Source organism: Cryptomeria japonica, chromosome 7 (genome assembly GCF_030272615.1).
Source record: "Cryptomeria japonica chromosome 7, Sugi_1.0, whole genome shotgun sequence".
Lineage (NCBI taxonomy): Eukaryota > Viridiplantae > Streptophyta > Pinopsida > Cupressales > Cupressaceae > Cryptomeria > Cryptomeria japonica.
Window position 1 is genome coordinate 737,504,470 of NC_081411.1, and position 72,089 is coordinate 737,576,558.

At 38.7% G+C, this 72,089-nt stretch overlaps 1 protein-coding gene across 1 annotated transcript; it reads left to right on the plus strand.

Annotated features, from left to right (window-relative positions):
• The first annotated feature begins 20,660 nt into the window (after positions 1-20,660).
• On the plus strand, positions 20,661-21,728 carry LOC131042071 (glutathione S-transferase U20). The gene is made up of 2 exons (XM_057975375.2): positions 20,661-21,150; positions 21,245-21,728. The coding sequence occupies exons 1-2, from the start codon at positions 20,827-20,829 to the stop codon at positions 21,608-21,610; spliced, it is 690 nt and encodes a 229-aa protein (XP_057831358.1). The 5' UTR covers positions 20,661-20,826; the 3' UTR covers positions 21,611-21,728.
• Positions 21,729-72,089: the final 50,361 nt, after the last annotated feature.

A 72,089-nucleotide genomic window follows, 5' to 3' on the forward strand; every position in this document is an offset into this window, starting at 1 on the left:
ATAGCGTCTGTTGTGGCCCCCCTAAAATGTTAATTTTTTTTTGAATTTTTAAAATCGCTTCGGTGAGAAATTAGCTAACACCTTGAAGTTTATGCCAGAATTTTTAGCTAATTTTTTAATGAGTATATGATTTTTTACTAATTTTCAAAGTGGACACATCCTGAAAAATAGAAATTTGAGCGTGCTCCCCCCTAAAATCATTGAAAACAGATAAAAAATCAAAACTTTTTTTTTTAAATTGTGTAGAATGGAGTCTAGTTTCTAAAAATGTAATTTTTTTTCAAAATCTGATGAACGTGTAAAAATCTAGACCCAAAATAGTGCATGTTGGTTTTTGACAAAAAATGGACACACTAACAAAAGAAATTATAGATGAAAGACTTAACGAAATCAAAATTTGAAATAAATTACATTTTTGGATAGCTAAGAGGGAGCTCAAGTTTACCACGGAATTTTTTTTTAACTTCATTGAAACACGTGCAAACCTGACGGAGAGCACAACCAAAAATATGTCAAAATTTTCAATGTTCTAACAAAAACACGTCTCTAGCCTAAAATGGTCGTCCAAACCTTTGGGTTCGATGCCCAAGGCAAATCCAAACCATAGGTTTGGTGTTTCCCAAAGCGGGAAATTTGGCACTCGCCAAATATGGCGAGCGCCCTATTTGGTGTGTGCCAAATGTGATGATTGGATATTCCATTTGGCGTGCGCCAAATGTGGTGCATATTCCACATTTGGCGCGCACCAAATAAGGATGAAGTGGGAGATAGCTCGAGGGATAGCAGAATAAGGGAATTGTGAGAGCTAGAAAGGGGAGGGACAAAGAAGAGTATGTATCTATAAGAATGAAGAGCTTGAGAAGACGTAAGGGGAGAGAGATTCCACATTTGGCGCGCGCCAAATAAGGATGAAGTGGGAGATAGCTCGAGGGATAGCAGAATAAGGGAATTGTGAGAGCTAGAAAGGGGAGGGACAAAGAAGAGTATGTATCTATAAGAATGAAGAGCTTGAGAAGACGTAAGGGGAGAGAGAAAATATGAGATCTAGTTCGTAGAGAGAGATGGAACTACGAGGGAAGGGAGATAAAGAAGGGAGAGGTGAGATGGGGGTTTCTATGTACACATTTGGCACTCTCCCTATTTGGCGCGCACCAAATGTGGAATAGATACAAACTCTTCTTTGTCCCTCCCCTCTCTAGCTCTCACAATTCCCTTATTCTCCTATCCCTCGAGCTATCTCCCTCGTCATCCTTACACCCATCTAATTCCCTCTCACCTCTTTCCCTCAGTTTTTTCCTTACTCCCTCCTCTCTCTCTAGGTTCTAAGGGGTCATAGGACACCATATGACCCCTTAGGACACAAAATGACCCCTAATGACACCTAAGGGGTCATATGGTGTCCTAAGGGGTCATAGGACACCATATGACCTCTTAGGTTACCATAGGACCCATAACGACACCATATTTTGTCCTAAGTGGTCATAGGACACCATATGACCCCTTAGGACACCATAGGACACATAACGACACCATATGGTGTCTTAATGGGTCATAGGACACCATATGACCCCTTAGGACACCATACAACCCATAATGACACCATATTGTGTCCTAAGGGGTCATATGGTGTCCTAAAGGGTCATAGGAAACCATATGACCCCTTACGACACCATACAACCCATAACGACACCCTATTGTGTCCTAAGGGGTCATAGGACACCATATGACCCCTTACGACACCATACGACCCATAACAACACCCTATTGTGTCCTAAGGGGTCATATGGTGTCCTAAGGGGTCATAGGACACCATATGACCCCTTACGACACCATAACGACACCTAAGGGGTCATATAGTGTCCTATGGCCCCATAGGACACCATATGACCCCTTAGGTGTCCATACGACACCATATTGTGTCCTAATGGGTCATATGGTGTCCTAAGAGGTCATAGGACACCATTAGGACACCATACGACCCATAACGACACCGTATTGTGTCGTAAGGGGTCATATAGTGTCCTAAGGGGTCATAAGATACCATATGACCCCTTAGGACACCATACGACTCATAACGACGCCCTATTTGTCCTAGGGGGTCATATGGTGTCCCAAGGGGTCATAGGACACCATATGACCCCTTACGACACCATACGACCCATAACGACACCTAAGGGGTCATATGGTGTCCTATGGCCCCATAGGACACCATCCATAGAACACCATATGACTCCTTAGGTGTCCAGACGACCCATAACGACACCATATTATGTCCTAACGGGTTATATGGTGTCTTAAGGGGTCATAAGACACCATATGACCCCTTAGGACACCATACGACCCATAACGACACCCTATTGTGTCCTAGGGGGTCATATGGTGTCCTAAGGGGTCATAGGACACCATATGACCCCTTACGACACCATACGACCCATAACGACACTTAAGCGGTCATATGGTGTCCTATGGCCCCATAGGACACCATATGACCCCTTAGGTGTCCATACGACCCATAACGACACCATATTGTGTCCTAACGGGTCATATGGTGTCCTAAGGGGTCATAGGACACCATATGACCCCTTAAGAAACCATATGACCCATAATGACACCGTATTGTGTCCTAAGGGGTCATATGGTGTCCTAAGGGGTCATAGGACACCATATGACTCCTTACGACACCATACGACCCATAATGACACCCTATTGTGTCCTAGGTCATATGGTGTCCTAAGGGGTCATAGGACACCATATGACCCCTTATGACACCATACGACCCATAACGACACCCTATTGTGTCCTAAGGGGTCATATGGTGTCCTAAGGGGTCATAGGACACCATATGACCCCTTACGACACCATAACAACCCATAACAACACCTAAGGGGTCATATGGTGTCCTATGGCCCCATAGGACACCATATGACCCCTTAGGTGTCCATCTGACCCATAACGACACCATATTGTGTCCTAACGGGTCATATGGTGTCCTAAGGGGTCATAAGACACCATATGACGCCTTAGGACACCATACGACCCATAACGACACAATATTGTGTCCTAGGGGGTCATATGGTGTCCTAAGGGGTCATAAGACACCATATGACCCCTTAGGACACCATACAACCAATAACGACACCTAAGGGATCATATGGTGTCCTATGGCCCCATAGGACACCATATGACCCCTTAGGTGTCCTTACGACCCATAGCGACACCATATTGTGTCCTAAGGGGTTATAAGACACCATATGAACCCTTAGGACACTATACGACCCATAATGACACCTAAGGGGTCATATGGTGTCCTAAGACACCATATTATGTCCTAAAGAGTCACATGGTTAATTTTTATGGTTGTGGCTATCGAACTATAGGGTATAGAGTAGAAATTTATCAAAGGTTAAAAAATTTCAATGGAAGTCATTTGGCTAGCGCCATATTTGGCGCTAGCCAAATGAGCTGCACAAAAAAAGGTTATAGGGTATAGAGTAGAAATTTATCAAAGGTAAAAAATTTCAATGGAAGTCAATATGGCACTAGCCAAATGAGCTGCACAAAAAAAGGTTATAGGGTATATAGTTAGTGTTTAGTTTAAAGTAAAAAATTTCAATGGAAGTCATTTGGCTAGCACCAAATATGGCGAGCGCCATATTTGGCGCTAGCCAAATGAGCTGCACTAAAAAATGGTTATATGGGACCCTTGACCCGTGATCCAAGCCCACATTCTCTCATTTTGTCTTCTTTCTGCGCATGATCAGACAAAAAAATGCTTTTTGCATGGTGTTGACATTTTATGCAAGGTTATTTTATACATTCCATTAGCTCTCCACCACCTTTTTTTTCATTTGGCAATGTCAAAGAGGAAGAACATAGTTTTTTTATCAAATTTGAATAATTGAGGTAATATTTTCTTGTTTTTAGAATTCAAATACTTATTAAGTGTTATTTTGTTTAAATGTTAGAATAAAAGTGTGAGTCAAAATTGATTATAATCCTATTAGATTTACATTAGATTTAACAATGCATTTGAAGGAAGTTGCATAAGAAAATTATTTGTTTAGTGGTTTAAAACAAAATTTGCAATTTCATACATCCTTTTTAAGATCTTATGAAATAATTTAGAAAAGGAATACATGAAATAATTTCAATTTCATATTTCCATTTTAACATATGCATAATCATCATCATGCCGAGGAAACGACCAAAAAATGTAACACCGAAAGAGTGTGAAGTTAAGAATGCAAAATAAAGAGAAGGAATGAAGCAACTTCATGAGCAAAGGAAATTTGAATACCATAGAAGAAGAGGTGTCAATTGAAGAGGTGCCAATTGAAGAGGAACATGAAATATCCATCCAATCTAAGAGAGACAAAATTGGCCACACAAAGGCAACAGATGCAAAACCTTTGTGCAATGAGACAATTGAATCCCGAGGTTGAGAGCATGTCTACCACAATTCAAGTTGAAGGCACCCCATCTCTTACATCTCAAGTTGAAGGCACACCATCTCTTATTGGCACACCGTTGGTGTCTACAACATCTCATATTGAATGCACTCCCTCTATGACATTTGATGTTGCAAGTACTTCATGACTGACATCAAGTATTGGAGCTACACCATCTTGTACACCTCAATTTCAAGGTATGTCATCATTTTCATCTCTGGTTGAAGGTATGCCACCTATCCCTAATGTTGTTGACATTCCTAATCTTGAGATAACTCAAAGTTTGAGAACACCTCCTAGAGTTTTGCTTAGAAAGCCTAAGTATTTGATTGATATTGATGCTAATGTTTTGAAACCAATGGTTGACAAGTTTCCGAAGCGTACTTGTCAAAGACATGCTAATCCGATATGGAAAATATTTTTTGATCCTTTAAATGAGACAGGAAGTTGTCAACTGTTTGTTGAAATGATGAGAAATCTGAGATTTAGGCCTATAATGAAGATTCTTGGGCTAAGAACATCGATTGAATCAAGCGACAAATCTATTGTGAAGAATCTGATGAATGCATATGATACTGTTGGTTCTAACTTATGCACAAAAGATAGTAATGCCACATGATGTGTCATTACATCAACAATTGTAAGCACTCAAACTAAGAAAGCTTGCCTCCTTAGAAAGACAAGTAAACAATTGAAGATAAGTAGACAAACTCTAATGAGAGCTTTGGGAAGGCGACAAAGAGCGGAGGATCCATATAACAATGAGTTATGTACATTTTCCAGTAGATTACCACGGAAAGATAAAGCAATTGTTGAAGCCTTGAGATCCCTAATTGAAGATTTTTGGAAGAATAACACAAGGGTCTCTCCAAATCAAAGAGATGTTGTAAGAAGGAGGATTGGTAGTAAAATCCATGATCCACATCCGAAACATTTTTTGGATATGACTCAAACACAATTTTTTGCCAAGTTTCATTGTATGTATCCTCAAATAAAAATTAGTCAAAGGTTCTTTGAAATGGTAAAGCCTTTTTATGTCAAAATAAATCACACACGCACAACTTGTTGTTGTAGAGTAAATATTGAATTTTCTAACCATTATGATGTTTATCAACGCATATGTATATATTTGCATGCTAACAATGTTTTGCAGGAATGCAACATAAATGGTCCACCGACGTCTTCAAGGGAATTCATAGCTAGCATCTTATGTGAAAGAGTAGATGGTCAAGTATATTACAATAAGTGTTGCTTGGATGGCGCATGTGTTGATTGTGGTGGATTGTGACATTTACAAATTTGTCAACATATGGATATTGGACAAGAAATTGGTAATGAATTAGTAGAATTTGGAAAATATAAGACAGTGGCCTACATGCTAAAAGATGGAAAAGAAGCAAAAAGTTGGAATTGGTTAGTGAGAAGATTCTAGTGTATCAGTTTATGGGCATCTTTCATGAGAATATAGTGTATGAGTATGAAAGGCATAACCATCGAGCTCGTTGGTTGGACTCACAATTTAAGCTATGCAAGGACACATTTCCACTTCATACAATCATTTCAATTGTTGACTTTGCAGAGAACTACACACTACAACGGCAAAACAAGGTGGAATCACAATATTACAACTCCACACAAGTTGCCATATTTGTGCATATAGCATTCATTCATGCACATGATAGTATGGAAGATGATAGGAAGATATTGAGGGAGTATCATTTTTACATTAGTGATGATCGCCCACACTCTACAGAGTTTGTGCAAGGTTGTTTTCAGATATTCTACGATGATTTGGCTAGCTGAGGCATATCATTCCGTCAACATATCATATGGTCAGATAATTGCGCATCACAATTTAACAACTCTCGGATGTTTTATTGGTTGAGTAGGATGCATAAGTTGACTGCTATTCAACATATGTGGAAATTCTCTGAGGCTGGGCATGGAAAAGGGGAGCATGATGGTGCAGGAGCATGTATTAAAAGAGCTTTAGCACGAGAATAGTTAAAGTACAAAGGGAATGCAAACTTGAAAGATGCAAAATCAATTGTTCAATGGTGTAATGGTACAATTGGTCCAGGTAATCAAGCTAGGTCTTTAGTTCATAGATTTTTTTAGTTGGTAGATGATAGTAACATTGCAAAATTAGAAGATTGTTGTACATTGACAGGATCGAGTGAGCTACACTCTTTCAAAAGCTCTAATGCAGGTTCATGGACTATCCATACGCGGCGTATGGCATGTTATTATTCTTCATGTAGAGATGGTGCCTATAATGATTGTGAGTCAAAGGAGTGGGTGGATGAATGGTGTATGAGACCTCTAATCCCACTTGAGACATACTGACCTCCGAGTGCACTACAACTCACACAGATGGAAGCATCAATTGACTTTGACCATGTGTCAGATTTAGTCCAGCCAGGTAAATTATCCACATGCAATTTTTTGTACTTTAATATTTTACCTTAGTTGTTTGCTAAATTCTTCTCACTTTATCATTGCAGGGCATGTTTATGTAGTAATTGCAACTGAAGACAATGAAGAAGGAACATATTATTACCTGTGTTGTTGTGTGGATGCAAAAAAGAAATTGGATCACCCTGTGGTAGATGGAGAAAATTTTGAGTACCCCACAGGATCAGTAGTTGTTACTGGTACATGGCTTAGAAGGTACCCAATGAAGAAGTCTAACTTGTGGTTGTTCGAGGACTTCGAAACACATAGGAAGATTCTTCATTATTCTAACCTTGTTGTAGCTTCAAATGTTCATTTGATCAGATATGGGGGTAGACCACTAAATAAGAACCTATGGAAGGTTCGTGAGTCTGACCATGAGGCCATACTAGACATGATAAAGAGTGAAGTAGATCCATATGGTTCATTGGATTAAATGTAAATGTAAAAAATTGTAATATCAATCTTATTTGGATATATGTACATGACTTGTATTTTTGACTACTCGAGGCATTGTAATATAAAAAAATATGTTTTTGTCTTGTTTTGTGTGATTTTATGTAAATAATGTCATTTTGGACTATTAGAGATCACATGGGATCATTTCGTGAAGTATACCCTGTTAATATGGTAAAAGATGTAAAAAACGCTCATTTGTTGTCAATCACTCAAAGTGTGAAAAATTGTCAAAATTCGGCATGGTTTTTCTCGATGTTAGTGACATGTAAGAATGATCTGTCTGATCCTGCGAGGTCGTGTTATGGCACTCTAAAAAAGCCTCTCTCAGTTTGGGTAGACTCGGATCCAGTTGCTCGTGGCGACTCTTTCTCAGTTGCGACAAAAAGCGTCAGATGAGTTCAATGAAAAGTTGCACAATGCCCCATCTTTCAATCCGCTCGTCGCGACACTGAACCGTCAGCTCGTACGCATCGGGGTGGCTGGGTTTACGCTAGGAATTCCTTCTTTTTGCTCTCCAACTAGCCCGATCGTTGCGGGCCACACCCTCACAGCCAGATCGCCCAAGTGCTCAAATTGCTCAAAGTTGTCAATATTCGGCATCACGTTTCTCCGTGCCTGTTAATCATAAGAACAATCTGTCTGATCCTACGGGGTTGTGTTATGGCACTCTAAAAAAGCCTCTCTCGGTTTGGGTAGACTCGGATCCAGTTGCTCATGGCGACTCTTTCTCGGTCGCGACAAAAAGCGTCAGATGAGTTCAATGAAAAGTTGCACAATGCCCCATCTTTCAATCCGCTCGTCATGGCAATGAACCGTCAGCTCGTACGCGTTGGGGTGGTCGAGTTTACACTAGGAATTCCTTCTTTTTTCTCTCCAACTCGCTTGATCGTTGCCGGCCACACCCTAGCAGCCAAATCGCCCAAGTGCTCAAATTGCTCAAAGTTGTCAATATTTGGCATCATGTTTCTCCATACCCGTTAATCATAAGAATGATCTGTCTGATCCTACGGGGTCGTGTTATGGCACTCTAAAAAAGCCTCTCTCGATTTGGGTAGACTCAGATCCAGTTGCTCGTGGCGACTCTTTCTTGGTCACGACAAAAGCGTCAGATGAGTTCAATGAAAAGTTGCACAATGCCCCATCTTTCAATCCGCTCATCGTGGCACCGAACCTTCAGCTTGTACACATTGGGGTGGCCGGGTTTATGCTAGGAATGCCTTATTTTTTCTCTCCAACTCGCTCGATCGTTGCGGGCCACACCCTAGCAGCCAAATCACCCAAGTGCTCAAATTGCTCAAAGTTGTCAATATTCGGCATCGCGTTTCTCCGTGCCCGTTAATCATAAGAATGATCCGTCTAATCCCATGGGGTCGTGTTATGGAACTCTAAAAAAGCCTCTCTCGGTTTGGGTAGACTCGGATCCAGTTGCTCGTGGCAACTCTTTCTCGGTCGTGACAAAAAGCGTCAGATGAGTTCAATGAAAAGTTGCACAATGCCCCATCTTTCAATCCGCTCGTCGCGGCACCAAACCATTAGCTCATACGCGTCAGGGTGGTTGGGTTTATGCTAGGAATACCTTCTTTTTTCTCTCCAACTTGCCCGATCGTTGCGGGCCACACCCTAGCAGCCAAATCACCCAAGTGCTCAAATTGCTCAAAGTTATCAATATTCGGCATCACGTTTCTCCATGCTTGTTAATCATAAGAATGATTCGTTTGATCCTGCGGGGTCATGTTATGGCACTCTAAAAAAGCCTCTCTCGATTTGGGTAGACTCAGATCCAGTTGCTTGTGGCGACTCTTTCTCGGTCATGACAAAAAGTGTCAGATGAGTTCAATGAAAAGTTGCACAATGCCCCATCTTTCAATCCGCTCGTTGTGGCACCAAACCATCAGCTCGTACACGTCAGGGTGGCCGATTTTACGCTAGGAATGCCTTCGTTTTGCTCTCTAACTCGCTCGACCATTGCGGGCCACACCCTAGCAACCAAATCGCCCAAGTGCTCAAATTGCTCAAAGTTGTCAATATTCGGCATTGCGTTTGTCCGTGCCCATTAAGCATAAGAACGATTTGTCTGATCTTGCAAGGTCCTATTGCGGCACCGAACCGTCAGCTCGTAAGCATCGGGGTGGCTTGTGTCTTGGATTACAAACACATATTTAGGTTCAAAGCTTAAGTAATAATAAACTTTGTGCAAATATTCATCTAATCATTTGTACTGCAATTATGGATAACCATGATAAATGATTTGCATTAACCAAAAAGCTACAAATCCATGTAACATTGTATACCGTTAAAACTATCAAATATATCCAATACAAACAAATAGGCTTGCCAAAAGCCATATGGACTTAGAATTTCACATATTCATAAAACAAAACATATGTTCAAAATTGCTATAAAGGCATACAACATGATATCCAATAAAGTCAAATAGGGGCTTGCCAAAAGCCATATGGACATAAAATGTCACATATTCGTAATACAAAACATATGTTTGAATTTTCCATATATGCATACAACATGGTATCCAATAAAGTCAAATAAGAGCTTACCAAAAGCCATATGGCGATAGAATGTCACATATTTGTAATACAAAACATATGTTCAAAATTGCCATATAAGCATACAACATAGGACCCTATTCTATTCATTTCCTCTAGGGGAAGGAAACAGATTACGAGATATCTTTGCCTGTCGAGGGGATGGAGATGTATATGATGCAGGTGTCTTTCGAGTACATCCACTCGACCTCCTCTCCAGACTTTTTTGTAACTCCACCTGATACAATGAAAAGAATGATGTTAGCATATACAAAAATTGAATTTTAGAATGACATATAATAGAATAGTCACTTACCGCATACAAATAATCATGATGTTCATCCACAACAGGTGCACGTTCATGATCTGGAGTGACAAGCCCCTCCTGTAAGCATCACAATATAAATTAAACTAAATACAAGTGTCGTTAAAATTTTCAATAACATATTATTAAGATAACAAATGTAATGCTAAATTTACTAAATTTACAAATATGTCTCATACTTATGTTAAAGCAGTTGAACTTGCTACTGCTGCAGCAACATCGCGCTCCATTGACGCGCGGATAGCAGGAGGAGTCTCTGAATTCAACATCTGAAAATTAAACAAAGTATATTGATTAATTGCCAAAACTTCTATATTATTTAATAACAACATTAAAGATAAATTGTTTACCTGGGTGAAAGATTGTCGATAAAATACACTACGAGATGTTGATGTTGAAGCTCTAGCATCAAACTATTTGACATCCAAAATGAGTAATTAGAAAATCATTCACATAAGGTTCAACTATCTACATATAATAATTATATTTTTTCACTCGTTGTATACCTGTGGAGTCGACGAAGTAGTGAAAAAGGGTGTTGCAGGAATGTTGCTAGTATTGTGAACACTTTGACCCTGATTTTTTATCATAATAATTTACTAATTTAGATATATTCTCAAATTTACATATAAGATTTAATAAAAAGAATGAAATGAACTTGTAATGAAATTCACTTGGGTATCAATGCCAAATGTTTCGTTCAGCAAGGATTCTGTCATGACAATGCTCTCTATAGAAAACTCCGCTCGTGCACATGCATTCTCAGAACTATTAGGATCAAAAGTGCAAAGAGAACCACAAGATCGACAAAAATGAGCTGAAACTCGATGCCTAGAAGAATCAACATCATCACTTGCATCACTCTCTACTAGAGGACTAGCATACTGTATAAGGGTCTGAGTGAGTGAGCTAATCGAGTCTAGAGTTTTGACCTCAATACTCTCCTTCACAATGGAAGGAATAATAACATGCTCCACCATAGGTCTAGCCAAGGGTCTTGGTGGAAGATTTGGATCACGCTGTGCACCCTCTCTATCATGCGAGGAACCCCCACCTCTACCTTGGAAATCTAGAAAATCAAAATAGTTTGGGATCTCATTAAGGACAAACTCACAGTACAGTTTTCTCAAAAAGTATTGGGGTACCTCATGATTATTGCATGGGGGTTGATCAAATACCATCCACCACCTATCCCAAAAATTGTTCTTAATCCCTTCATGATGACACCAATAAATAGGGAATCTCCTACATCCAGGGTGTAAAGGTTGATTCGTTCGGGGGTCCGTAAAAAGAGCACACAAGTCAAATTTATTAATTTTCTTTTTCTTCACAGCCGCATATGATAATTTATCAACATAAAATTGCTTTTGTTCTTCCTTCTTATGGGACCAAAAATTTATTTGCCCACTCACAAATTGTATGTGAGATACAATAGATTGCAAAGAACTGGCAAGGTTTGTCCTATGGGAGTTAGTTCCAGTGGGATCTTTTAGCCTTGTGATTAAACCTTCAAGCTTTTTTTGGCTATTTTCTATTTGACCTAATAGGTTTTCTTGTGTACCTATGGGGTGTCTAGGGATTGTAGGAGGTCCTTGATGTGCTTCTTCTTCAATATGGTTTTCATGAGGAGCTGATTGATGTGCTTCTTCTTCAATATGGTCTTCATGAGGAGGTGATTGAGTGTTTTCAACATTTTCTAGTCTAATCTCATTTCCTGATAATGAAAATAAATTTAAATCAATAAACCTAGTTTAATCTTCAAATTAATAAAAAAAATGACAATAAGAAAATAAAAATACATACCTCTTTGAGCTCTTTGATGGCATGGCGGTATTTTGATGAGAGATGGACAACTTCTTAGTGCCCAATTTCAAGCTTTTACAAAGGGCGAGCGCAAGAAAATATCACCCAAAAATGCCAAAACACGGGTTTGGAATGCAGAAATACGGAGCAAGGTTTTTTTGCTATTTACAATACACATACGCCTTATAAGGCGCACACCTTATAAGGCATGCACATGCCCTATAAGGCATGCACATGCCCTATAAGGCATGCGCACGCCCTATTGGCTTGGTGTGCCAAACCTAAGGTCTGGCACACCAAGCCTATAGGGCGTGTGCCCTATAGTGCGTGCACCTAATGCACTTTTTAAATTTTTTTTGAAGTGTGGCACCTTTTTGGTACCACAACTTCATGCATATACCCATGGAAAGGGGTAGAAAAGAGCCTAAAACAAAAAGAACCATCAAGTTTTGAAAGGAACGTTGAAGCCTTTTATGAGTGAAACCACTACAACAACATAAAGGAGCCCAAAAACCTTTAGGGAATATCTCCAACAACCACAACAACAAGGACAACCACAATAGGCCCACTATCAAGATACAGAGACTCGGTGGGTACCACCTCAAGAGGACCCATTGAGGGAAGAGGGGAGAAAGGATCATACACAAAGACCCAAGAAGAAAATAGTGCCACCCTAAAGAAGCTAGAGACCATTGTAGAAGTAGGCACAAAGGAAGCGGAGCCCTCTCTAGTTACACCAACGTAGGGATACCAACCCTAGCACACGACTTTTATGCTAATAAACTATTGTTGGAATAGACCCCACTTCAATAAGGATGCCATCATCCTCAAAATCTTACACAACCACAAAACCCCACAATCTCTAACCCCTGAACCAAAGAAGCATAGAAGAAACAAATATCAGAGTAGGAATGACAAAGGACTCATCATGCATAAAAACCTCTACAAGACCCACCTCCATAGGGTCATGGGAACAAGCAAAATAATCAACACTCCCAAAACCCATACCTATTAGGATATAAGCTTTGAAAATCAATCTCATGGAGAGGGAGACAAGGTAACCAATCTCAAGAGACTGAAGGAAACCAAATAGATCTGCAAAGAAGCCCACCTCTATAGGAGAAAAGATACAAAGTAGGAACCCAATGAATCAACAAAATCTCCACAGAGACTCATCCACAAACAATGCATCACCCACATGAACCCGAGTAGAGTAAAGGATTGAAGCCCCAAGAGAGGCTAAGAAGAGGCACTCATATCGCTAGAACCCCATACATACCATGAAACTTCACAAAGCATGAAACAACTCCCTTCCACATAACCAAAAAAACCACAAAGAAAATAGGAAACTAGAGTCTCCCTTCCACATAACTAGAAAAACCACATAGCAAATTATAGGAAACTAGAGTAGAGGGAAAACCCTTGCAACACACCAAAGTCTTGCATCACTGAAGTGGACCCCAAATTCACCCAATAGTCTCTGCAACCAAAAGGAAGAACCATCCCCTACATCAAAAATAAAGGAGACAAACAATGTCGAGGAAGGAGACGAGAAAACCTCATCTTGATGTCTCTCAAGAGGAGCAACAGAACTAGAAACAATGGTCAAAACATTAATCACAACTCTACTAAGAGCCCCAACCATGCTAAAAAACTTAGAAAGAGGGAAAAAATAGCCCCAAATAGACACACTCCTCAAATAAGTGGCGCCAAAGACCTATCTTTCCGCTAGAATAAGGCAAAAGCCCGATGAGTAGAAACCCACAAACTAGAAGCACCACACTATTAAGAAGAAAGGAAACAAACAAGATAAGAAAAAGGGTGACAAAACCACACCTGTACCATCTCAAAAGGGGGCCAACAAGCCTAAAAATAGAAACCAGAGCCCCACAAAGAAGCTAGGGATGACAAAGGGGTTGAAATGTCACCCAACAAAAGATAGAAAACTCCCTTAGCTTGTTTAAAAGAGAAGAAACCCAACTAGAGATAGAAACTTTGGAAGGCCTCCTTCCTCCGTAAACCCTAGGGGGAACCCCCCCAACCGACCAAACTGCATGCTCAACCCCATCTAGGTCACTCTCACCATCATCCTCTACTTCTTTTGCAACTCCTGAAACCCTACCTCTACATCCACCACTCTCGCTCACCATACTCCTCGTTACCAATTTTTTTTACTTGTTTTATTAATCATGTTTGGTAAAAGATTTTGTTGTTGAAGAGTGTGTTTCAATTGATAAAGATAATGAGGTTTATGTGCCTTGAAACTTACAAATGCCCTAGATAATCATGTGTATGAATCAAAATCAGGTCTTTTGTTCCCTATGCTAGATCAAGTTTGTTATTCTAGATCTAGTTTGTGGTTGCAAAATTGCTTTGTACACACAAACATGGTCTTTGAAAATGTAAACACTTTTCATTATGGATTCTAAAAAACAGACTTCTAGACAATAATAGCCTCTTTTGTACTCTAACAGTGTGAAATTTTGCCAAGATCAAGAGCTCAATGAAAAGTACAAGAGAGACAAAATAGATGATATGAATAAACTGTATTCTATCAAGATGAAAATACTAATCAACTGGATCATCAATTGCTGTTACATACAATGAATATGAGCTTGCTTATATAGGCAAGACTATATGGATATGTGAGCACACAAACATCACATGTGGCTCAATAAGAAACAAGGGTAGGTAGGAAATAGGTGTGGTAGGTAGGAGAAACAATATAATATTCCACATGAGGTGGATCACCCACCAAAGGTGGAATGTAACAACAAGATAAGACCACAAAAGGTGGAAATTCTCTTACACACACTATCCCAATGTGGTATAAACACCCAAGTGTCTCATACCCAAACTACTATGATATGCATGTACCTAAGTAAACTTAAGTAAGGTGTAATAATATCCAAGATGAATAATTATTTACACCAACACCACCCCCCCCCCCCCCTTAAGTGCAACTTAGGGGAATGCGCTTAAGTCTACAATTCAACTAAGAAATGCAAGATGGGTCCTGGCTACAAGGCCATGTTAGGTACCCATGTACAAATGCAAATGAATGCAAACTAATGCAATGATATCTCTCACAAAGTGGGGAAAGAGAGGAAAACCCAATGGGAAAAAATCTTCCCCCAAAAGAGAGATGAAAACTATACAAGAGAACTCTCATAGAAGTATGTGAGGAACAAAACCCCATGTGAGGAAAAAGTCCCCCCATATGAGAGAAGAAAAAGAGAGACTAGGTAGCCCCCCCTCAATGTAGAATCTGCACCAATGATAGAAGCTTGAAGATGAATGAAGAAACTGCTCCACGAATGTCAGACCACGTTCCTCCCCTTAGGAAGAAACAAAACCAAAGGTGTATCCATGAAGTCTCCCCAATCATGAAGGGAAGATGTAGGAAAAATACTCAAGATGAATGGAATCTCTGAAAACTACTCAAGTGTCCCCATGTCGATGCTGAAAGATACCCCCTCCAAAGGTGGTAAACTGCTCCGTTGCTGAAAAAGGCACTCCAAGATCTAGTGGAGAAGAAAGTAGAACAAGTCCCGAAGACTCACATGTCTGCTCTAAACATAAAGAGACCTCCTCAAACTATTGTACAAAAGTATCCACAATAATGTCAACCTCTAAAGAAATAATCATGTAGAGAATGCACAAGAGGGTCAGAGTGATCCCTTGCAACAATCGATGAAGGATCATCTTCATCAAAGAGAAGATGAATGTCATCAATGATGTCTCCCAAATCTGCAATGTAGGACTCCACAAACAAACCTGCAATGTCCGTCAAGGAGGCATCCCATGAAACTAAAGTTGGAAGACATGAAATATCCTGTTGCACTGAATCACAAGAAGGAAAAACTATCACATTAGTTGCATCATCAGGTGCAATAGGTGGTGTGATATCAAGAGGAGGAGATGAAATAGAAGGCTCAAGAACAGGGTCACATGTGAGAATCCCCAAGTTCAAGTGCCCAAATTTCTCCTCAAAATTTGAATCATCAACATAGGAAGAATCAACCTCATCAATAGGACCAAAATATGAAAAAGAGTACAACTGAGATGCATGATCAACCACCCTAGTCGCAATGATAGCTCCACTCTCCAAGTCTCTAATGATAATTGAATCAGGTGTGAACTCCACAGTTTTCCTAGTTGCCCCATGTGTGATTTGATAGATGGAAAGAAGATTGTTTGTCAAATGGGGTACACACAACACATCATTGAAGGAGTTATCCCCAATGGCAATAGATCCTTTCCCAATCACATCCATGTATGTATGATTGCCCATCAAAATCTGTGGCATGGTGCAAGGCTCAAATGAAGAGAACATAGATTTTGAAGATGCCATATGATGAGAAGACCCTGAATCTAGAAGCCATCTCCCTAAATCATGACTTGTAGTAGCACAACGAGCTTGTCCCTTTCCTTTATTTGTCCCAAAAGAGTGATCCTTTCCTTTATCCTTATCCTTGGAAGAAGTTGATTTAGACATTCTAGAAGGTAGGTTGATTTTGTTCTTCTCAAGAAGATTCTTCAACAAGCATCAATATCCTTCTTGTAACAATGATGTTCATCGTGTCCTGACTTCTTGCAATATGCACAAAAAAGATTGTCCTTATATGATTTCCTCTTAGGTGAGAATGGAGAATCACCTTGTTGTGGAGAGGATGATTGTGCTCCATCTTGTTGTGGTTTTCACTTAGGTTGCTTTTGATTCTTGCCTTTTCCTTGACTGCTTTGATTCCCCTTATTAGCCACCAAAGCTTGTGACTTTGAAGATTTGAGAATCCCCATCTTGGTCAACTTAAATTGCTCAAGTATCAACATCTTCGTGAATGAATCAAATGCGAGAGAAGTGTATGAAGAACCTTGATCTAACCTATGGGTGTGAAAGCTAGATACAAAGGCTGCATACTCTGAAGGAAGCTTGTCCAACAAGTTATAAACCAATTGAGCATCCTTTTTGTCAATTCCACAATCCTTTAGCTTTGCTCTTAGCTTAATTGCTTTTGTGACATAATCCTGGATTGTATCAAAATCCTTGGGATCCAAAGTTGTGAGTTCACTATCAGGCTTGTAGCCCTTAATCTCATCAACTTGACCATACAATTTCATATAAATATCCCAAGCCTCTTTAATTGTTGTACATTTCTTAATGTGAAAAATGAGGTCATTTGATACATACTTTCTAATAGTTCCAAGTGCCATAGCATTCTTAGTGATCCATTCAATTTGAGCATTAGGATCAGCCTTAGGATCAGGCGGTGTTGTAATAGTTCCATTTACATAATGAATGAGTCATTTTTCCATTAGTTTACTCCAAGACTTAATCTTCCATGAAGCATAATTATGAGGAGTTAAAAGTGGAAATTTAGGAGAACCCATAGCACCAAAATGAAAAAAAAAAAAAAAGATAGAGAGAGGCACAATCACACAAGACACCCCTCCAAATTACTCAATCAACCCCCCCCCCCAAAAAAAAATAAAATAAAAAAATAAAAAAATGGTGATTTGGCACTTTATACTTAGTGCATATACAATGGACCACTTGCAAAACAAAGCAAGAGGGACTTCTGATTTCAATTTTACAACATCTCAAAATGGAATATGAGAGACTTCAACAAATACTCCTAGTTATCTAAACTGAGATCCAAGTGAAATACAAGTACCAAATAGGCCAAAAATGACCAAATACTAAAAGTAAAATTTATACTCAAAATCACTACAAAAAAATGGTAGATTATGAAATTAGACGAAAAATTATGCACTTTTTTAAAAAATGGCACTTGAAAAGGAGGTCGTGTGACCCCAAACGAAGCCTCTAAAGTTGCAAAATCGGGGATTAGACAGGGACAGTCATGAAGATCTACAAATTCTGAAAAATTTGTCCATCAAAATCAGAAAATTCCTCCACCACTGCAAAGAGCACGAAATTATAGCCCATTTCAAAAAAAAATTGCACCAAAAAAGGAGCCAAAATGAGCAAGTTACGGCCTCCTGAAGTCGGATTGCAAAATCAAAAAACAAAATGAAGAGGGGGTCAAAAATTTTCAAAATACTGCTGACGTGGCGCTGACATCAGAAAATCATGATCTTAAAATTGACGGTCGTTTGAACATCATCAAATTGTCGCTCCCTTCTTGCCAATCGTACAGAGAATGCCACGTGGCACACAGGTGGCACTACTGACTTTGTGTACGAATGTTTGTGTGTCTTGCCAGGTGTTTGTACAGAATGTTGACCATAGGCCAGTGGCGGACGTGGGTCCCGCTCTGTTTAATGCCTACCGGTGGCCAGCAAAACATGTCTGGTGAACGGAAAATAGGTCGCCAGAAGAACAAAAAAATAGGTTGCTGGAGAGCTAGAAGCGACCGGGGACAACCGATGGGGCTGGGCCGCAGCAACGGTGCCGGTGGTAGCTCGGCGGACGGGACAGCCGCCGGGAGCCGAGAGCTACGATCGGCGACGGTCGGAAGGACTGGGTGGTAGTCACGTCGGCGGGGCCTCGGGCCAGCGGGGAGAAGTGTCGGAGGTGGATGATCGGCGGAAGCAGGGCAACCACTAGCACCGGAAGGACACCACAGACGGTGACGCGAAGACCATAGACAGTGGTCGAGATGCGGGCCTTGCAAAATGTCGTAGGCGAAATAGAGTACGGGAGGGGTTTCCAAACCCCCCAAAAAAACTTTTTTGATTTTTCTTTTTTTTTTATAATTTTTTCAAATTTAAAAAAAAATTTACACATGAAAAAAATGTCAAACTTTTTTTAAAAAAAATCAAATTAATTTTTTTATTTATAAAATCCATACAATATACCAAAAATGGCGAAATTTTTTTCCTCACCGAAATAGGTCGACTTTATACTCAAAATTCATGGAAACGACCTCCCAGACTCAATCGCGATGTCCAAATTGTTGTAGGACACCCCCACAAATAGCACCTCTCCTGTCCAAAAATTGAAGCCTCCAAAAATGCCTCTCTAAGACAAATCAAAGAAGCCCTTTAGACTCTGATACCATGTGAGATTTTGCCAAGATCAAGAGCTCAATGAAAAGTACAAGAGAGACAAAATAGATGATAGGAATAAAGTGTATTCTATCAAGATGAAAACACTGATCAACTGGATCATCAATCGTTGTTACATACAATGAATATGAGTTTGCTTATATAGGCAAGGCTATATGGATATGTGAGCAAACAAACATGACATATGGCTCAATAAGAAACAAGGGTAGGTAGGAAATAGGTGTGGTAGGTAGGAGAAATAATATAATATTCCACATGAGGTGGATCACCCGCCGAAGGTGGAATGTAACAACAAGATAAGACCACAAAAGGTGGAAATTCTCCTACACACACTATCCCAAAGTGGCACAAACACCCAAGTGTCTCATACCCAAACTACTATGATATGCATGTACCTAAGTAAACTTAAGTAAGGTGTAATAATATCCAAGATGAATAATTATTTACACCAACAAAGAGTTTTTCTATCTAGTTCTTGGTATTTAAATATGAATGATCTTGTTCTTCAAAGCCCTTATATTGAGAGATGTGTTTGTGTCTTTTTGTTAGCTTGAAGATGTTTGTGTGTTGAAGCAAATACAAACTGACATTCTTTTATAAATGAACATAACACAAAATTACAAAGATTTTGCATGGTCAACTTGGGATCAATTTGTAAAAGGAGACTAGCCAACTAAAATGTTTGAATTTGATTTCAATATTAAGTGAATCAAGATCATGATTATGAGGATGATCTTGTCACGAGAATGACTTGGATCAAATGGTTAGGTTGGATAGTGATTGATAAGATTGGAATATAGATCATAGTTGAATTGAATATTATAATTAGATAGCTAATCTAGTTAAATTAGAATTGCATGTTAATAATTTGTAGGTTAGTGAATATTAGGTTCACTAAAAAATTGTAGGTTAATAGTTAGTAGCTTAAATCATAATAGATTAGATATTTGTAAGATAGTAAATACCATGCTACCTTAGAAATCGTATCTACTAGTTAGCTTTACATGTTAGTAGTTTATAAGTTTGTGTATTGTAGATTAGGTATTGGACCCCTAAATCTAAATGTGTATTCATTATAAATGTGTATTTTTGTAGATTTGGGCTTCTATTTCTAAATGGGCATATATTTTTTTTCAGAATGCATACACATTCTTGATGGCATTTTTTACGATGTTACTTTCATTAAAAATGAACTCAATTCCTTGCACTTACCTTCATTTAAGACTTTTATAGATAATATGGTCTCATTGATATGATAAAATGTATAAACAAATCAAATATAATATAATTAAACATATAAATAAATATATCACAAGTAGTGATTGAATCATTGATATTAGACAATGACAATCCATTATATTGTACAAGGCTCTATCAAAAAGATGTATGGTTCTCTAAAGCTATGCAAATAAGTTTGAAGAACCAAATGTCATTAAAATAGTATAATCTGTCATCATCAAAAGGCCCATATGCTTGAAAAAGTTAGTGACTCACATGCTTGAAGATGACATACAGATTTTATTATGCAGACAAAATTGACCAAGAATACCCTAAACCAAAAGGCTCAGCTCCCCGTGGAATTCCAGCGGGATTACCCTCCACCACTACTACCTGCCGTTTGTTTTATGGCTTCGTGTGAGCTTTAAAACCTCCTTGCCTTGTGATCCTGCCCATCTCTCTATATATACCAATTGAAACAACCATTTTCATTCATTTCACTCGGTACATTTTCCACAGGAGGAGCTAATTAGTGATCAACAGAATGGGCAGCCAAGAGGAGAAAATCAAAGTATTAAAGCTATGGGTGAGTCCCTATGCTAATCGAGTGTTGATAGCATTGGAAGAGTTGGGTGTGGAGTATGATACCCAAGAAGAGGATATGGACAACAAAAGCCCCGATCTTTTAGAAGCCAATCCCATTTACAAGACTGTGCCCACCATTATTCACAAAGGGAAGCCATTGCCGGAGTCTCTGATAATTCTTGAATATATACACGACACCTACTCTTCTTTTTCAACTCTTGTACCCACAGATCCATACGAAAAAGCCATTGCCAGGTTCTGGGCCGATTTCATAGATAACAAGGCAAGAATTTCATAACTATACTAGATCTTCTTAATGTTATTAGCTATTTACAAGGGCTTGTACACTTATGTTATTGGGTTTTGTCTTTTGGCAGTTTTGGATTGCTGAATACAGAATTATAGTGAGACAGGGAGAAGCTCAGGAAATTGCTAAGAAAGAGTTCATTGATTCGCTTTTTTTGCTAGAAGAGGCGATACAGAAAATCTCAGGGGGGAAACCCTACTTTGGTGGAGATAAATTTGGTTATCTTGATATTGTACTTGTTCCGTATGTGTTCCTGTGGCATTCTGCAGAAATTTTTGGGGAATTCAGAATTCCTTTGGAGAGTTGCCCACATTTGAGCGCTTGGATTGAATTAGTTTCTAAAAGAGAGAGTGTTGTAAAAATTCTCCCAAGTGCTGAAGCATCGCATGAATGGTTCACCCGGTCAAGGAAGAAAGCATTGTCTACATCAAATTAATGTTTTACTTAAAACTGGTACTCTGATATTATGAATGAAAATTGAAAAATCCTTAGAATGTAATATGATATCTATGATCTTCAATGTTAAAATCAATAAAAATTATTCTAGAACTTTTCCTGTTGTGTTTGTCTCTGTAAACTAATTTCACTTGAGAAATAGGGGTTAAGAAATGATTTCAGAGGTTGCAGAGAAATAAATTTTAGCGCCCTTCATATATAAATTTTAGTGATAAATTTTAATCTGCAAATTTTACTAGCCTCAATTTCATTTCTGGTGTAGTCGAACAAAAATGTTGATGTCAAAGCCACCTGCTAATCCCTCCATTATTTTGACCACTAATTTGGGCGCATTACCAATAGTCGTTAGTACTCTGTTTTCTTGGCTTTTTAAATTGAAACAGAGCAGAGTACCAAAAATAAAACAGCACACTTGGGCCGCAAAAGAAGTCTTCAGTAGTTTTTCAGGCTTTTAATTTGATTGCAATTGAAGAAGTAAGTGTCTTTATTTTTTTGTTGTAGAAGTTGAATAATAAATATTTTGAAATAAACAATACAGAGATTAAATAACATAGATGTATTTAAGTAGAAAATTATTATAAATGATAGAATTAATTTATTAATAATGTAAAGATATTGGTAATTTTTTTGGAATCAATAATTGATTTGTATATCAAGTTATATATCAATTTATTATAGATCTAATCAAGGTATATAGATCTAAGTTCCACAAACTTTCACATTCTTTTTGAATTTACTTTGATGTCATCAATCTCTCTTCACACAAAATTTGTTACTTGGTGTTTGTTGATCTGTATAGGGAGAGGATAATTACCTCCTTTGTGTCAAATTAAGGATATTGACTTAACAACTCAAAAAATGATTGAAGACAACGCTCCTAAACATAGAAGATATATTCTTGATAATGTGTGCAGTTAGTAAATTATAGTTCTACGATGCAAGATTTAGAGCTAGATGATGCAAGATGATAAGATGCTTAAGAAAAAGCTCAACCATTTAAATCCAACACCAGGGGTCAAACAAAATGCTTTCATACCTTAAGTCAAGACATAATAGTCATAAAGAAAGGTAAAGTTAGTTTCATTTGTGTTTGTTTTGCTGGTTTCTGTGATCCTATTGTGAAATTTATTTTAGAATCAAATGGCCTAGATTTGTGTTCATAATACTAGAAAGTTACAAATCTAGTTTGGCTTATCACTCATATGGAGTTTTGCACATGATCTTTTTCTATATAATTATATATTTTTTATTTTTTAAATATATAATGTCTCTTAATAGATCTTCACAATGGAAACAAAATTTATAGAAGATGCATTTTTCAAATTAAAAGAACAACAATGCTCAAGGTATGCATATATGCTCTATTTTTGTTAAAAAATGTCTTCTCAAACATCTAACAAAACCTTATTCTTTATGAATTCATAAAGAAACACTATTTTTCTATCTTATATTTATGTTATTAAAAAAATAAAATCTTTTTCCTCTAATTAACAAAAGAATAATTGCTATATATAAAAACAAATAAAAAGATAAAAGATGTATTATTTCCTCTTACCATTCTCCGCACTTACACCCCACTCATTTTATATACAATTTATTTTGATGATATTACCATCCGACCCTTCTCCACACTAGCAGGCATGTTCTGTCCCACTCAGATATTTTCAATCTATTTTCGTAAATTTCATTTTATTACCAGCTAAAATATTTTTTACATAAAAGAAATGGGACATCTGGCTTGCTGCTAAGCTTCCTGTGCGCTTCTACTGGGCATTTTTTGTCCCCACATTCAAATATTTTAACCCAATTCTTTTTAAATGGTCAATGATCCCTCGAATTAAAATCTTCGCTGAATTTACCCATTGACATGGAATTTCAGCGAAACCTCGTTGCTGCGTGGTAGTGCCCTTCTTGATTGGATATTTTGTCCTTAAAAAAAAACCACATCTAAGTCAAGCTCGTTGCTGCCTGGTAATGCACCCCCCTTTGCTTCCAGATCTTTCCTTCTCATTAATTTATTTTCCTCTTTTATTTTGATGATCCCTATAAATAAGGAAAAAAATTTGCTTCTCAAGGCAGACCTTAAACTCTTGGTAGCTTTTCTGCTGAAATTCTTGGTAGATTAAACAAGAATGAAGCTGGGAAAATGCTGAGGCAAGCTACTGTCACAGCAGTCCGTGAGGAGCACCTCATAACAAGAAGGCAAAACAGCATTAGATCTCGTTCAACCGATACTCCTGGAATAGGTGAGCTGGAAGGAAATTATAGTCAGTTTCGCAACAAAGTTAAAGATTTCTCTGATCTAGATCACATTTTGTTTTAGCCTGTTCTTATATTTGTAAATCATTTGCATTCAGGTATTTCCTCTGCTCAGACTCCAGAAGCAAATGATCATTACGTCCAATACATACGGGAATTTACCGATTTGGCCTCTGCATTTAACTGGGGTGTCATAGCGCTTACACTTGGAAGCTATGGAAGAGGCTATCATTTTCTACTCCATAGGACCTTACTGGAGCTGGATTGAAAATTCCCCCCGCACAGCGATCAATCACAAGAGAGTAAAAATCTTCATCGACCCTCTGATCATGGTAGAGCAGGAGTCATCTTTCTCAAGGTAGGCATGAGCATTGCCATTGTTACCCTGCTTTTATATAACCAGGACATCACACAAAGGCAAACCAAAATACTTTTGTTTGTTGCGCTCTCCATTACTTTACTCGAAGGATTTACGCCCATTTTAGTAGTAAGAGAGGAATTGAGCACTTTGATGGGGGTCCAATCGGGAAAGGGTACAGATATGACAAGTAATATTAGTGAGGATCATAAGTGGAATGCTTCAAATTTCTTTACTCCGTCTGTTATAAATGCAATGATTTGTGCGACAGGGGCAATTGTCGTGGGAGGAAACTTGGGTAGTCTAATGCCTGAGAAACTGTACTGGATTTTCGCTTCTATATTGTTGTAGATCTCCTGGCAGAGGTCAATCATAGATTTGATTGTGGAAAGCGCTCTCTGTTTGCCATCCCAGAGGACTTGCCAAATATACGCTATGTGGCTATCATATTGCGACTGATTGTTGAAGGGTGTGTGTTACTGGATGACGAAAGAGATCTGGCAAGATTCATATTTTCCTTCAAATGTGGACATTAATGCTTGTGACGGGCGGTGCCAAGAGAGAAGTATGCAACTGCTGATCACAATGGTAGCTCTGGGAGGCCTCCAAGCGGCACGGACTTTCATATGTTCTTTATGTTCTCGTGTTCTTGGTCCTCATTATCTCCCCTCCATTCTTTTCTTGCCATTGTTTTTATTGGTTATCAGCTGCAATTTTTAGCTTATAAATTATTTTGTGGCTTCATATATGTGATTAGGTTCAATTGTACGTAGTAATTAAGTAAGCCGATAGGCTTTTATGGGGGCTTTTGCCCATCGAAGTGTAAGACATTTCGACGTTTTGGGTTCTCGGCGGTCATGACATGTTGGGGGCGGGGCCGGGGGCACCTGGGCAAGTCCATTTTTGTTTAGATTGTGTCGTGTGTATTGCATGAATCCCGAAGATTTAGTGATCACCAAAAGGAAGGGAATAGTAACTGACTAACCCTAATTTGTTATTTCGTTGTGTTTTTTCTGTGAATTGCTTTTTGTCTGCAAGTTATCGGCTCATTAGGGTTTACCGTGATCTATCATTTTCTTGCATTTTCCCGTGGATTCTTGTTGCTCTGCAAGTTATCGGCTCGTTAGGGTTTACTGTGATCTGGCATTTTCTTGCCATGAATTCTTGTTGTTCTGCAAGGTAACCTTCTTTTCGTTTCATTACGAGCTTTCATTTTTCTCCTCTTTTGTTTCGTGGTGCTAATTTTCCTGTTCATTGTCTTTCCTCTGCGGGTTGGGAGTGCTTTTAGCTTTTAGGGTTCCGTGGTAGTTGACATGCAATAGTTTGATAGCCATTAATCTGTAGGGTTGTGGCTGATTAGCGCAAGGGTTTGCCGTGATCTGTCATTTTCTTGCCATGAATTCTTGTTGCTCTGTAGGGTAATCTTTTGTTCTTGTTTTCGTTTCATTACGCTTTTAATTTTCTCCTCTTTTGTTTCGCAGTGCTAATTTTCTCATTCATTCTCTTTCCTCTGCAGGTTGGGAGTGCTTTTAGTTTTTAGGGTTCTGTGGTGGTTGAGATTCAATAGTTTAATAGCCATTAATGTGCAGGTTTGTGGGTGATTAGGGTTTCGTTCTTTGCAAATTTTGTCCTATTTTGTTTCTCGGCCCTAATTTTCGTGTTAATTCTTTTTTGGTCTATGGGTTGGCAGTGATTGAGGTTTCGTCGTGGTTGAGGTGCAATAGTTTAACGCCCGTTAATGTGCAGGCTTTTGGTTGCTTGCAGGTGAAATTTTTTAACTACTTAACCCTAAGTAGGTTTTCCTTTGTAAGTGCTTTTACAATTTCTGTTTTTTTCAACCTAACAGGTCACTTCAGTTTTTTGGAGTTTTCGCTTTGTTTATTAGGGTTTCAGAGTGGTTGACATCCAATATTTTAACATCCATTAATGTGTAGGTTTAGGGTTTCATGGTGGTTGAGTTACAATATTCTAAGCGTCGGTTTGTAAAACTCAGTGCGAGACAAAGTGGAACTGGCAAGAAAAATTCCCAGGTAAGTTTTTAAACCTGTATGTTGTGAAAGTAAACTGTAAGTATATATTTGAAACTTGCCAATAAATAAATATATTAAATATTCATACTACCAATATATGAATTATTGGTGAATAATTTTAATTTTAAATTTTTAGTTAATCCCCTGCTCAATCGCCTTTTGTCCATCAAAATATGTTAGCTGGGCCTGAGTTAATATTTCATTTCACATTTTATTTGTATCAAATGAGAATTGCGTGGTATATTTTTTCTTCTGCAATTTTCTATTTGTTTAGAAGGGTTTAGATCTTAGAATAGAAATTGAATAAGCAACTTAACAATTTAGATCATACATAAATAAGAATCAATGGAACAACAAAGTCTATGTGTCTGTGAATATGAGGTTTTAAAAAATGATTGTATCTATATTCAAATACATGAATGTATACATATATATACAGATACATGTACGCACATGTATCTCTGTCTGTATATGTGTCGATACAAATACACATACAGACACATACATAGATGTCTATATATATAGAAAGTCACCCAACTTTGTAAAAATTAGATACATACATATATATAGACATATATACATGTATATTTATATATGTAATTTATAATGAACACACACACGCGCGCGCACACACACACACATACACACACACATATTTGTTAACTTCTTAGAAATAGGTCATGTGATTGAGAAGGTGGCGTGTGACTTTCATGGTATATACCACCATTTGAGTGGTAGTGTGTTCAATCAAACCTTTGGCCTGCTGATTGACTAATATAAAACAAGGATGATGCACCTGTTTAAAAAATTAGGAAAGACATCTGTTGGGAATTCCATTTCGCGTAATTGATGTCTTAAACCTTTGATTAAGTTGTATACATAATTCAAAATAAGGTATCCCTTATTATTAAAAGGGCAACTTGAAATGGACAACCATTATGAAAAAAATGTTTGACAGCCAAGGCTGACCATCAAATTTAAGCCCATCTACAATATGAAATAGTAGAAGGTGCACAAATTTTGTATCAAAAACATTTTGCAGAACAATGCACGTGTACTTTGAGATCTATGCAATACACTCCAAACTCCTATTGGATTTGTACTTTATTTCAATAGCTGGCAGATTTTGGGGAAGATACTATTATTTTCTTATTTAAACTCTTTACCTAATATTTTACCCTCTTGTAGTACTAAGTTGGATGGTTAATGTAATATTTTAGTTAAATATTCATCTATACATCTACCCCACTGCTAGCTTGGGGATTAATAACTGCCACTTTCTAAATTTTAAAATAAAAAGTTAAACAAGTATTATACTGCATCTAAAGAAAAATAAAATAATGATTATTATTTCAATCTGAATAGAAAAAAAAAAAAACTTAAAAAATATGACTTACTATTATTGCATCATTTTTCTGTCAAATGTAATAACTCTTTGCACTCTCTAGAGGTAAACTCTAGAACAAAAACTCTTAATAGTCAACTGGACATCTATCATATTGATCGTTGTTCATTCTAAAGGTTTATGCTTAGAGCCGAACTTTGTGAAAACATACTAAAACATGTTCGAATTAATCTTTTTAAATTAAGATGATAGGCTTTTAGTAGGACCTTTTGCCTACCAAAGTGTAAGGCATTCTAACAATTATGGCTTCCATCGATCAACAACTTTTTCTCGGTTAAAGTCATGTGCTCAAGGCAACGACATGTGGGCAAGTCCATTTTGGCTTAGATTGTGTCGTGTGTATTGCACGAATCCGAGACATTTATTGATTGGTAAATGAAAGGGAATGCAAACTGCTTAACCCTAATTTGTCATTTCCTTGTGTTTACTTTTCCCATCCTCATTTTTCCGTGAATTGCTTTTGCTCTGCAACGTTTCAATTGTTTGGGGGTTAGCAATTGGTAAGTGATGGGTGATGAAAATTGGTTAATCTTAATTTGCAATATTCTTCTGTTTTGTTTTTGGTTGATTTATTCTACAAGTTTTTTATTGATTGAGGTTTACAAAGAGTAAGTGATTTCTAATGAGAAGTGGTTAACACTAGTCTATCGTTTTCTTTTGTTTTGTTTTTCTCACCTCATTTACCTGTGAATTGTTTTGATTTTCTAAATTTTTAGTTCATTGTGGTTTAAGTGAAAAACCGATTAACCTTAAACTGCTATTTTCTACATTTGGTGAATGCATTACATCTTTTGTAGGTGACTTTTTTTAACTCTTTAATCTTAATTTGCAATTTTCTTCTCTTTTGTTTGCTAGTCCCTTTATGTGTATATTGCTTATGTGTATTCCTTTTAGTATCGGTAAGTCTGTAACATACCATAGTAATTTCCTTATTAACCAAACAGTCTATTCTAGCAAGGGTATGTGCAGGATCATGGTGTACCAAAATAGGTCCTTAAGTGGCAATGAAATTTCAGAAAATCAGAGTTATGCAACTTGACATGAAAATTTGAATAAGTTGTGAGCATTATTTTTAAAATATGTAAGAAGAGAATATATAGAACATTGAATGTAGTTTCTAAGCTACTAGTTGTTTTTTGGAAAAAAAAATCCTATTTGATGAAAATTTCAAATTTCAATGTAGTGGTACTAAAATTTCAAGAAAAAAATAAGAAGTAGACGTATGTCTGACCACCCTAATCACAATCAAATCATAATATTTTTTTATAATATTTATAATATAAGTATTAGACTCATGTCCAGATGTGACACATATTTTTTTTTTTATAAAGTAAATAATTATTTATGAATTTTTTACTACAGCTTTTCAGAAATTCAGAAACTCCTACATCTGACCACCTTAACTTGGTCAAAACCTTATGAAATTTAATTTTTCCCTATAGTAGACAAAGAATAGGATGTGACGCATGTTTCAGATTCAAAAAATGTTATACCGTTTGAAAGTTATGAGTGTTTTTCAATAAGTATATCAATCAGGACTATTGTCAGAATTCAATTAGAAAATAAATAATAATTATTTATTAAAGTAGAAATAAGACAAGCCTTATATTGTTGGAAAGTTGGGAACGTCCTTAAAAAATCCTTTTCGTTTTATCGATTTTGGCTACAAAAAAAGTCGTCAGCCACCAGTGTAAAGTCTAGAAAATCAAGGAATACTGAAAAACACATTTTTTTAGTTGACTTTCCAGGCTTGTCACTTCCAAGACAAATACCAAAGCATTACCAAGCCAAAATTTGAAATTTGAAAATTTGACTACAATAATCGGATATCCGATTTTAATATATAAATTTGTGGTCCCCAAAAATTTTCCTGTTGCCGCCTTTTATTTACTGAACTGCCACATTAATGGCACTGGCAGAAATTTGATATCGGGTTTTATTAGTCATATTTTAGAGAGAGAGAGAGAGAGAGAGAGAGAGAGAGAGAGAGAGAGAGAGAGAGAGAGAGAGAGAGAGAGAGAGAGAGAGAGAGATTAGGGGAGAGACCGAGAGAGACCGAGAGACAAAGAGAGAGAGATGGGGAGGTGGAAGGGAGAGATAGAGAGATAGAGAGAGATTAGGGGAGAGGGATAGAGAGAGATTAGGGGAGAGAGAGAGAGAGAGAGAGAGAGAGAGAGAGGGAGAGGAAGAGAGAGAGAGAGATTAAGACATCATAGGACATCATGAACCCTTATGACATTAAGACATCATGAACCCTTATGAGATTAGGGGAGAGAGAGAGAGAGATCATGAACCCTTATGACCTCTTAGGACACCATATGACCCCTAATGACACCATATTGGGTTGCTTTGGGTCATATTGTGTCCTAAGGGGTCCTATGGTGTCCCAAAACACCATATGACCCCTATGGACACCATATGACCCCTAATGACACCATAGGACCCCTTAAGACACCAAATCATGTCATTAGGGGTCATATTGTGTCTTACGACCCCTTAGGACACAATATGACCCCTAATGACACAATTTGGTGTCTTGAGGGGTCCTATGGTGTCCCAAGACACCATATGACCCCTAACGACACCATAGGACCCCTTAAGACACCAAGTCATGTCGTTAGGGGTCATATAGTGTCCTAAGGGGTCGTAAGACACAATATGACCCCTAACGACATGATTTGGTGTCTTAAGGGGTCCTATGGTGTTGTTAGGGGTCATATGGTGTCTTTGGATACCATAGGACCCCTTAGGACACAATATGACTCCTTAGGACACAATATTACCCAAAGTGACCCAATATGGTGTCATTAGGGGTCATATGGTGTCTTAAGAGGTCATAAGGGTTCATGGGACACCATATGACCCCTTAGGATCATGGGACACCATATGACCCCTAACGACATGATTTGGTGTCTTAAGGGGTCTTATGTTGTCCATAGGGGTCATATGGTGTCTTGGGACACCATACGACCCGTTATGACACTGTTATGGATACCATATGACCCCTAATGACACCATAGGACCCCTTAAGACACCAAATCATGTCGTTAGGGGTCATATGGTGTCCTAAGGGGTCTAGGCCACAATATGACCCAAAGCAACCCAATATGGTGTCATTAGGGGTCATATGGTGTCCTAAGAGGTCATAAGGGTTCATGGGACACCATATGACCCCTTAGGACACCATATGACCCCTAACGACATGATTTGGTGTCTTAAGGGGTCCTATGGTGTCCCAAGACACCATATGACCCCTATGGACACCATATGAACCCTAACAACACCATAGGACCCCTTAAGACACCAAATCATGTCGTTAGGGGTCATATATATATATATATATCTCTCTCTCTCTCCCCTCTCTTTACCTGTCAATAGCTATATTTCAGGACAATATGTACAATGTTACATTCTTACAATAAATTAAACGTATACGTACAAAAAATTATAATTGTTTGTTAATAACCTGTACTACCATGTACGTTTAGTGTTACCATTCCTCTTAGATTTAAAGAACTCAACCCAAAATGTCATCTCTGAATCTGTACAACAATCTACAATGGATACTTTGGTAAGCTAATACATCCTACCTTTTCAAAACCACAACTTTGTTGTCATTACTTTCATAATATGCCTATTTCATAATACATTTATATTGATTCCATCTCTTCCATTTTGACATGCACCCTGTTTTCTAACATACACAAATATAGTTAAGCATTTTGTAATTGATACATTTTTTAATAGTTGCTACATTTAATGGTTTTAAATTATTTAATTGCATACACTCCAAAACACTAAACTATACATGAAAGAATAATCAAATATATGTCTCAGTACCCCTTCACATTAAGTCCTCAATGTTGATATTATCTTTTTGTAGGAACTTGCCCAAGAGTGTGCCCTCACCCCATGTGCAATTCAATCTATCAATGTTGGGGATGAGCTTCCTTCAATATTACTCCAAGTTTTGTCATTCCAGAAAATGTAAGGTACCAAAGATGACACAGACAAATATAAACTAGTGTTGTTTGATGGCACATACATGCAGCTAGCAATTTTGCCTTCTAAGTATGCAGATCTGATAGATTCAGATGCTCTAAAAATAGGCTCGATAGTTCTATTGTCAAGTTAACTTGCAGATATGTATGGGACACAAGGTAGGAAAGATACTATGTTTATTAAATACAATATCCTTCTTTGATATTCAATCGTTTCCAGCTTCAATCCATAGAAACTTAAACAAAACTATTTTCATTTTATAGGACTATTATAATACTTAGTTTACAGATCAAACAAAGCGACTGTCAATTCTTTGGTAAACCTACATACCTGTTTAAAGAACAACAACCAAAAATTATGAGCCAAGAAACACCATCATCCTCTAAACGTCCCCTTCAGTTTGTTGTTGCATTACCATCCCCACAAAGTATGACCTCGGATAATATAAGTCCTATCAAAAGTTTAAATCCCTACAAAAACAAATGGACAATCAAAGGAAAAGTTACTGACAAACGACCAATACGGTCATACAGTACACCTACTAAAAATGGCCATGTCTTTAGCCTTGACATTGTGGACATTGAGGGTTGTGAGGTTACGGTTACATGTTTTGATCAAATAGCTCAACTACATTCTAATCGTGTGGAGGTAGGTGCTCACTTTGTCATTTCTAAAGGGTCCATTAAGGAGGCAAACACAAGATACAATAAATTAAACATCCATTTAGAGATCATCCTATCTGATGCTTCGATATTAAAATGTTGCACCCATGATGATGAACCAGCTCAAACTCACTCCCCTTTCACCCCTATTAACGAAGTGGTTCAGCTAACTAATAATACATTAGTTGACATCATTGGTGTTGTTGTATATGTTAGAGATGTCATTGCAATCCATAGGAAGGATGGTAGTGAAACAAAGAAGTGAGTTACATTAAAATTAATGATCTCTCTAGTTCAACAATTGATGTCAATCTGTGGGGTCCAACATTAGAACAAAGAGGACATGATTTAAAAAATATGTTAACCCCTGATGGTGTTTTTATAGTTGTTGTATGCAATTCTCATGTAGGGTACCTTAATGGGAAGGTTGGCAGTATGACATTTACAACAATATTACATATTAATCCTACTTTCCCAGAGGCAGAATCCCTCATGCTAAGAGGACGTCTTCCATTTCATTCTCAGGGTTTCTTTGGAGGATTTACTCAGATTGATGGAAAATACACTCTAGGATGACTATTTCATCATTCATGAATGTATGAGTGTCAAACTAGAAATAATTCAAACCACTTTACTTCTTGTTCTGAGATTTGTGAATGTAATAGATAAAACTTGCTATTACATAGCTTGTCACCTGAAAGTAAATGGAAAACCTTGTTAAACAAAATGCACTCAGTAGGTTGATGAGTCATGGTTTTGTCCTAGATGTGAAATGAACATGGAAAAATGCAATTACAGTTACCTTTTACCAATGAAACTGCAAGATGCAACAGGAACTGTTTGGGTAATTGCTTTTGATGAGGTGGGAACTGATTTGATAAAGAAAGCTGCAAAAGAACTTTACGCATTGCAAAATGATGCCACGACAGCACAAACACCTTGCTATGTCATTAATACACTTATTTCCACTCATTCACTTTGCTGGTTTCTACTAACATATACAACTCTGAACCTAAGATGAAGGTTACAATCAACAAAATCTTTAGTGTTGATTATAAAACTGAGTGCAATGTTTTACTTGCAAATATTGATCGCCTCTCTGCATAGGCTTAGCCTTATACTAGACCTCCTACCTAATTACAATGATTTCGCTTCATACAACACTTATTACATTTCAAATTTTATATATTTTATATTAGTACAATCCTATAGATAGTTGTACATTTGGATGTTTTAATAACCTTGTCATTTTTCCTTCCAATCTTACGTTATGTACAACTTTCTTTATATGTTGGAATAATTGTATTTACATATATGCACGGTTAATTTCTATGAATGGCCGAGTACCTCTCTCTCTCTCTCTCTCTATATATATATATATATATATATATATATATATATTTCTTACATGTATAACTTCTTGCATTAAATAGTTGACTGTTATTTCTTTGCAATACTTTCCTTCTGTCATAAACTTTCCTTCTGCCTTGCTTATTAGTTTTGCACATCATATTACAATTAAAATTAGTCCATTTATGTATGCATAGATATTATAATAGAAAAATCCTATCTACAATATGCATATATGCTTACATATTTTTAAATGCATACAACCATGTGTATATTCATATCTGCAATCACATAATCAACACTAAGAATGTGCATGTCTGCATATAGATAAAAACATATGTACATGGACTTCTAAATATACAAGGTTTTAAACTCTTCCGGAAGTACTCGTCGATGCATTGCACAATATGTTTGACTGCATACTCATCTATGCTGGTTAGTTGCCTTGCAAAATAAATTTGATTTCCTTGATATTTCTTCCATATATAAGTACTTATTGTTCATTTTTTGGGAACACCAAAAAATATTAGTTAGCTTATGTAGAATTACATATTTACATTTATCTAAAGATTGCAGTTTTTTATACCTTTCATTCATTGCAAATTTTCCTTCAATTACTTTCTTTGTCTATGATGCTTCTACAAAGTCACCGCACTTTTCTATTCCTTTCTTTCCTTGCATTTATAGCTTTAATTGCTCTCTTTCTCTATGATATAAACATAATTATGTATATATTTATATAGAAATTACAATATATATATATATATATATGTGTGTGTGTGTGTGTGTGTATGTATGTATATATGTATGTATGAATATATGTATGTATATATATATATATATATTGATGCCCTCCTAAATGGCACAATGTTAGTTTAAGATCAATCAACACCAAACACACAAAACGTTAGAGTTAATCAATCAAAAACCAAACACATGAAGGCATTCCAAAAGAGACACTAAAAGAAACATGCTAAATATATCTAATAAATAGAACAAATGATCATGAGACATCTCCAACTGCCTCTTAGTATGGCCTTAGCTTCTTCTCCCTTGTTCCTCTCCTCTCCAAGTTCCAAAATAGTGTAGCTCTCAGCAGCTTTTTGCACTATGGATGCTTATGGAGGATTGAGATTTGTATAATAGCTCCAAATATGAAATGAAAAGCTAATAGTAATGCTAAAATGATGTATTTTAACTAAAAAGACAAGATTTAGTTATGCTATGCTAAAATGCTCTCTAAAATGGCTATAGTCTAAATGCTTACAAGTTTTCAGGATCTGGATTATGAAGGAATGGGCTCTATTTATAGGAAAAATGGAGCAATGGATGGCCAGGATTGAAAGGTTTAATCAAGGGTCAAGCTTGAAAGTTGGGGATCCATGTGCACAATTGGCACCAATGAAATGGTGACAAATGTCAACATAGGGTTGGGTTGAAAGAAGAGGTTGGAGGCATTAAAGGCCTGAGAAGACCTCATGGTTATCTAAAGGCTAAGAGTCAAGCCTAAATTAGGATTACCCACTGGATTAGGAGTTAATCCAAGGATAAACCTTTGTGCAAATGATTAAGAGATAATCATGGTCAAAGCATTAAAGGCTTGATGAAACCTTTGTGGTTGGGTAGAGGTTGAGTCAAACAAATGTTTTAACCATGTGGGAGGGTTGAATTAACCATTAATGGTTATTGGAGACTTTGGGGAATTAAGTGGTTGAAGGTTGGAAGCCTTTAATGGTTTTCAAAGACTTTGGGGTTTTTGGTGGTTGAAGGTTGAAAACCTTCAATGGTTATCCAAGACTTTGGGCCATTTGAGAAGTGACTCCATTTTGCTTAGGAATGTGACAATAATTAGGGGATGGATTAGGCTAATTAGGAAGGGGTTAGAGAATCTAGAAGGGGATTAGATTTTGCAAGTGGATTTGGTGGGTGAGGGAAAATAGGATTTTATTAAAATAAAAATTCATTTATTTCAAAATGTGTGCAAGTTGCATTTGTAGGAAAATGCAAGTGGGGTGGGGATAATGATTTAAATAAATGTTTTATTTAATTTATTTAAAAGAGGAATAGGGGGATTTAATTAAATAAATAGATTTTATTTATTTAATTAATGGGAATTTGATTTTAATGAATTAATTAAAATAAATCGAATAATTTATTTAATTAATAGAAGAATGTTTGGGGATGAATTAATTAAATATTAATTTAATTAATTGATGGCTAGTGGATTTTTAATCAAATAAATACGAAATATTCATTTAATTAAAATGGACAGATTTGTGTGACTACATTTGCCCCTCTTTGAGACGGTGCAGTTTATCGCATCGTTTCAAAGAAAGAAAAACTGGTGCGAAGAAATGCCCCATTAAATGTTAATTTAATGGGTGGTATGCCCCCTCGAGAGATGGGCCGAAAAATTGCGAAAAATCGGGCGATCTCTCGAAAAAGAATGAGAAGTGGAGGGGAGGTAGAATAGAAGAAATTAGAACTAATGATGAAAGAATGGGAGAAAATGGAGTGAATATGAAGAAACAACAAGCCAGTGAGTACCCTGAGGTCATGCAAGAGATACATAGTAGATGTAGTGTGGGGTTTGGATTGATGCTATACAATTGATCAAAATTGGTTGGACAATCTGGTGCAATCGGTTTAATTGCCCCGGTCAAGTCAAAGCGTGACAGTTGATGTCAGTTGGTCGCTTGGACAAGATAAAGTCTGAGTAAGTGAATCAAAGTGACCTGATGAGACTTAGGCAATTGATGCAATTGCCCGATGAAGTCAAGGTATATGAAGCAAAATACTCGTTGAGACGTAGACAATTGATGTAATTGTCCGATGTGATTGTGTTTGATTGGTTGATCAATTGATGGTGTGTGCATGTGATGGATGGTTGTGGGGAATCATGGCAACCCCGTTGAGACTAGGTCATTATGATAAATGCCTGATGTAGTCTAGGATTACCATAATCGATTACCTGTTGAGACCCGAAGATACTTGATCAGAGTATCTGTTGATAGTCTAGGTGTGCGTGAGTCGATGCATCTGTGCAGACAGAGTAACTTGCTTGGCTTATTGGATGACTTAGGATAGGAAACACAATCCCTCCTATTTAGAGATGGATGGTGATGAACGTGGCTTGATTGGGTTGATTGAGAAATGATGTAGCGTATGTGATGCTGATTATCGAGATGGGGAGGGTGAGGGGGGGTGGGTTCGATGTTAGATAGAAGAAAGGGAAAACCTATGACTCATTCCTATGGAAGAAGAGGAAAATAGAGTATGCATTATTATGACTATGTATGCATGATATGCAACTATTATGAATGTATTGATGGGTGGAATGCAACGAAATGCAATATATACAGATGAGATGGAATGACGATCCATAGTGCTCTATTTTCATCATTGAGCTTTTAAAATGTTGGAAGAGAATACAAGCATCTTGACATAATGATTCAAGATGACCTGAGTATTCCTTTCATGGATTTTATATAGCAAGTTAATACAAGCAACTTGATATAATGGATCAAGTTGACCTGAGTATTGCTTGCGGAACAGATAAGGATTATCTCCTTTCATGCATGACTTGGAACGTCCTCCTTGATCTTAGGCTGATCATATCCTGAGACAAGTGCATACCGTAATAAGAGATAAAACCTTTATCCAGTTTGGATGAGGTAGGAGGAACCAAAGAAAGAGAATTGTACCTGCAAACAAACAATATATACATAAAGAATAAAGAATATGGATCCTTGGTAATGGTTCATGCTCATATGGTCGAGGTATACGTTGTAGTCAGCAAGCCGTAATGATCTATGACTGCATTTTGCATAAGATCATGTAGCTTGGTGAACTTCCCACGTAGACACCATTAGTACATGCCCCAATACTTCATCGGAAGTAATGCGCAAATGATACAAAACAATGCTGAAAGATCCCGATACAGATAAACAAATGATTGTACTCATAAATCAACCAAGTATTTGATAGCTTAACATAATTTTCTTGTCAAAGAAAATGTCATCTTGTCTTTGTTTTGATAAGGAAGGATGCATCCTTGTTTAAGACAGTTTGGATTGTTGATGTTGATTGTGTTGGTCGTTTGGTAAGTGGTCATTTTGTGAGTATTTTATCACAATGTTTATTTTGGTATCTGCATGGATGGGTATGTACAAGGTGTTGCCATGTTTTTGTGTGATTTTTGATGGGTTTTCTGATGTTTTTTGGATTTTGTGAAACAATTTTGAATGTTTTTGGTATTTTGAGAGTCATTTTTTAATGTTTTTGATATTTTCTCATGATTGCCTGAATGAAGAGCGTAATGATATATAAGACAATTTAGAATCCACTTCCATCATTAGGGTAAGGGTATTGCCCCCAGTTTGTAGACCTGACTATGAAAAGGTGGGATGCTAGACGCATGGAGTACTTTCTTAATTGCAGATCAAATAACAAGCCATGGTTGGGATGGATGGATGTGTGTGTGCATGAATGTAATCGCAACGAGCCTGAAAGATACTGGAGCCATTGCCTTTACGAGTGGCGCCTGTTTGCCAGGTTTTCACCATCGTACTTACCCAAGGTGCCACCGGAGTGGTTGTTCACTGTTTGGATGCATGATTTTTCTTGACTTTTTTGAATGTTTTTGTATTTTCTTCAGGACATTTTCTGAATGTTTTTGGTATTTTTCTGATATGTAGGGGAGCCTGATGCCTTGTAGACCTTAGGTATAAAACCGTTTGAGGTGCATGCTGTTGATTGGATCTGCGAGCGGTTCTCCTTCTGATGTAGCCAACTGATATGCCCCGGACCCGAATACAGCAGTGACAACATATGGGCCCAACCAGTTTGATTCAAACTTGCCTTGATGTTCTCTGTTTGGTTGGTTACGAGGATTTTCTCGAAGAACAAGATCACCTACCTCAAATGTACGAGATCTAACTCGGTGATTGTAGCTTCTACTCATGCGCTGCTGATAGGCTTTGAGGTGATTGTATGTAGCTTGTCGCTTCTCATCTAGTAACTCTAAGTCCTGAAGACGAGATACTCTGTATGCTTCATCATCGATGAGATTGTGCAATGAAACTCGTAAGGATGGTATCTCGACCTCAATAGGTAAGATAGCTTCAGCACCATAGACCAATGAATAAGGAGTTGCACCTGTAGGGGTTCGAATGCTAGTTCGATATGCCCATAGCGCTGGATTCAATTGAACATGCCAATCACGACCGACATCATTGACTGTTTTCTTTAGGATCCTCAATATGTTTTTATTAGATGCTTCGGCCTGACCATTGCCTTGTGGGTAATAGGGAGTGGAAAAGCGGTGTTGGATATGAAATTTCTCACAAAGCTCACGGACATCCTGATTTTTGAAAGGAAGACCATTATCTGTGATGATGGACATGGGCACACCATACCGGCAGATGATGTAATTGAGGATGAATGAGGTGATCTGCTTGCCGGTGACTTGGGTAAGTGGAACAGCTTCGATCCACTTGGTGAAATATTCGGTGGCGGTAATAATGAACTTATGGCCATTGGATGAAGATGGATGGATTTTACCCACAAGATCAAGACCCCATTGACAAAAAGGCCACGGTGTTGTGATTGGTTGCAGTTCCTGTGCTGGTGCATGTATCAGGTCGCCATGAACTTGACATTTCTTGCATTTCCTGACAAAGTAGTAGGAATCCTTTTCCATAGATGGCCAATAGTATCCAGCTCGCATGATCTTCTTGGCTAGTGATGGACCACTTGAGTGAGTCCCGCAAATTCCTTCATGTACCTCTTCCAAAGCCTTTGTTATCTCACCTTGTTCCAGACATCGAAGGAGAGTACCATCAAGACTACGTCGGTATAGGGTTTCGGCAACAATGGTATATCGAGCAGTTTGGCGAATGAAGGTTTTTCGTTGGTTATTCGATTGGTTGGGAGGAAGGGTGTGATCGCGGAGATAGGTGTAGAACTCACCGTACCATGGGGATTCAGAACCGACAAGGCGACATATCATTTCGGATTCGGGGATATCATAAGCGGGAATCCAAAGCTGTTCTACCAAGAACTCGTAGCGTGTTGAATTCTGTGGAAGATCTAGGAGAGATGCGATAGTAGCCATAGCGTCAGCAGCTCGATTCTGATCTCTTGGTATCTGCTCAAAAGTGATAGTAGTAAATGATGTCTTTAGAGTGTCCACCATTTGCTTGTATGGCATGAGTTTATCATCTTTGGTCTAATATTCATCAGTTGCTTGTCGAATGACCAGTTGTGAGTCGCCATATACTTGAAGTTCTTTTAATTTCCATTGTATGGCTAGCCCGAGTCCTGTGATCAAAGCCTCATATTCTGCTATGTTGTTTGTGCATGGAAATGTGAGCCTGTAAGACTTCGGGATGCCATCACCTTGAGGTGTGATAAATAAAATGCCTGCCCCCGAGCCGTGCCTAGTGTATGAACCATCAAAATATAATTTCCATGGTTGTACTTCTGTGATCATGAATATCTCTTCGTCTGGAAAATTGGAAATGAGAGGATGATCACCTATGAGAGGTGCATCGGCCAACTGATCTGCAATGACCTGCCCTTTGATAGCTTTACGGTCCACATACTCGATGTCAAATTCACTTAGAATCATTACCCATTTGGCCAAGCGACCTGTCAATGCTGCTTTGCTGAGTAAATACTTGAGTGGATCAATCTTTGCAATGAGTTGTACCTTGTGTGTTAACAGATAGTGTCGCAATTTAGTGGCTGCCAAGATTACTACTAGGCAAGCTCGCTCAATAGGTGTGTAATTGAGTTCATAGCCCACCAGTGTGCGAGAGATATAGTAAATAGCACACTCTTTTCCTTCTGCATTATGTTGTGCCAGTAGTACACCCAATGCTGTACTTGTTGCTGAAATATAGAGTAACAACGGTCTACTTGGATCTGGTGGCATCAACAATGGTGGATTCATGAGATAGTCTTTAAGTTCCTGAAATGCTTGCTGGCATCTGTCATCCCACTGAAAGCGGATGTTCTTGTGTAGCAGGTGTGTGAATGGGTGACACTTATCGGCCAATTGTGCAATGAATCTTCGGATGGATTGAAGCCGTCCTTGTAGTGTCCTTAGCTGACTAATATTCTTTGGAGGTGGCATGTCCATGATTGCTTTAACCTTTGCTGGATCGACCTCAATGCCTTTGCTTGAGACAATGTATCCTAGAAGTTTCCCGGAGGTCACTCCAAAGACACATTTCTTTGGGTTGAGTCGAACATGATATTGTTCCAGTCTATCAAAGATTTGATCTAAGATATGGAGATGTCCTCCTCTTGTGAGTGATTTTGCTAGTAAATCATCCACATAATCTTCCATCATAGTATGCATCATGTCATGGAAGATGGTGGTCATTGCTCGTTGATAGGTCGCTCCTGCATTCTTTAGACCAAAAGGCATTACATTCCAGCAATATGTGCCCCATGGACATGTGAAGGCTGTCTTATGTTGATCCTCTGGTGCGATCTTTATTTGATTGTATCCTGAAAAGCCATCCATGAGTGAAAGCATGGCATGTCCTGCTGTCAAATCTACTATGATGTCGATATTTGGTAGAGGGAAGTCATCCTTAGGACATGCCTTATTCAGATCTCTGAAGTCTGTACAAATGCGGATGCCCCCTTTTGGTTTGCCAACTGGCACGATGTTGGAGATCCATTCTGCATAATCAATTGGTCTAATGAAACCAACATCCAGGAGTTTCTTGAGTTCTGTTTTGACTAGCACGACAATCTGAGGATGCATCTTACGAAGCTTTTGCTTGACAGGTTTGGCTCCTTTTGCTACTGTGAGATGATGCATGACTAAATCAGGATCAAGCCCAGGCATGTCTGCATATGACCATGCAAAGTTGATCTGACGCTTCTGGAAGAACTCTATAAATTGAGGCTGTTCCTCTGGAGTGAGCAGAGATGCCAGATGTATGATATGAGGGTTTTCAGGAGTCCCCACATTGTATTCTTTAGTCTCCTCAATGAGAATTGTCGATCGTTCTTGTTGTGTACTAGCAGGGAGAATGTCAAACCCTTCATCCTCAGGCGCCTCAGAGAGGTTTTCACCGTTGGATACGCTCTTTCTTTTTACTTTTGTCGGATCAAACAGTGCCACAGTGTGGTTTTCACTGGAAGATCCATGTTTTATTGTTATATTTTTGCAGCTGAAGGGTTTGGCATCCGCTCCGAAGTATGTTGCGCTATTAAGTTGAATAGCGAATCCAGCTTTGTGATCCCCGCTTGGTAGATTATCCCTTAATTCCAAAAAGTCAATGATAGCCTCATCGTTTTGGAAGAGGTCAAGACATGGGGGATTTGGTTGGTTCCATTCGATAAGTTCAGGGTGTATAATAGGCATTACTTCATCGATTAGATTAAGTGCGGGTGATGTATCAGTGAGGGTTAAGACGGTGTGGTGAAGGTCGTTGATGGTACTCTCCCTGTCAGAATCAGGCGTAGGATGAGACGTAGGGTCTGTGGAAGATGTTTCCAGCTCAGGTACCCAAGTGGTCTTTATCTGTGCTTCTCCGTAAACAGGAATGTCTTTGCGTGGCGGAGGTGGTGATGTGTCTTCCTCATCTGAAGTGTTAAGTTGCACTGAATCGAATTCCCACTCATGTGAGTCGGTCTCTGAATCACTCTCCAGCATCCGATTGCTATACCATACTGGGATGTCTTTGGAAGTAAATACGGCAGGCGTGATTGGTTTATGTACTTTTGTGGTGATCGATACTGCAGGGACCGTGATGTGGTTTAATGGATTTGTCATTGGAAGTATTGGTAGTGTTGCCTCAATGGCTTCTGTTGGAACTACTGGTGCCATAGATGCTGCCGCGGAGTCTGATACAGTTGCTGCTGCTATTGGTGTTATTGATGGGATTACTGGTGCGATTGGTGGTATGTTTGGCACTGGTGATGGTTGCGGTGGGTTTGTGAGCCTTGATGGGGCAGTGGGGATAGTGTTTGATGGTGCTTTGAGTATGAAAGGTGTCCTCTTTGCAGTAGGTGGGCAATATGGTTTGCTAGGTTTTCCTTTGAATCTGAGTTTAGGAAGGATCTCTTTTTCAAAACCTAGGCCTGTATTACCTTTGGGCTTGAACTCTGGCAGCAGCGGTTCATGTCGTCCTTGTTTGCAGGATCCCAAAGCACTTTGACCATCATACCCCATTCTTTGCATAATGAGGAGGCCTTTGCCATACTGTTCTGTAGGAAGCGTAACTCGCGGTTTATCAGTGGTAATGGGATCTTTATAGATCCAGTCTGCTAGGTCCTCATCTTGTGTTTCTTCCTCTTGACTCTTTCCAAGAATGAAAGGCGTCAAAGCACATGCGGGCGTGATCAGTGGTTGCTGGAGTAACTGCTGGGGTTTACCATGTGTTCTAGGAGAAATGGGCATTTGTCCCACACAAAAGAGCTGACTCAAGTTGTATTCTCCAGGACCTTCCTCTGCGACTTTCATCTTAAGCTTTTCTTGCTTGGGTATAGGAGTGTTTGAACTGGCAAGAGAGGTGGGATTTACATATGATGTGGAGGAAATGGCTTCCCTATTATTAGGAACAGTAATCTCTGGTTGATGGCTGATATTATGGCAAAATGCAAAGGGATTTGCATCGCCCAGGATTGTGATCTCTGCACCGTTATGTGGGAACTTGATACATTGATGGTAGGTAGATGGAACGGCTTGCATGGCATGTATCCAAGGTCTCCCTAATAATAGATTATATGGCAGAGGAAGGTCCAGAACCTGACAAATTATGTGCTTTACCACGGGGCCCACTCGGATTGGTAGTACCACAGCTCCTTTGGATGAACGCTCTGCATCATCATAGGCTTTGATGGTGATCTTCTTGCGAGGATCCACTGATTCTACTGCATATCCCAATGCTGTGACCAACTGTAGTGTACAAATGTTTAGGCCTGCTCCATTATCGATCAAGACTCGCTTGATCCTGTGTTGGTTGACAAAGCCTTCAATGTGGAGTGAGGCGTTATGAGGTTGCTGGAAGGAAGAGTTATCACTTTCAGAAAAAGTGAGACAGGGTGATGACTTTAGACTTCCAACCATGGCTTGAAATTGGTCCGTGTTCAGGTTTGCAGGGACTGACGCCTCTTGGAGTGCTTGATCCAAGATTGTTTTATGAGAGGGTGACAGACACAAAAGCTCCAAGATGGATATAAGCGCAGGGGTTTTGTCTAATTGTTCCACAAGATTGTACTGCTTTGGGATGGAGGTAGTGCCTTGTGGAGCTGCCTTTATGGTGACCTTGCCACGACGTGTAACAACATTGCAATTTGAGGTGGGATTTTTGAAGGTGATAGTTGCAATTTGTTCACTAGCATCATACAGGTGATTGACAGTGTAGTTATACGCAGCTTGCGTATAATCAGTGGTATCAGGACCTCGTCTGGAAGTGGAAGGACCCCTTTGATCTTGTGATGGAAGTGGATTCTTGAACATCTGGTGATCATTATTGGTTGTTTTTGGGTCATGTCCTTCAATTTCAATTTCTCCTCGGTCAATAAGATCCTGAATGAGATCTTTCAATCGATGACAATTACTTGTCTTATGTCCTCTTCCTTGATGGAACTCACAATGTTCAGTATCTCTCCACCATGCCGGTTTGACTTGAGGCTCATAATTTGATAACTTAGGTAGAGTGATCAAATTCTGAGAAATGAGTTGTCGCATCACTGTTTCAATGGGTTCCCCTAAGGGAGTGTATGTGCGTTTTTGTTTTTGTGGACGAGGTCTTGGTTCATCCTGAGATGTGATGCGACCTTGATTAGGAAGAACATTTGTGTTATTTTGAGGTGGAGGATTTTGTCCTGCAAACCGAACCACAGGTTGTGCATTTTGGACAGTCTGAGCATCCACAACCCCATCATTGACGATATTCTTATTCTTGTTCCAGAAGTTCGGTTTATCGCTATTGAAGCGCGGGCGAGGACCATCTTTGGGTTCATTAAAGATTTTGATGAGTCCTTTTTTGATGAGTGCCCGCTCACATTTTATACCCTTGGTGATCATATCGTTAAAAGAATCGGTGTCTTTGACATCCAGGTGAAATTCCATTTCTTCGTTTAAGTTGGAAATGAAAATTTCCACTAGTTCTCATTCAGGTAACTGAAGAGAACGTCTGCTAGACATTTGGCGCCATCGTTGCAGGAATACTGAGAATAATTCACCTGGTTTTTGTTTGGTGTTGCATAGATCAGCCATGGTGATGTCGCGTTCAATATTATAAGAGTAATGAGATAGGAACTTCTGGATGAGTTCCTCAAATGTTCTTATGCCACCTGGTAGTCGGGAAAACCATGATGTGGTTGTTCCTCCCAAGCTTTGGGGAAAAAGGCGCATTAAGTATGTGTCTTCATATGCGACTTCGAGACAAGCGGAATGAAATTCTCGGACATGATCACGGGGATCCCCCTTTCCTCTATATTTTTCAAATTTTGGTGTTTCAAACCCGCGTGGAAAGGGTGGCATATAAAGATTCCTATCAAACGGATAGGGACAGATGTCGTTGAGTGAGAATTGATTGGTTTTAACACCACTATGAAGTTGCTGGGCGAGATTTTCAACTTGTTGCCGCAACATCTCCATTTCATTTGGAGGAGGAGGTGGTGGGTTACCTCGAGGGATGTTATATCTGATGTGATCTCTACACCTTTCCTCCTCATGGCGACTTTGTCTTTCTGATGCTTGTCTTAATTGGGCGAGATCAAAGTCAGAGGGGAGTTTGGCTCCTTCTTGAGCAAGTCGTAAAAAGTGAGCATCCGCATTGCTCCTTAGTATTTCATCAAATAATCTGTTAAAATGAGGGTTATGCTGAACCCTTTCGATTGTTGAAGGAGTGGGAGTACTTGGGTTTTCATCATTCCCATTTCCTCCAAGTGCTTCTTGAAATTCATTGAGGTTGTCCTCTTCTTCCTCAATTTCCATTTCTCGTTGCCTTGATCGTGATCGGGTTTGAGCCATTTTGTTTATAAGTTTGGTTTTGAAGTTGATTGAAGATGATGATGAGTGGTGATGAAATGCAAGATTGATTGGTTGGTGATTTGTGTTGTACGAGGATCTCTAGCACTTTTAAGGTAGATGTAACCGAAATTCCTTTCTTTGAATTGCTTGTTTGTTTGATAAGTTTGGATGTGATAAGGTGTAGATAAATCTGAGATGTGTTACAGATTTTGACTACCTAGCAATGAGAGGATTCACTCATGAACTAGTTTTAACCTGCGTAGATGTGTCTCTTAGGATGAGCTTATCCTAGATGTAGAAACAATCTAAAAGTGATGTGATGTGTTTGATTTCAAGCAATATCTAAAAAGGGATCTTGGGACAAGAACCTCTGAATGTTTTGAGAGTTTTGGGATGGATTGATGATGAAGTGATGATGTATGAGTGAGATGATGGATGAAAATGTTTTCAACTTCAATAAAAACTCTGTGTCATAAATGGGACAAACTCTGTTTCTTCCCTTTCAGGCGTTGGTGGCACTTCTCGAGCTGTGTTGTAGGTGATACAGATGTTTGGGAAGAAATTGGGATTAATCTTTCCTCCTTGATTCTTGTGATAACTCAGAGCTCTATATTGCATAAAAGCTCTGCGGTTTAATGATTCAGAATCAAATTCGTTTGTTTTACCTTGAAGGTATAGACGCATGCGATGTAGAAAGACTCTATGTGAGACAAAGATTTGTCTATTGAGATAGAAGAATTTCCTCCTTTTGATTAAAGCTTTTGAGCTTAATGGTCTTCTTTTCAAGGTAATATTCTGATGACACTTCTTCTTTCGCAAGATGTGAAGAATGGTCATAAAAGTTGTGACTCTGTGTTGTTTGTACTTTGTTTTTGGTATTTTTGGTTGTGTTGACAGATGTTGGATGAATACTTTGTTTTTGGGATTGATTTTCTGATTTTTCTTTGACAAGAAAACAAAGCAAGCACACAAACACAAAATTGTAGCCTCAAAGGCACAAATGAGTATGGGTCTAGATCAACCCAATTCTTGGACTTGTTTTTGACCCTTCCTTTAGATTTATTTTAAGATGTATTTCCAAAGCCTGAAGTCGGCTCAATTTGCATTAGGTCTGTAAAACGAACACACTTCAAACACTTTTTATCCCTATGGTCAAATGGCCAGTTGTGATAAATTTAGCCCACATCTTGATATTTCTTCGACTTTGGTACTACATACCTTATGAATCCCGCCGTGGCAGGTAAGGATGTGATATACTAAGTCTTGCACGAGCATAACAAATAGATGATCCCTATGATGGGGGAGTCACCACTTTTATCAAGCCACAAGTGACTTTTCAAAAAGCTATGTTTCTACTCAAGGAAATATGTATGGTGAGTATCTTGGGAGCAAAACCTTCTATGCTCTTGCACTAAATTATACCTCAAATATTCTCAATCAATAGAACAGGTGGGCTACTACTTAAAAGTGTTTAGTCATGTTCGATGGCTTTGGACATAAGTTCATTCTGCAGTGACTCACTTAAGAGCCTTGTAACTGGTGGTGGGGCCCATTTGTCCTTTCGGCCAGTTACACTGTAGGAACAGCTATACCCAAGGCTACAGCTTTCGCTCTCACCTGATTTCTATAGCGGCTCGAAGGATTTACCGCTCGAGGTCGTTCCCAAGAGTATCGATCCCTTGGCAGGCCTCTCTTAAAAAAATAAAATTTTGAGTGTTACTAACACTTTTCTCTTGCACCTAGGACCACGAGAGCCAAGGGAGAGGATAGTGTGTGTTAGAAGTAGGTCCACTCGACTGACTTTTGTGCACAAGCGTGCCAAACACGAAATTCACTTGTTCTTTTTAATCCAACATTTGCAAAGATGATCTAACTATTTGGAGATGTTGCTCCAACAGCCATGGTGTTCATTTTTAGCTTCAAAGCAATATGTTTTGTAATCTAGAATTTGAGAAATCCTGGTCAACTTAATGAAAAACACGTTTTGCTTTGAAGGAAAATTTTTGTTTTTGCCAAAAATAAAGACAAGTGGATTGTTCTTTTTACTGCACCAAAAATTGAAGTGTGGATTGTGATTTTTAAGTCCCAATTGATGCAAGAAAGAAAGTTTGTTTTGTTGATTTTAAGCACCAAAACAAAATGTATCCCTAACTAGAAAACAATGAAAAACTGTTTTTTTTTTTTTGTGTTTTTAAGTTCTTTTTAAGCACTAAATGAAATTTTTTTTTGTGATTTTTGTTGTGTTGTTAACCTGCACAAAGAAAAGAAACAAGTTAATAAAATCAATGCTCAAAGGGGGGCTTCCACAAGCCTAATTTTTGATTTTTCGGTTACAAATTTTACAAATCCTGATCCTGAAATGCCCTGAAATTTGACTAAGTCTGAAATTTGGAGGATCTTCCAAAAACTAGATTTTGCATTTCAACTCCTAGAGGTCTGAAACCCCTCTCAAACATCCTGAAAGTATATATGGAATATAACTTAAAGTATAAGAAAGAGAAAAGATAAGAGGAAAGAGAAAAGATAAGAGGAAATGTCACTTAAATGTTATATTCCATATATATTCTACCTCCCACAAGCCTAAAAAAATTTTTTATTGGTTACAAGGCCTTTTTTTTATAACGTTCTGTTGCAATAGCGCTAGTCTGTGTTTTTGCAGAAGCGCTGATTCATGCAACAGCGCTAGTCTGCATGAGCAGAAGCGCTAATTTAAACGGTAGCGCTGAAAGAAGAGAAAAATCCGAGAAGACAAAAGCGCTAGAAGTGTGTCAATAGCGCTGAAACTGTGACAATAGCGCTAGAATGTTTCCAATAGCGCTGAAACATTTTCAATAGCGCTACTTTATGGTCAATAGCGCTAAAAGAAAGTTTTCAATAGCGCTAAAACGAGTTCAATAGCGCCGAAGCGCGACCTGTGTGACAATTTCAACAAGCAAAATGTTAATTTTTCAAAAAAAATGAAATCAGAAGGTTGCGTGTTCGATTCACGTCGGGTTCACCAAATGATGCCCTCCTAAATGGCACAATGTTAGTTTAAGATCAATCAACACCAAACACACAAAACGTTAGAGTTAATCAATCAAAAACCAAACACATGAAGGCATTCCAAAAGAGACACTAAAAGAAACATGCTAAATATATCTAATAAATAGAACAAATGATCATGAGACATCTCCAACTGCCTCTTAGCATGGCCTTAGCTTCTTCTCCCTTGTTCCTCTCCTCTCCAAGTTCCAAAATAGTGTAGCTCTCAGCAGCTTTTTGCACTATGGATGCTTATGGAGGATTGAGATTTGTATAATAGCTCCAAATATGAAATGAAAAGCTAATAGTAATGCTAAAATGATGTATTTTAACTAAAAAGACAAGATTTAGTTATGCTATGCTAAAATGCTCTCTAAAATGGCTATAGTCTAAATGCTTACAAGTTTTCAGGATCTGGATTATGAAGGAATGGGCTCTATTTATAGGAAAAATGGAGCAATGGATGGCCAGGATTGAAAGGTTTAATCAAGGGTCAAGCTTGAAAGTTGGGGATCCATGTGCACAATTGGCACCAATGAAATGGTGACAAATGTCAACATAGGGTTGGGTTGAAAGAAGAGGTTGGAGGCATTAAAGGCCTGAGAAGACCTCATGGTTATCTAAAGGCTAAGAGTCAAGCCTAAATTAGGATTACCCACTGGATTAGGAGTTAATCCAAGGATAAACCTTTGTGCAAATGATTAAGAGATAATCATGGTCAAAGCATTAAAGGCTTGATGAGACCTTTGTGGTTGGGTAGAGGTTGAGTCAAACAAATGTTTTAACCATGTGGGAGGGTTGAATTAACCATTAATGGTTATTGGAGACTTTGGGGAATTAAGTGGTTGAAGGTTGGAAGCCTTTAATGGTTTTCAAAGACTTTGGGGTTTTTGGTGGTTGAAGGTTGAAAACCTTCAATGGTTATCCAAGACTTTGGGCCATTTGAGAAGTGACTCCATTTTGCTTAGGAATGTGACAATAATTAGGGGATGGATTAGGCTAATTAGGAAGGGGTTAGAGAATCTAGAAGGGGATTAGATTTTGCAAGTGGATTTGGTGGGTGAGGGAAAATAGGATTTTATTAAAATAAAAATTCATTTATTTCAAAATGTGTGCAAGTTGCATTTGTAGGAAAATGCAAGTGGGGTGGGGATAATGATTTAAATAAATGTTTTATTTAATTTATTTAAAAGAGGAATAGGGGGATTTAATTAAATAAATAGATTTTATTTATTTAATTAATGGGAATTTGATTTTAATGAATTAATTAAAATAAATCGAATAATTTATTTAATTAATAGAAGAATGTTTGGGGATGAATTAATTAAATATTAATTTAATTAATTGATGGCTAGTGGATTTTTAATCAAATAAATACGAAATATTCATTTAATTAAAATGGACAGATTTGTGTGACTACATATATATATATATATATATATATATATATATATATATATATATATATATATATATATATGTATATGTATGTATGTATGTATGTATGTATGTATGTATGTATGTATGTATGTATGTATACAAAATTATATACTTATATAGACATATATGTGAATTTATATATGTGCATATCTATCTGTACAAATTTACACTTATTATATTCATATGTATTTATACATACATCTATATGTATGTATAAATATATATCTATGCATCAATATATATCCATAATCATCAATATATATCCATAATCATCAATATATATCCATAATCACTTTCTCCAAATGTTGTCATAGCGAAAGTTATAAATTATATATATATATATATATATATATATATATATATATATATATATATATATATACGTGTATTTATATATGTGCATATCTATGTATATAGATATACACATATTTTATTGATATGTATATATACATACATCTGTATGTATATATAATTATATATCTATGTATATATTTATTTCAGTAATGACTTCGGCAAATAATCTCATAGGTAAAGTGTGCACTCACCAAAGTAAACGTTAATCAATTGAAGTCTTGCAAAACAAATACAATTAACAACAAAATGAGGACCAAAAAACTAAAGAGAAGAAGATTACAGATTAAATTAACCAGTTTTCAGTTGCTATAACTTTTTGATTACCACTTAATCAAGATTTAAGAAAATCATACACAACAATCCAAAAGCGTCTGTATGCACCAAAAAATATCCACAAAAAAACATATATTAGTTCTTATATAACTTTATATAGATATAAACGTATTTATATATATGTATATGCATCACTGCAATTATATATGTATTTACATACAAACGTATATCTATGTACAAATGTGTTGGTAAACAGATTTGTTGCTTTAAGAAATTTTCTTGAAAAACTCTGTTTTGCCCTGTAATTAGCAACAAAGCGTTCACAACAGTTGAAGAATCACAAAGAAATGGTAATTCTTCTCTGCGTTTGAGAGGGGCAGCTCCCTCGTATAATGGGGGGTATTTGGATTTTTCAAAAATTTAAAGAACGAACAATAAAGAAAGATTGAACGCCAAATAAGGTATGAATCTAGATTAAAATAAATTCCATATAATCAAGTTTGAGATACCACAACTTGAAATAAACTTCTTCACATTCAATGTTAAAGGGAAAGCATTAGGTAATCATCAATTAAACATAAGAACATTGATAATAACCCATGAGAATAAGTTGAACACACATCCAAATTGATCTCTATTGCTTGATTTCTTGAATAATACTATCCAAGTCTCTCATACAAAGCTTGTGAAAAAGTGGAATCCCCCCACATTGAATAATAATGAGGTATATATAGGTGAAGTGGTAACCACCTGAGGTAACTACCCTAACCACCTTTATAACTACTTTATAACTTCCTCAATTACTTGAAATAACTTCCTCAACTTTGGGAGAAATAACTACTTAGAATAACTACCCAAAATGAGAACTTAGGATTACTACCTCATATGAAAAGAGCCAAGATTATCCTTTATTACAATACAGAAATAGAGATGAGAGAAAAGGAAACTCGATCATGAGAGTTATTTACAAAGAAAGACAAAAACATGATGCGAGTAACACAACAAAAATGAAGACTATACAAAATGCAACTCTGCACTTATTCTAAGCTAACTCCTTGTGCTGTCGATGAGGCTGTCGCTTCTGTAGGCACATTATGTTGTCTAGGTCCTTTGTCTCTGAAGATTCTGAAAAGTCTGATGGCTGAAGTGACAGATTTTCCTTTGGGAATTAGGATGTTGGCTATCCTCATTTTCCATGTCTTCAAGTTTCTATGAATGCCACTTAGTTCTGTCACCATGCTGAGTATTTGAGACATAGAGATTCTCAAGGAAGAGTGAATATCAATCAGTTTTTCCATGGTATTTTCATTGAAGTTTGTCCTATTAAAAAGCTGCTGATCTACCATGTTCTGGAAGCTATTTTGTAACACTTGCAAATCTTCCATCAATGTCACATCTGGGAAAAGAGCAGTGAGTTGTCCTTGGAGTTTGGTACACACTTGATCACATGAAAGCATGACCTTTTCTAACTCTGATGAAACTTGATCTATGATCACTAGTTTCCAGTTAATGCTTTCTATCCATATTTCTAGATAATCTTTTTCACTAGTATTTTTCATCATGGATAGATCTCTGGTTAATGCAGAATACCCTGCTGACAGGGCTACTGGAATTAGGTCTCTGGTTAGGCCTAAAAGTGCAGTTTGTTTGTAAAACACCAAACCGGTAAGTGTAAAAGATATTGAGTAAGGAATAGGGTTGGGAATCCTTCCAAAATCATCCATCCTAATGTGTGTAGTGTGGGGAATGAAGATCCTATGGTAGAGGGGTTGAACTCTTCGGTTGAGTGTGAAAGGGAGTGGGAAAACAATGTCTCCTAACCAAGAAAATGGAACTCACAAAACAACAAGTGCTTATCCTAGCCTAAGCACCTTGGGAAGGTTAGAGAGGGTAACTCTTGCAGAACCTTGGAGGGTGTGAGGTGTAGAATCATTGGATGGTTCTTGTGTAGCTTGGAGGAGATACCTAGACAAGGTAGCACAAACCGGTGAGAGACAACTCACTCTACATCTCTCTCTCTCTCTCTCTCTCTCTCTCTCTCTCTCTCTCTCTCTCAAGTCTCACATCTCTCTTCCTTTGCCTCTAATTCTCTTTCTCTCACAAGTCTCTCTCTCTCAGGTGTCTTTGTCCCATTCTATCCACCTCTCTCTCTATCATAATCTCCCATCCACCTCTCGAGTCTCTCTTTATATCTCCCCCACTCCCTCTATATTTCTCTCCCCCTCACTTAGGTGTCTCTATCCCATTTTTTCCCTCTCTCCCTTCCCATCCCTTTCTCTTTCTCTCTTAGGTCTCTCTCTCTCTTTCCCTTCCCATTTTTCTCTCCCTCTCTTTCCCTCTTTCCCTCTCTCCCTCTCTCCTTTCTCCTGACCCTCCCTTTCTCCCTATCTCAAGTGTCTGTCCAATTCTGTCCATTCTCTCCCTCTCCCTCTATTTCTCTCCATCTCTCAAGTCTCTCTCTCTCTCTCACAATCCTTTCATCCACCTCCCAAGTCTCTCTAGATATCTCCCCCACTCCCCCTCTCTCCCTCCCCATTCCTTTCTCTTTCTCTCTCAAGTCTCTCTCTCTTTCCCTCTAACTCCCATTCCCTCTCTCCCTCCTCTCTCTCTATCTCTCTCTTAAGTGTCTGTCCAATTTTATCCATTCTCTCCCTTCCCCTCCCTTTCTCTTTCTCTCTCAAGTCTATCTCTCAAGTCTCTCTCTATCCTTCTAACTCTTTTTCCCTCTCTCCCTCCCAATCCCCATTTCACTCTTGCCCTCTCTCTCTCCCTCCCCATCCCTTTCTCTTACCCTCTCAAGTCTCTTTCTCTCTAACTCTCTTTCCCTCTCACCCTCTATCTCTATATCTATCTCTCCTCCTCTCTTAGGTGTCACTCTCTCCCCCTCTCTTAGGTGTCACTCTCTCCCATTCTCTCCCCCCTCCCTTTCTATTTTTCTCAAATATCTTTCTCATTTAATTCTCTCTCTCTCTCTCTCTCTCTCTCTCTCTCTCTCTCTCCTATTCTCTCCCTCTTCCCCTCTCTCCTTGCACCATCCTCTTTCTTCCCTCTCCCTCCCATTCTTTCCCTCCCCCTCTCTCTATCTCTCTATCTCTCCTTGTATCAATGTCTCTCTCACATTCTCTCCCTTTCTTCTTCTCTCTCAAGTATCTCTCTCTCTCACCCTCTCTCCTTCCCCCACCCTTTCTCTTCACTCTCCCTCTCTCTCTCCCAAGCTTAACCTATGGAAGCAAGGAGAGGTTGAAGGAGGGAGAGAGATCTCAAGTGAGAGAGAGGGAGGGAGGAAGGCAAGGCTAGCTCTCTCTCAAGTCTCTCCCTTTCTTTTTCTCAACGCCTACCTCCATGTATCTCTCTCTCTCTTCCCCTCTTTCACTTAGGCTCTCTTTGGGCTCTTCCTAGTATATCCCTCTCTTTCCATCAACCCATCCCCTTCTCCCTCTCTTTCCATCTCCCCAATCTCTCCCTTAGCCCGTTCCTCTCTCTCTATCTCCCTCAACCCCTACCTTCCTCCCTCTCTCTCTTACTTGGGCTCTCTCTTTGGTCTCTCCCTCTATTTTCATCAAACCCCCTTCCTTCTCTTTCTCTTTTTCACTCTCTTAGGTCTCTCCCTCACTTTTCATCAAAACCTACCTCCCTCCCTCCATCTCTCTCACTTGGGCTCTCTCTCTCTCTCTCTCTCTCTCTCTCTCTCTCTCTCTCTCTCTCTCTCTCTCTCTCTCTCTCTCTCTCTCTCTCTCTCTCTCTCTCTCCCTCTCTCTCTCCCTTGGATCTCTCCCTCTCTTTCCATCAACCCCTCCCTTCCTCCCTTCATCTCTCCCTCTATGCAGTCCTTCTTCCCTCCCTCTCTCTTTCACTGACTCTCTCTCTCTCTCTCTAGATTTCTCTATCCCTGGTATTTTCCTTTCTTTTCATCAACAACTTTCTCTCTCTCTCTCTCTCTCTCTCTCTCCCATGGTATTTGTCTTTATTTCCATCACAAAGAGGGAGAGAAAACCCAAGTGCAAGAGAGGGAGGAAGGGAAAGAGAGGTAGATACTTGAGAGAGAGAGAGAGGGGGGGGGGGGAATGTAGGGAAAGAGGAGAGACCAGAGAGAGAGAATGTTGATATGAGCATGCTGAACTGAAATTTATGTGAATTCTCTAAAAACTAGAATTTGCATTATAACTCCTAGAGATCTGAAAACACTCTCAAACATCTTGACAATATATACATAAAATATAACTTAAAGTATAAGTCTTTTTCCTTTCTTATACTTAAATTTTATATTTTATGTATATATTCGGAGAGAGAGGAAGTGAAAGAGAATGATAATTTGTAGTTTCAAAATTGAAAATGCACTTGCCAAAATGCAAATGCATTGGTGCACGCCAAATTTGGTGTGTGCCATATTTGGTGCGTGCCAAATACATTAGGCGTGCCCAACCCTTAGGTTCGGTACGCCAAGCCTATTTGATGCGCACCAAATAGGGCGCACACCTTATTTGGTGTGCTCAAAAGGGCTTGATGGAGGCCAAACAAAAATTTGGCATCTTTTTGGTCCCCCATCTTGGTGCACTTGCCCATTTGTTTAATTATACCATTCAATTTGATTAATTAATTGATTTATTAATAATTTTTTTAAAATAATTCAAATAAAATAAATGTATATGGGTCAGTGCAGGATCATGGGGGGCCAAAAAGTGGCGATGTGAAAAAAATAGCCTTTTCCACTCGCCTAAAAATCCGAAAATCCGTGTTGATGTTTTTCTTGGCCTAGGTGTCAGTACACCTTGGCATGGTAAACATCTGGGCAAATCGGATATGCAATAATATCGGATATCCGATTTTTATAAGTAATTTTAAATTTGGGGTCCCAAAAATAATTCCCGTTGCCGCGTTTTTTTTACTATTACCACATGTACTCATATTTTAGAGAGAGAGAGAGATCAGGGGAGAGAGGGGAGAGAGAGAGAGAGAGAGAGAGAGAGAGAGAGAGAGAGAGAGAGGGGGGTCATATGACCCCTTAGGACCCATAACAACCCAATATGGTGTCATAAGGGATCATATTGTGTCCTAAGGGGTCATATGGTGTCTTAAGGGGTCACATGACACAATATGACCCCTTAGGACACAATATGACCCATAACAACATAATTTGGTGTCGTAAGGGGTCATATATTGTCTTAAGGGGACATAGGACCCAATATGACTTCATAGGACACAATATGACCCATAATGATACAGTATAGTGTCGTAAAGGGTCATATTGTGTCCTACAAAGTCATATGGTGTCTTAAGGGGTCATATGACACAATATGACCCCTTAGGACATAATATGACCTATAACAACACAATTTGGTGTCGTAAGGGGTCATATGGTGTCCTAAGGGTCATAGAACACAATATAACCCCTTAGGACACCATATGACCTATAATGACCCAATATGGTGTCATAAGGGGTCATATGTTGTCCTTAGGGATCATATGGTATCCCATGACCCCTTAGGACACCATATGACCCCTAACGACACCATATGGTGTCATAAGGGGTCCAATGACCCATAACAACACTGTATAGTATCGTAAAGGGTCATGTTGTGTCCTAAGGGGTCATATGGTGTCTTAAGGGGTCATATGGCATGATATGACCCCTTAGGACACAATATGACCTATAACGACACAATTTGGTGTTGTAAGGGGTCATATGGTGTACTAAGGTGTCATAGGACACAATATAACCCCTTAAGACACCATAGGACCCTTAACGACCCAATATGGTGTCATAAGGGGTCATATGTTGTCCTTAGGGGTCATATGGTATCCCATGACCCCTTAGGATACCATATGACCCCTAACGACACCATATGGTGTCCTAATGGGTCATAGTGTGTCATAAGGTGGCAAGATGAACCATTATTACAATATAAAAAGCAATTCCAATATTGTTGTAGCGTCGTAAATTGTACGCACTCGCTAGGGTGGTACAATTTCACACCTAGTTTAGCACCCGCCTTAGTGCATTTTGCATTCTGCATTGCATTTCTCCTTAAGCACTTAATTAATCAAATTAATTAGGTCTAAGGTCCCATTTCATCATTCTCTACATCACAAAGTTGGGCCCTTTCACTAAAGCGCGCCCTTCGCATTTTATTCCTTCAATACATCACTTAATCAAAAACCCTAATTAAGTCCTATTTCAAACTTGGGGGCTTGGTTTCAGGTTCAAAACATCTCGAAATCACCTGTAACTTCGGGATTCTCTCTAAAATCATCATATCCGACGGCCCTGAAAATTTGGTGAAAAGTTGTCGGGACCGTGGCGCCCGGTGCACATGGTCCCGGACATTTTTCCCAAAATTTTAGGAGCACGATCCAATCATAAAATAAAGCTTAACCCCAAGAAATTGGCGGGATATTCAATCTCTAGGTCGGCCAAAATACGAATTTACGACCTAGGGTTTCATACATAAAAGCTCTCTTTCCTCATTTGAAGGGATCGGATTTTGGTTTCCAGGAACTTCATAGGCAGCGAAAGGGCAGATCTTTGAAGACTTCAACATCTTACAACATCTTTCTATCAAGCATCTATCAAATTCATTCATCCACTTAGGGCTTGGAAGACATTGAAGAACAATAGGAGATTACCGACTGAAGATTGGCTTGTACTCCTCCCTTGAGGGTTGGGTATGATTTCATGTTGTTTTCATGTCTTTACATAAGCTTCAGTACATCATTTATTCATGCTTTAGATCACATTGCATCTTGATTTGGAGCATTTACACTATCATTTACAAGCAATTAGGGTTTACTTTCTAGGTTGCTCTAGTTTGCTTTCTTGCATTTTAGGACCTTGCACACACACTAGGTCTGCACACACAATACATTTTACAAAACAACTTGGCTATTCGTGGAGGTGGAAATCACCGAAGCGGGGGTTTGACTAAGGCAAAACCCTATATAGCCGCCCCTCCCCCTTTTTCAAATATTATTGCAGGTTTCGGGATTTGAACGACGCCGCAGGATACAGATCCGGAGAGAGAAAGTTGGAACAACACTCTGTGTGAAATTGCAGAGCAGGAGACCGGGACAGGGGCGCTGGGCGCCCTGGTCCTGCCAGGACAGGGGCGCTGGGCGCCCTGGTCCCTGGGACAGAGGCACTGGGTGCCCTGGTCCTCCGGACAGATAGTTTGCAGACAGTTTCCAGACAGTGTTTCAGAGTGCAGAATAGTGGTTTCCGGTGCAGTTTTCAGGACAGTGGCGCCCGCGCCCCCGTCCTGAACATTTTCAGTCCGATTTTGACTCCGGGTACATATCTGTATTCTTATTTTATCCTTACATTTACAGCTGTTCATTGTTTAATCTCAATTCTGCAATCTTGTTATTGGTTCATACTTGCATTTTGGGATTAGGGTTTGAACTTGCATTACTTGATCTTACAATTTCAACAAGGGAATAGGAATCCTAATAGATATCCCATGGCTCTCTCTTTCACCAAAAGAAGTAGCCAATTGTGCGATATCTCTAGGCTCTTTTGTATTCCGTAATGTGTGTCAAAGAGTAGGATTAGGGTATGTTGACCTAGTCTCGCTTTTTCCCCCCCACATTTTGGTGAACCCGACATGAATCTATCATTGCTTCCTCTTGCATTACATTTGTTAGATCTAGATCTAGATTTAGTGTGTTTTCATTTCATTTTCATTAAAAAAAGAAAAAAAAAAAAAAAAAGAGTGTGTTTCTTTGCATTGTGTGTTTAAATTTTATGCAATCTTTTCAAAATGTCAGATTTTTATTTGCAAAATGTTCATGCTTTTGATGATTATTATGAGTATAGCCAAGATGAATTAGATGAAGCTTTAGATGAGTTTTTAAACCCTAATGATGCTAAACCTTCATTTTACCAAAAACTCATAAACCTTGTTACTATGCCATTTAGGTGTGATGAGAAAGATAAGTCGAATGATTCCTCTCAAGGATACATTCCTATCCACTCTTCCCCTGAATCTAGTAACATGGTTGTTTTCAATAATCCCCTCTATGAGGAGATGTCTCCTTTTGAATCAAATGACAAACCTTTTAACCGATATGATCATGCTTTGTTGGATGATGCTCTTGATGACTTTGTGGCTTTGTCGAAACCTTTAAACAAAAACAAGGCCTCTAAATTGGTTAACATGAAAAACTTGAATGAACATAACAAGCCTCTTTTTGAATTCCAAGGTGCTTATCCTTCTCCTACCTTTCAAGTTCTTAAATCACCCCTCCTTACTGTCCAAGGGAGGTATGATCATGATTCCTTTCGTACCTCGAATAAACCAATCATCACTGTACAAGGAAGAAAACCTATAAGTCCTTACAATTATGCTAAACAAATAACTAGAGAGAGTTATCATGCGGTTGCCCATACTTATCATACCAGAAATAATAGGCAACCTAATCCTCCTCCTGTTATTCCAGTTTCCCTTCCTAATCCTCAACCAATTCTTCCTCAAGCTCCCCGTATTTCGCAAGTTATGGGTAAGGAATATGATCTCATAGAACAACTTAAAGCTACCCCTGCTAAGATATCCCTTTGGGATTTGATTCAAACTTCTTCCGCTCATCATGGAATGTTACAAGATGCCTTGAAAGATTTGAATGTTCCTCCACCGAATACGTCTAGTAATATAGCATCTTTTGTTAACTCTGTGATGAATCCTAAAGCTCAAATTGTGTTTTCTCAAGATGAGTTGCCTACTAGTGAAATTCAACAACAATATGATCCCTTGATGATTGTGGTTGTCATGAAAGACACTGCTATAAGACGAACACTAGTAGATAATGGCTCTGGCCTTAATGTGTGTAGCATTAATCTATTGCATAAGATGAATGTGGATACGTCTCTTATGGAGCCTGACTCTCGTCCCATTCGTGGCTTTGACAATGTGGCTAAGACTTCATTAGGTATCATCACCTTACCTCTCACAGTGGGACCTGTTACTTTGCCTACTCCTATCCATGTTATGTCGGGAAATTTAACATATAACTTGTTATTAGGGAGGCCTTGGATTCACAGCATGCAAGCTGTCCCCTCTACATTGCATAGACAAGTTAAATTCATTTATAACAATAAGACATACACTTTGATGGGTGATACTAATTTTCAAGCTTGTCTACAAACATCTAATTCCAAAGGAGAGTCTTCTAAGCCATCCTCGTCTAGTAATGACTCTTTAAACAAGAAACCTATCGTCGAGTCTTCGCTCTCTGATGATCAAAATCCTTTGGATGAGTCTGGAACTCCTGAAGAAGATCCTTCTCGACTTGAAAATACACATAAAAAGGATTTTGATCCTGAGAAGGTCCTCGCAGAAGATGATTGGGGATCTCTCGATTTTAACCCTACCTTTGTAGGTGAATATAAGGTCCTTCTAGAGAAATTAAAATTGAAAAGAAGGAAGAAGCTGAAAATCATAAAGTTGAAAAGAAAGAAGAAACTAAAAATCAATCAACCTTACCTGAATCTATGAGTAATAATTTTGTTGCCGCTTCTCAAACTTCTTCTCCTCACATCTATAATTATAAGAGTTTGATTCTTTGTCTTATGAAAAACCACCTTCTCTTCTTGAAATGGCTGATCGTTATGGTCGTGGTTTTCGCATTTTTGCTAAGCATGGGTATCATGGAAAAGGTTGTGGTGCTCATGAACAAGGGATAAGAGTTCCTCTAGAGACTAATTTTCACAATTATGCCTTTGGACTTGGCTTTAATCCCTGCAGACGTACTAAAGCTTCTAAAAGACTATGCATTAGTGTTAATGCTATCTCTACATCTTTATCAATACAACATCCTGAGTATATTGATGGGGATCCTTCGTGTGCCTATGCTTTGGATATCTTCCCTACCGACGATGCTTTAGTTGAGTTCTTGGGAGCTTATGACACTCTTCCTCGTTATCATCACAATAGGGGACTCCCTTATTGTTTGAACACCGAAGCTTATTTTGGAAAAGAGATTGATAATGATGAGATTGTGAAAGAATTCCCTCAGTTAAAGGATACTCTTCAACAAAGTAATCTTCTCATAAGTGACACCACTGATGTTAAGATGGATCCTTGCAACAAAGAGAAAGTTATTAAAATTGGGAAATGTTTGGATGAAGAGGAACATAAACAATATGAAGAACTATTGCATGAATTCCCTGAGATCTTTGCTTGGGCATATTCTGACATGCCTGGTATAGATCCTAAGATCGTTACTCATAATATTGTCTTAGTTCCTGACGCTAAGCCCGTGAAACAAAAGATTCAAAAAATGAATCCCAAGGTGGCTCTGCTTGTTAAGGCTGAGATTGAAAAATTATTGGAGGCTGGATTTATCCGCCCTATTGACTATTCCCCATGGATTTCAAATATTGTCGCTGTGGCTAAACCAGATAACAAAATAAGGATGTGTACCAACTTTCGGGATCTAAATAAGGCTTCTTTAAAAGATGATTTCCCTCTTCCAAACATTGACATGATAGTTGATTCTACGGCAGGACATGCCTTGTTATCCTTCATGGACGGTTTTTCAGGCTATAATCAAATTTTCATAAACCCTCAAGATCAATTCAAAACCGCTTTCACCACTCCTTGGGGTACGTTTTGTTGGATAATGATGCCTTTTGGACTTAAAAACGCCGGTGCAACTTATCAACAAGCGATGACCCTTATCTTTCATGATTATATGCATAAGATTTTAGAGGACTATGTTGATGATATTTTAGCTAAATCCTTTCTTCGCATGGATCATGTTAAAATCCTCCGCCAAATTTTTGAAAGAATTCGTAAATATCACATGCGCTTGAATCCCCGAAAATGTGTTTTTGTTGTGGATAGTGGAAAACTATTAGGATTCATAGTTTCGCATCGTGGGATTGAGGTGGATACTAAGAAAATAGATGCTATTGTTAACATGCCACCTCCTCGAAATGTGTCTCAACTTAAAAGCTTACAAGGAAAGATTCAGGCTATTTGTAGGTTCGTGTCTCAACTTGCGGATCGTACCTTTCCTTTTACTCAACTTCTTAAAAAGGATATCATTTTTCAATGGAATGAAGACTGTCAGCAAGCATTTGAAGATTTAAAAGTGTATTTGGCTAGTCCTCCTATTCTTCAACCTGCTGAATCTTCTAAACCCTTCCTTCTGTATACAGCTGCTTCTTCTCATGCTCTCGCAGCATTGTTAGCACAACATGATAAAGATGGTAAGGAATGTCCGGTTTATTACATAAGTCGTACCTTACTCGATTATGAGACCCAATATTCTGCGATAGAAAGACAATGCTTGGCCGTGGTGTTTGCGACTCAGAAATTGAGACATTATCTTTTAAATTCAGAAGTCCATGTCATGGTTAAGTTTGATCCTTTGAAGCATCTTTTCTCTAAAACTGATTTATCAGGACGTCTAGCTAAGTGGGTTATGATGTTAACTGAATCTGACCTTAAGTTTGTTTCCCAAAGAGCAATTAAAGGACAAGCATTGACTGATCACTTAGTTGAGGCCCCTTCGCCTTTCTCCTTCCCTAACCCTGAGTCCTTTCCTGATGACTTCATTCTTTCTATAGAGAAAGATGAAACTTGGGAGTTATACTTTGATGGCTCTAAGTGTCGTACGGGATCGGGGGCAGGTGTTGTTCTGATTTCTCCTACAAAGAAGTCCATTCCTTTGTCATATCGTCTAAATTTCCTGTGTACCAATAACATTGCTGAGTATGAGGCTCTTATAGCAGGAATAAAAGCAGCCTTGGCTCTGAACATAAAACACATACATATCTATGGAGATTCGCAATTGATTATAAGACAAGTAACAGGAATATATCAAGCAAAACAAGACAAATTATCACAATATAAAGATCTTGCTATCTCTTTATTACAAAATTTTGATTCTTATACCATGGAACCCGTTCCTCGAAAAGATAATCGACATGCGGATGCGATGGCATGTGTGGCCTCTCTAGTATCTTTAGAGGACCCTATGGTCGATCTTAATTTTGTTATTCACAATCTTATTTCTCCGGCTATGGAAGATGATTCTAGCTTGATAACATGTTGTGACTTTGTAGACTCAGATGAATGGTTCTCGCATATCGTAAGATATTTGACCGATGGTACCTTTCCTGATTCTGCTAATAGGAACACTAGGGCTAGAATCCGCAAGCTATCTGCTAGATATATCATTCTTTCCAATGTCCTATACCAAAGGGGTTATGATGGTCTTCTCTTTCGTTGTCTTAACAAGTCAGAAATCCCCATTGCTCTTGAAGAGGCACATTCAGGTGCCTGTGGGGGGCATTTTGGGGGCAAATCCTTGGTTCATAGATTGCTTCGTATGGGATACTATTGGCAAACTATGCAGAAGGATTCCTTTTCATTTGTTAAGAAATGTCATCAGTGTCAACAACACAATAATTTGATTCATGCTCCTGCCCAAGAACTTCGTTCTCAAGTAGCTTCTTGGCCTTTCTCCGCATGGGGTTTGGATCTTATTGGAAAAATTTCTCCTCCTTCATCTCAAGGACACACCTTCATTATAACTGCAACAGATTACTTTACGAAGTGGGTAGAAGCTATTCCTCTTCGCTCTACTACTGCTGAAGTGATTTGTCAATTTCTTCTAGAAAACATCATTTCTCGGTTCGGGATACCTTCTACTATAATCTCAGATAATGGGACATCATTTAAGAACAAGGACGTGAAGAAATTCCTTGAGAAGTATCATATCAAACATCGATTTTCTACACCATACTATCCTCAATCAAATGGTCAAGCCGAATCATCCAATAAGATAATTGAACAAATTCTTCGCAAAACCGTGAATAAGCATGGTAAGGATTGGAGTAACCAGCTGATCTATGCTCTTTGGGCCTACCGAACGAGTGTACGAATTGCTACGGGAACTACTCCTTATAATCTTGTTTATGGTGATGATGCTATTATGCCCTTAGAATTAGAGATTCCATCACTTAGGGTTTCTCTCAAAGGTATAGTAGATGATGACTCTTATAGGGAACAACGACTTCAACAGCTTGAGATGCTTGATGAACAGCGCATAAACGCTCTTGAGCATATTCAAGCGTATCACAAAACTCTACAACGAAGCTATAATGATAAGGTCATTCAACGTTCCTTCTCAGTAGGCGACTTAGTCCTTTATGAGAATCAGCGCAATGTGAATGCCTTACCTGCAGAAAAGGGAAAATTTAGGCCTAATTAGCTTGGACCATATATCGTTATTGAGGATTATGGATCAGGTGCTTACAAAATAGCGGATGTAGACGGTACGCCTCTTAAAGAACCTATTAATGCTATGCACTTGCGTAGATATTATGCTTAATTCTTCATTCTTCATCTATCTTCTTTTTCAATTCTTCAACATTGGATAATATGGTAGTATCTCTTAATTAAAGCAAAATAGAATTAAATGTTATGTTGTTTAATCTATATTGCTTCGTTCCTGACAAGCGTGTCTCCTTACTTTATAGTTTGTCTTGAATTCATTAATGAAAATTGTAAAAGGTTTACATTTCTCATTATGCTAGCATATTATACAATGTCTTTATGTATTAAGTAGAATTGTATCATGTTGTGTTTAAGTTCAAAATTAAATCACATTAGTTATATGATTCTTAGGCTTAATGCATATTTCTTCCTTATCATCAATGTAGTACTTGATTAAACATTTTAATTAAGTCACACATGTATCAATTTAATCATGGAGCATTGAGAAATCAATCACATGGAAATTAAATTCTGAACATACATGTACATTTACCAAATGTATTAGATTTAATCAAAACAAAATATACGTTGTTTTAAGCATTAAAGATAACACATTTGAGACAAAGAGAAGCATGTATATATATATATATATATATATATATATATAGATATATATATATATATATATATATATATGTGGATTGTATACAAAAATAGGTCACTGTATATCCAAAATGTGACCTCTCTTTTACATCATAAAATCATCTCCTATCCCTAGGGCTAGTGGCTGGAGAGTGTCGACTGGATGCTCCCTCCTGGTCTGGCCGTGAAGGTGGACCCATGGGTGTGTAGCGCGATACAGATCGTGAGTGACTCCGAGAGGAACTCCTACGATCCCTATCCATAAGGATCGCACGATAGGTGGTAGCCTCGGTCTGAGCCGCTGCTAGATCTCGCCGCGCCTGCTGGAGGTCCTCTGATAGGACTCTCTCTCTCTGCCGCGCCTGCTGGAGGTCCTCTGATAGGACTCTCTCTCTCTCCCTCCATATATCTACCTGTACTTGGAATGGGAAAAACAAATCCTCATGCCGACCCGCGTTCCCCTGAGGCCTATAGGCAATCTGTGAGGAACTGGGGATTTGTGCTATCATGGAAATGTCTGTCATTGCCTGCTGAATCAAGGAACGCCATTCCTGCACATTAGCTGTGGCAAAAGAACAGATTTTTGTTAGTACCATTCTATATCATCAAAACATTAATCAATCAATATAAACCTACTATACCTGGATCTCCCTCGCGCCAGTAGGGATCATGATATGGTAGTATCTGTGCCTGGGCACTGCTAGGCTCCCCTCGCTCGCATACTCTATCCACAATGGGTGTAGGCTGGACGGTACTGGTGACAGGTCTTCGTATCGCCTCCTGTTCCCCCTGTTGGGGAATAAGAGGTGGATCCAGAGCTATGGTATTGTCTCCTGAATGGTGGGGAGCTGCATCCGACTCCTCCTCATCATCTCTATCCTCCTCATCCTCGTCCTCATCCACATCATCATCTGCATCCTCATCCTCCTCCTCCTCGTCACTGGGCTGATCACCTGTAAGTGGATCAGGATCTCCCGCCTCCTCATGACCCTCTCCCTCCTCTGGCTCCTCTGACCTAGATCCCTCATCCTCGTCTCGGTCTCCATGTCTCCATGGGCCTGGATAGCCTGTCGGATGATCTGGTGGAAAGATAGGACCTGGATATGATCTCATGAACCATGAAACATATCTACGCTGTGCTCCAGGCTCTGCAGAATAGTCGGTGACTACATCCTGATCAGATCCCTCTAAGTCTGTCGTCTCAATATCATCTACCATTGGTCTCGCTACTGCTCCAGGTCTGGGAAGGACCTGTGAGTGTCGAGTATAGATGGGCACATCAGCTGGAACACACTGCTCTAGTCCGAACTGCCTCCGTACTCGGTCAAAGTAGAAAGGGACTATGATGTGTGCATATCATCCTCGCAGTAGGCGGTTCCTCTGTAGACATGCTAACTGTCTCTCCATACCATCCCATCTGTGCATCAGTAGGTAAGGTCTCCACACTATCATCTCGGCTGTCAGTCTGTCAACAATCACTCTCCAATACAACAAATCGCCAAATCTCCACTCTCTAGTAAGTGGATAAGCGAACACCCTAGGTCGCTCGCTCGCTGTACTCAGTGGAAAGCCGATGGGCCTGGTGCATGTGAAATGCTCTAAAATCCACACCTGTAGAAGTGTGCATGTCATCAAACTACACCCCTATCCGAATACATACTCCTTAAGGTCGTGATAGAGATGTGCAAGCATACTCCGACCCCATGCATAAACTCTCCTGTGTCTCTCCATCGCTCTGATACACCATGTGAGGCCCCCATGCATGTGTGTCCCTCGCCCATTTGGGCAGATGGCTAGTGCTATGATGGCTATCATAAGGCGTCTCAGAAGTGGTACCTCCCCTGTAGGATGTAAGAGCCAGCTGACCATGATGCGACCTCTCGTCTCGCTCGGCATGACTCTCCCTATGCAATACACCTGCTCTCTCTGATGATCCTCCGCTGACCGATCGGTCGCGTATGTAACTGTCGCTCCTCTGATAGGAAGACGAAGTATACGGTACACATCCTCGAGTGTGACCGTCAGCTCTCCTACTGGAAGGTGAAAGGTGCATGTGTCAGGATCCCATCGCTCCATCAAGGCCATCAGCATCGCAGGATGAAATCGAATGGCCGACATCAGAATCACGTACCACAATCCTACAATAGATAGAGTGTCTCTCTCTGACTGAGTCAGCCGCGGAATCTGATCTCGCAAAGTGCGAAGAATATGTCCCGCTGTGTGCTCTCTCATGTATGGGAGACCCTACAAACAAAAACATGACGATAATCAGTACTCGATCTCGCAAATGCAAACTGCTGTACATTGTATGCTAGCCCTGTAACCTCTCGCCAGGCCCTGATTGGGGACCATGGCGCCCTGTCAGGGACCATGGCGCCCTGAGGGGACCATGGCCCCCTGTCAGGGACCATGGTGCCCTGGGGGGACCAGGGCGCCCCTCAGGGACCATGGCGCCCTGGGTGGGCCCCGGTCAGCCTTCGAGGCCCGCATACGATCATGAAAAAGTCAAACATTCAGTCAACTCACCTCGTCCAGTGGCTCGTCGTCGATCACGGCCTGGCGCAGGCTCTCAATCCTCATAGGACGCTCCGGTTGTCGTGAAGGCATGATGATGGCTATGTGGGCTCCACTGCACTGAATAGTATTCTGAAATCAACAAAGTGACGAATACAAGTGTCACTTTTGAGGTATATACTCTTGTTTGTTTATTCTTACTTTTTGAAACCCTAATTTTCCTCTGTCATTCATTTTATCATAACTTGAGTTTGGGAGATGCGATTTTCGAGCCGTTCGTTGCGTTGGAATTGTATTTTCCTTTTCCTACTCTCGGGATGTTCCAAAAAGTGCTCTGATGAAGCTTATTTCGCGAACACCCCTCATCAACACTCTCTTACACAATTTGTCGCAAGTAAACATGCTACCCTGTTTCACCTCCCTAATAAGCAAGTCGAAACAGGGGGGGGCATATAGCTACTCACAGATTTCATCACTATCCCTAGTAAGCATTAGGTGATTTTGTGATCTAACGTTTGTTTTGTAGGGTGCGGTTCCTAACTGTGTATTGCAGATACCGCTGGGGGCTTCGTCCGACAACTTATGGATATATCATTTTTTCAAATGATGTTTACTTTTCTGTACTTTAGCTTGCATATGCACGTAGTACTCATATGACCGCTAAAGTGGGGGCTAAATGTAGCGTCGTAAATTGTACGCACTCGCTAGGGTGGTACAATTTCACACCTAGTTTAGCACCCGCCTTAGTGCATTTTGCATTCTGCATTGCATTTCTCCTTAAGCACTTAATTAATCAAATTAATTAGGTCTAAGGTCCCATTTCATCATTCTCTACATCACAAAGTTGGGCCCTTTCACTAAAGCGCGCCCTTCGCATTTTATTCCTTCAATACATCACTTAATCAAAAACCCTAATTAAGTCCTATTTCGAACTTGGGGGCTTGGTTTCGGGGTCAAAACATCTCGAAATCACCTGTAACTTTGGGATTCTCTCTAAAATCATCATATCCGACAGCCCTGAAAATTTGGTGAAAAGTTGTCGGGACCGTGGCGCCCGGTGCACATGGTCCCGGACATTTTTCTCAAAATTTTAGGAGCGCGATCCAATCATAAAATAAAGCTTAACCCCAAGAAATTGGCGGGATATTCAATCTCTAGGTCGGCCAAAATACGAATTTACGACCTAGGGTTTCATACATAAAAGCTCTCTTTCCTCATTTGAAGGGATCGAATTTTGGTTTCCAGGAACTTCATAGGCAGCGAAAGGGCAGATCTTTGAAGACTTCAACATCTTACAACATCTTTCTATCAAGCATCTATCAAATTCATTCATCCACTTAGGGCTTGGAAGACATTGAAGAACAATAGGAGATTACCGACTGAAGATTGGCTTGTACTCCTCCCTTGAGGGTTGGGTATGATTTCATGTTGTTTTCATGTCTTTACATAAGCTTCAGTACATCATTTATTCATGCTTTAGATCACATTGCATCTTGATTTGGAGCATTTACACTATCATTTACAAGCAATTAGGGTTTACTTTCTAGGTTGCTCTAGTTTGCTTTCTTGCATTTTAGGACCTTGCACACACACTAGGTCTGCACACACAATACATTTTACAAAACAACTTGGCTATTCGTGGAGGTGGAAATCACCGAAGTGGGGGTTTGACTAAGGCAAAACCCTATATAGCCGCCCCTCCCCCTTTTTCAGATATTATTGCAGGTTTCGGGATTCGGACGACGCCGCAGGATACAGATCCAGAGAGAGAAAGTTGGAACAACACTCTGTGTGAAATTGCAGAGCAGGAGACCGGGATAGGGGCGCTAGGCGCCCTGGTCCTGCCAGGACAGGGGCGCTAGGCGCCCTGGTCCTCCGGACAGACAGTTTGCAGACAGTTTCCAGACAGTGTTTCAGAGTGCAGAACAGTGGTTTCCGGTGCAGTTTTCAGGACAGTGGCGCCCGCGCCCCCGTCCTGAACATTTTCAGTCCGATTTTGACTCCGGGTACATATCTGCATTCTTATTTTATCCTTACATTTACAGCTGTTCATTGTTTAATCTCAATTCTGCAATCTTGTTATTGGTTCATACTTGCATTTTGGGATTAGGGTTTGAACTTGCATTACTTGATCTTACAATTTCAACAAGGGAATAGGAATCCTAATAGATATCCCGTGGCTCTCTCTTTCACCAAAAGAAGTAGCCAATTGTGCGATATCTCTAGGCTCTTTCGTATTCCATAATGTGGGCAAGTGCAAGGTAATGAGTCACAAATTCGCGGAAGTCCGCGCATTGGAAAATGCGCTCTTATAAACGGGGGCCCGTTTTAAAAAAATGGGGGCCCGTTTGTGCTTCAGGCTCCCGAGCCGAAAGGTAACGGGGGCCCGTTTTGTTTAAAAACGGGCCCCCGTTTTGTTCTAAAATGGGGGCCCGCTTTTAAACAAAACGGGCCCCCGTTTCTAAATGGCATTTTTCCTTTTTTTCCACAATCCGCCCTTTTTTGAAAACGGGGGCCCGTTTTGTGGAAGTTGATTCCACAGCCCGCCACTTGGCTCGGGATTAGGCCCGGGATAGGCCTGGGATGGCCACACCTAAGACATGGACCTGCAAATTCAAATCTCCATGAATGAAAGCACAAATATGAACTTCAGAAATAGTTTACGCGCCTCTAATTAGAGAATTTTTATACGAAATTAAAACCCATTTCAGATTATACTGTCTAGATTCTAAATATGTAAATTTATTTAAAAATTGATTATTTTAACTATTTTTCATTTAATTTATACTAAATCGGGTCCATAAATTTGAAATATTAACTAATTTTGTTAATTTAATAACTTTTTTATTTTAAAGAATTTTGGAAAAAAAATTATATGTCATCAATCTAGACAAAATTCTTTTGTATTTAAAAAAAAAAAATCAAAAAATGTTAAGTTTACATCAAATTATGTGGGTTGTACACGTCAAATTTTTAAAAAGATAATTACGGCCATTAAAATATTAATTAAAAAAAAATTATTAGAAAAAAAAATACAAAAAAATATGCTCATCAATCTTCAGTGTGTTACAAACCATTTCCCAAAACGGTTTGAGAAAATAATTTTAATTGTCTCAAAAAGTGTGGGTTGTACACATGCATGGTATGGTCCTGAAACAGGCATTTTTAAAACATAGTTTTCAGAACTCCATTTAAAAAGTTATTTTTTATTATGTGGGTATTAAAATAAATTATATATTTGGAAACTACACTCAGAGGGCTATCTTTTATATTACTGACTTTTTCCAAGATTCAATCTCTAAGTGTTTCAAAATTTAAGCTCAAATGAGACAAAATCTGAAAATCAGGGAAAACACTTCCACTTTTTGGCCAAAAAGTGGACTCATCTTCTTGCACTGACCCATGTGTGTCAAAGAGTAGGATTAGGGTATGTTGACCTAGTCTCGCTTTTTCCCCCCCACAATTGCTTACAAAAATTTGATACCTAAGGGGTCATATGGTGTCCTAAGGGGTCATAGGACACAATATGATCCCTTCCCCCTCCCTTTCTCTATCTCTCTTTGTCCCTTCCCCCTCCCTCTCTCTATCCCCCGTCTCCCCCTCTCTCCCCTCTCCCTCCCTCTCCCCTAATCTCTCTCTCTCTCTCTCTCTCTCTCTCTCTCTCTCTCTCTCCCTCCCTCTCCCTAATATCATATACTAATATATTTATAAATTAATATATTGTATATTAATATATTAATAAACAATAGATTAATTATGTGCAAATTTAGTTATTGAATTTACTTATTAAAATAGGATATCTGATTTCTGTTGTAAAAATTTGAAATTTTGGCTCGGGTTTGCTTTGGGATTTGGCTTGGAAGTGACATGCCTAGAAAGTCAACTGAAAAAACGTGTTTTTCAGTATTCATTAATTTTCCAGACTTTACATTGGTGGCTAACGACTTTTTTTATAGCCAAAATTGATAAAACAAAAAGGGTTTTTTAAGGACATTCTCAGCTTTCCAACTATATAAGGCTTGTCTTATTTCTACTTTAATAAATAATTATTATTTATTTTCTAATTGAATTCTGACAAAGGTCCTGATTGATAGACTAATTGAAAAACACTCATAACTTTCAAACAATATAACATTTTTTGAGTCCAAAACATGCGTCACATCCTATGATTCGTCTACTATAGGGAAAAATTAAAAAAAAAAATTCATAAGGTTTTGACCAAGTTAAGGTGGTCAAACGTAGGAGTTTCTGAATTTCTGAAAAGTAGTTAAAAAATCATAAATAATTATTTACTTTATAAAAAATTATTAAAAAATATGTGTCACATCCGGACATGAGTCTAATACTTATATTATAAATATTATAAAAAAATAATATGATTTGATTGTGATTAGGGTGGTCAGACATACACCTACTTCTTATCTTTTTCTTGAAATTTTAGTACCATTGTATTGAAATTTGAAATTTTCATCAAATAGGATTTTTCCTTTTTCCAAAAAGCAACTAGTAGCTTAGAAACTACATTCAATTTTCTATAGATTCTCTTCTTACATATTTTAAAAATAATATTCATAACTTATTCAAATTTTCATGTCAAGTTGCATAACTCTGATTTTTCAAAATTTCATTGCCACTGAGGGGCCTGCTTTGGCACACCATGATCCTGCACATACCCATATGTTTAACAATATAATAAGAAAGCAAGCTTTGAACATACAAATAAAAAAACAAATAGCAAAAAATATCTAATCATTTGAAACACAAATTTGAAGGACACGTGCATCTTGAGTTGAGGATAGACTTTGAGATGTTTGAGGGCAATTAGGAGAGACTTTGTTGAATGAATAACTCTTTGAAAATATTTGCCTAGAAATGTTAGTGTGCACTAAATATGATATATGAATATTCATCAACAAAACTTC

Coding starts and splice junctions, on each gene's coding strand:
- LOC131042071 (XM_057975375.2), top strand. CDS start 20,827: ATGGGCAGCCAAGAGGAGAAAATCAAAGTATTAAAGCTATGGGTGAGT. Junction 21,151..21,244: donor CCGATTTCATAGATAACAAG/GCAAGAATTTCA, acceptor GTCTTTTGGCAG/TTTTGGATTGCTGAATACAG.